Source organism: Rhinolophus ferrumequinum, chromosome 5 (assembly GCF_004115265.2).
Source record: "Rhinolophus ferrumequinum isolate MPI-CBG mRhiFer1 chromosome 5, mRhiFer1_v1.p, whole genome shotgun sequence".
Lineage (NCBI taxonomy): Eukaryota > Metazoa > Chordata > Mammalia > Chiroptera > Rhinolophidae > Rhinolophus > Rhinolophus ferrumequinum.
The window spans coordinates 24,716,314-24,788,402 of NC_046288.1; the positions used below are offsets into that span (position 1 = coordinate 24,716,314).

A 72,089-nucleotide genomic window follows, 5' to 3' on the forward strand; every position below is an offset into this window, starting at 1 on the left:
AAAAGCTTTCCTAATTCAGAAAAAGCAATATTAGCAACTGGCTCTTTAGCTCTGTTGTAGTGCTTGGTGCTTGAGAAATATATAGTGAGCTTAATGAGAAATAACATGACTATTGTATCCAAGATGTTTATCTTTAAGAAATAGGCTTTAAAAAATAAGTCACTTTTCCATAGCAGGTAGTAGCGGGACAATTGAACTATGTGAGCTTTTTTTCTTTGTTTGTTTGATTTGGTTGAGGAAGGAGAAAGGGTTTTAAGTGGTTTTAAGTGGTGAAGCCCAGGTGAACAACTTTAGAAATTGGATTTTTAGCAAGCAGGGATTATTGATCTTGGCGAATTTGGAAAGCTAATTGTAACTTTGCCACAGATGACAAACATATTATATAAAGCAGAGCTTTGTAAAATGTCAGGGTCACAGGCACTCACAAAATAGGTTTGGCCCTCATTGGCCTGAGCAGATAGATGATTGGCCATGTGTGTGTTAATCAGATCGACCTTGAAATATGGAAGCAAACAGAAGCCTGGTGTTTTAGGAGACTAAAGTGAGAATCAGATCTTAGTAGGATTTGGTCTGCCAAACAATTTGGTACATCTAGTGTATTTTTAGGAAGGTCCACAGGCCAGGACTTTAGGCTGAAGTGTTTTACAATTGGCTGCAGATGATTAGCAATATTCAGTCTTCAAATTGTCAATGCATACCCAAGTATGTGATGCTATATAAGCTATCCAATCCCCCTTCTTTTGTATATTTTGAACTATTTTCAGGAGGAGGGGAGATTCTTGAATTTGTGTTACTTGTCCAGAGGACTTCAATAATTTCTTCCTGCTGTGTGGTCTCAAGCTGCCAACCCTCTTAAATCCTGGGTTCAAAAGTCACAAAACATCATTGCCAAGATTTCTAGTGGTCAAAGCCATTCACAGATTGCCCAGGAAGAATCCATTCTACCTCTAGATGTGTAAAGTGGCGTGTACATACAGAAATGGGAAAAATTATTGGTAATCACAGTTTAAGACTATTCAATACAGTCCACTCTGCCCTAATAACAATTCATGACTGTCCCACATGTAAATACATTCATTTCTTTCTCAAAAGTCTCATCCCATTATATCAACAAAAAGTCCACATTTTTATCACCTGCACCAAAACTGAATGCAAATAAGGCTCCTAAGGTGTGGCTCTTCTTCAATTGAAGATCTTTCAACAACAACAAAAAAAACAAACACACACACATACACACACACACACACACACACACACACACACAAACAACACAAGTTATTGCTCCCAAACACCCAACATGCAGCAAGATTAATACAGTAGAAACTCACGGTCAAAAAGGGAAAAAAATAAGAGGTGCTGGTTTTTGGCTGGGTCTGTGTTGTCAGGGCCCGTTAGTTAATTAAGCTCTTCCTGGAAATGCTTCTCTGAGGCTCTCAGCTCCACCCTGCTTGCTCTTATCATTTCCCCCTCCCCATGTCTCCCTCCATTCTCAATAAGAAATGACCCACTTTTGCTGTTAAGGGCCTTTTTCAGTTGGCTTCCTGCAAATAGAAAAAGTAGAAGTGTCTCAGTTGGCTTACAAGTAGTTGCAAGTAGAAACTGAGGCTCAGAGGACTATATTTGTTTGGTCTTTCTCTCTGGGACTTTTAATTCAAAGTGGACAAGTTCTTTCAATTTTCTGAGGCATTTGTTACATAACAATTTATAACTCACACCTTTAAACAAAAACTGGCATGCAAATCTTTGTGTGATAAGCTTCCCTTCGGACTGTAAGACAGATGTTGTATGAAAACATCCTTACAACTCTTACAAACATTTTATTTAGCTAAGAGGATCCAGAGACCCTGCCTTGAATCTTAACAAAGGAGTCCTATAGTCACATTCTTGATTCCATCTTTAACCTTAAAGGGCATTTTTACTGGCAACACTGACGCCACTTCTTTATATTATAAATAATTTTCCATGTGGAGAGGCTAAGAATGCAAACAAGTTCTATTTTCCAACTTAGGAAACTCTGGTTTGGACACATTTTCTCTAAATAAAACCTGCAATTTGACCATTTCCTGATTTTAATACATTATTTTCTTATAATAAAACCAAAAAATGCTTTTAATATTCTTCCACAATTTAACTAGATTCTTTTTCTATTTTTCAAGACCACAAAGAATGTTTTCACTAATTTTCAGATTACTATTTCTAGTCTCTCTTATCAGTTCCTTACTGCCCTTCCAGCTTCCACTTATGACTCCATCCTAAAGCCCATGTTCCATGTTTTAAGATTTTGTTAAGGCAGCATGCCACTTCCAGTAATCTAGGTATGAATTTCTCTATCAGTTATCAATTGCTGTAGATTCAACCATAATTTAGGGCAAAAAAAAAAAAAAAAAAACTATCACAGATATTTCACTTAATTTAACTTAATCCCAAATATTTAAGAAGTAGATTTTATTACACTGCCTAAATTATGTGAAGAAATCTAAGGTTGAATATTAGGAAGTCCAAACCCTCTATGGGTAGGAAAGCTGACATTTTGGTTCTCTATGTTTTTTTGTTGTTGTTTTTCCATAACCTGTTTTTTTTTCGTTTGTTTTTTTTTTTTCCCCTACTCAACAATATGTTGTAGTCAATTCACAGTAGTAAATGCAGGTATTTTTTCTCAACATTTTTTGAGGCTACATAATATTTCTATTGCTCCATAACACATTTAACACCACCCTGCCAGTCTAGAGAAGCTCCTTGCTCTTGGAAATCATCTGTCTCCGGGGAGAGAAAAATAATGACCAAGTATCCCCTAATGGCCAGTAACAGAACTGCCTGGTGTCTGGCCCTAAATCGTGCCAGAACTTTCCTGGGCTTCTGAAGATGCCCCTCTCATTGTGCAGAAGAGTCCTTGGTGTCAGAATCTTTATCAAGGTCTGGAGCTCCCATTTCATGTATAAGTCTGCAGTCTGAGTCCAGCTCGGCAGTGATTTTCAGACTATTTGTGTGGGTGGGAGGAAAGGCTTCACCCTAAAAATTTGCCTTTTGTAATTGGTTGGTGAATTTCTTCTGAGTCTGCACCCCTGACTCAGATGGATGATTGAACATGGGGCGGATGTTCTAAGGATGGGGATTCCTATGTGGCTTAGGGCTTCAGAAATAGTTTCTGCCTCAGAATTGCCAAGGAATTAAATTGTCTCATCTAGCATCTCCCTCCCTCTTTTGAAGCACTCTGAGGTGAGCATGGAGTTGGAGCCTGAAGACTTGGGGACTGTCACTTATCAGCTGTGTGGCCCTGGGCAAGGCCCATGGTCATGGAGTTTTACTGATCAAACTAAGTCCAAATCCTGCCTTATCTCTCTTTACATTTTTTAAGAGGATAAATTTTAAATCAACCCAACCTATAGCAGGCAGTGCGATATGTTCTGCTTTCATCAGGGGAAGGAGGAGAGGGGAGTTTGAGGAATGGCGAGAAACTGATGTGCAGGACCAAGTGCTCATAGCCAGGCTGGGGAGTGAGATTCATGCTCCCTTGTGTCAGATGGGCTAGGTAAGAGGGTTTTAACCACAGAATGATGCATCCAGACTTGTTTTTTTGAAGAGAACTCTCAGAACAGTTAGAGAATGAACCAAAGGGAAGACTAGTATTGGGGCGATTTGTCTGAAAGCTGAAATAAATGCAAAAAGGTCAAGGGTGGCTGATTAGCAATGCCAGAGGATGAGCAAGACGGCAGCCCCAGAGCCAATTTTGAAAGAGCATTGGCATGTCCTGGGAACCCCTTTGTCACAGGATGAAACACAGAGGAGTGCTCAGCATCCCTTCCCCTCTGCCAGTTCTCCATTTGGCTTTCTGTTCTCATGATTTCTTCACTATCAAAATTGACTTTGGAAAGGATCTGATAAATCCATTCATACTAAAATAGGAATGACTGACACAAATTCAGATGTTTGCAATTTAACAAGAACAAAGTCATAGAATATAAAACTTGAAGTCCTAAAGACAATTTTGGGGCCCATCTTCTGGGTGTGTTCTGAGTAGGCAACAGTGACCTGAAAGTAATGCAGGTCCCAGTGTTCTCTTTTCCATTGCTTAGACACCACAAACTGAATATGGAGAAAGGTGGAAGCTATCCAGGATCCTACTGTCCATGTTTTTGTTTCTTTCCTTCCTTCCTTCCTTCCTTCCTTCCTTCCTTCCTTCCTTCCTTTCTTCCTTTGTTTCTTTCCACTAATAACATTTTAAACTTTATTTTATGTTTTTATCCATCCATCAATCTACCCATTGTGTTTGTCCTTTTTAAAATTGAGAAATTAAGAACATCAGTTAATCCTCTCAAACCCCAACTTAAACCTCATATATATTGTTTTATTCAGCATTTGTATCCAACAATGCTAGAATATAGTAGGCTATAAGTAAACATTTGTAAAATGAAGGAATTCTGAACGCACACTAAAATATGAAGACCTCTTAGAGACATCCACCAAAAAGAGTGTAACCTAAAGAAGACATTCATTCCTACCAACATATGCCAAACCTTATCCTTTGATTTTCTCTAAAACTAAAGGATGTCACCTAAAACCAAATAATTCACTATATAAAATAAATGATATCATGATATATGAACCTTGGTGTACTTATATGAATCTATATTTATAACACATTTCAACTTATATTCAGTAAAACCTTATAATTAAGGATTATAATTGTATGTCAAAGTCAGGGCAAGATTTGAAATCTAGCATAGATTCCCATGCTTCTCTTTTAGCAACATTAACTGCTAATTATAACTTCCAAATGTAACAATTGAAAATCACAGCGGCTTGAAAGTGAAAAATTGCATTTCCATCAGAATAGCAATGGAATGTTGCCCTTGGTTCAACATTCTATATCCTAGAACATGTGCTAGTCTTCTTTATTTCCCTTTTGGATAATCTCCAATAACAAAAACATACATCCACATATACTGAAATTAATCAATCACTTCTAATTTTAAAAAGAAGAATTTTAATTTTCTTTTTTGATGATTGGTTACCGAGGAAAGAATAACAAGTTTGTGTGTATATGGACTGTTGAAGCACATTAAATACATTTTGCTCTGATAACAAACCAATAGTTTTAATAAGAAGGGTAGAATATGTAAATTTGATTGACAGTAGTATTTTTAATGAAAATTAGTATATAATTTGTAATCTCATATGATTACTAAGTTATATATATTTTTCATAATTATATTTATTTATTTTTTTCCTCTGGGTACAAGTTTAAAAATGTATGTCTTGGGAAATAAATTATGCTTTTCCTTTTTATGTGTGTTCCCATTTAGTTTTATGGCTATATCCATGGGCAGGCAGATTCTAAGATGCCCCCCAACATTTCTACCTCCTGGCATAAAACACTGCATAATCTCCTCCTTTATTTCATGGGTGGTACTTGTGGATATGATACACGTCTTTCCCTTGGTATTTTACATTATATGAAGAACATGAATGGACTTTGCTGGTTCACTTATTTCTAATTAGTTTGACATTAATTTAATCAAAAGGGTTTGGGTGTGGACCTGACCTAATCAAGTAAAAAAAAAATATTAAAAGAGGGCTTATTCCTTCCCTGAGATTAGAGAAATTCTCCTTTGAACCTTGAAGAAGCAGCTACCATGAATTCTGTGGCTCCAAGGAAATGAATTGTCAACAACCACCTAAACTTTGAAAAGGACCCAGAGCTTCAGAAGGAAAATAGCATGGAGTATCATCACCAAAACTGTGGTGTAGAAGACCCCAGTCTCTGTCCCCTCACAAAGATCAACAATTAGACAACGATCCACAAACATAAACATATCTGGGAGAGCTTTGGAGTTCATTTAAGCAACTAGAGAAACATAGTAGAAAAAAAATACTGAGAGTAATGACACAAAAAGAGAACAAAGACAGTTTCATTTTGCCACCATCCCTCAAGCCAGTATTGCTCACAAGAGAGAACTCCCAGCAAGAATAAGTTTTCCTCACCAGGAAAGGATGAGTGGGGTAAGTGAGCCAGACTTTCAAGGCACTGTACAAAATCTCACTTTGGTTTTACCCCACCTGTTGGGAAAGCTGAGACATAAATATGGCTAAGAAATGGAAAAAAAGAAGAGGCTATGAATAGCATATAGTGGGAGCCATCACAGTCACAGTGACTTCCTCTGCAGACAAACTCAGCAGATTTCACCACTGAACAAACCAATGGCCAGCACAGCCACTGCATACCCCTTACAGATTTCATCTTCTGTCACCCCACAGGCATTTGCTTTGGCTGACACCAGCCATTGAGTCCCTCTCTGCCTTCCTACCCCTCCACTCCCACCTAATCCTGTGAACCACACCAGAGTTATTGGAGTCCAAGAAGGAGAAAAAAAGAGAAAAATTGGTAGAAAGCTTATGTAAAGAAATAATGACTGATAACATCCTAAAGCCAAGAAGAGGTTAGACATCCAAATTCATGAAGCTAATAAGTCACCCACAAATTTTAATCCAAAATGATTTTCTCTAAGTCATAGCCTAACAAAACTCTCCTATAGGCAAATCTCCATAAAGCTACTAATGGATTTCTCAGCAGAGACCATGTAGGCCAGGAGAGAATGATAGATTCAAAGTGCTGAAAAGAAGAAACTGTCAACCAAGAGTAATTTACTCAGCAAAGTTATCCATCAGAAATGAAGGCAATATAAAGACTTTTTTCAATAAACAAAAGCTGAAGGAGTTCGTCGCCACTATACCTACCTTACAAGAAATGCTGAAAGGAGTATTTCACACTAAAAACTAAAGAATGCTAATTTTTAACATGAAAACATATTAAAATATACAACACACTGGTAAAGGTAAGCAAATAGTAAGATTCAGAATACTCTAATACTGTAATATAGTGGTATATTAACTAATTAACTCTAGTATAAAGGTTAAAGGACAGAAGTACTAAAAATTGCTGTAGGTACAATAATTTGTTAGTGGATAAACAATATAAAAATATGTAAATTATATCGAACTCTTAGCAGGAGGAGAATAAAAGAGTAACCTTTAACATGTGGATAAATTACTAGAAACTTATAACCTACCAACAAAGAATCATGAAAAAAATAGACAATCCAAACAGACCAATAATGAGTAAGATGATTGAATTAACAATCAAAAATTTTCCAGCACAGACATACCCAAGTCCAGGTGGTTTCACTGGTGAATTTTACCAAACATTTAAACATGAATTAATGTCAATTCTTATACTCCTTTTAAAAATTTAAGAGGAGAGAACACTCCTCAACTTATTTTACAAGGCCAGCATTATGGTAACAAAGCTAGATAAGGATACTACAAGAAAAGAAAATTACAGACCAAACCCTGATGAATATAGATGCAAAAATTCTCAGCAAAATATTAGTAAACCTAATTCAACAGAACATTAAAACTATGCAAGAATGATTCAACATATACAAATTAATCAATATGATACACTACATTAGTAGAATAAAAGACGGAGGGGGTGGTAGATGAGGGTAAAGGGGATCAAATATGTGGTGATGGAAGGACAACTGACTCTGGGTGGTGAACACACAATGGGATTTATAGATGATGTAATACAGAATTGTACACCTGAAATCTATGTAACTTTACTAACAATTGTCAACCCAATAAACTTTAATTTAAAAAAATCATATAATCATCTCAATAGATACAGCATAAACATTTGACAATCTATAACATCTTTTCATGATAAAAACCCTCAATAGATTGGATATGGAAGTAGCATATATCAACACAATAAAGGTCATATGTGATGAGTCCATAGCTAACATCATACTCAACAGTGAAAGATTGAAATGTTTTCCTCTATGATCATAAAAAGACAAAGGTGCCCACTCTCACTACTTTTATTCAACTTTATACTGGAAGTTCCAGCCAGAGCAATTAGGCAAAAATAACAAATAAAGGCACCTAAATTGGGAAGAAGAAGTAAAAAATGTGTTTGTTTTCAGATAATATTATGCTTTACATATATTAAAAAAATAAAAAATCTTAAAGAATCCACCAAATAAACTGCTAGAACTAATAAACAAATTCAGTAAAGTTTAAGATACAAAATCAACATACATATATCAGTTGTATTTCGATTCACTGACAATGAAACTTCTGAAAAAGAAATAAAGGAAACAATCCCATTCACAATAGTATCAAAACCCATGAAAAACTTAGGAATAAATTTAACCAAGGAGGTGAAAGATCGAAAACTACAAAACTCTGATGAAAGTGATTGAAGAAGACACAAAAAAATGAAAATATATTCTGTATTCCTGGATCAGAAGAACAAAGACATATTGTTAAATGTCCACACTACCCAAAGCCATCTATAGATTTAATGCAATTCCTATCAAAATCCCAATGGCATATTTCACAGCCACAAAAGACCCTGAATAGCCAAAGCAATCCTAAGAAAGAAGAATAATGCCGGAGGCACCACATTTCCTGTTTAAAACTACATGACAAAGCTATAGTAATCAATCGGTATGGTACTGATGTCAAGTAGATAAATAGGTCAATGGAACATAATCAAGAGCCCAGAAATAAACCCTCACATTCACAGTGAACAAATATTTAACAATTGATTCAAGAACTCACTGGGGAAAGAATAGTCTCTTTAATCAATGATGTTGGGAAAACTGGATAATCACAAAATAGAATAATGAAATTGTCCCCTAACTTATACCATTCACAAAAATCCACATGAAATGAATTAACGACAAATATAAGAGCTGTTACCTTAAAACTTCTATAAGAAAACTAAGGAAAAGCTCCTTGATATTGATATTGGCAGTGATTTTGGGGATATAACATCAAAAGCACAACCAACAAAAGCAAAAATTAGTGTGATTACATCAGATTTAAAAGCTTCTGCAAAGAAAAAAATCAACAAAATAAAAAGGCAGTCTACCAAATGGAAGAAAATATAATATTGCAAATCATATATCTGATAAGAGGTTAATATCTAAAATATATAAATAATTCATAAAACTAAATATCAAAATACAAAATAAAACAAAACAAACAAAAAACAATCCAATCTAAAAATGGACAGAGGAACAGAATACAAATTTTTCTAAAGAAGACAAATGGCCAACAAGTAGATGAAAAAGTGTTCAACATCTCCAATCATCAGATAAATGCAAATCAAAACCACAATGAAATATCACCTCATACCTGTTACAATAGCTATCACCAAAAAGACAAGAGATATCAACTGATAATGTTGTAAAGAAAAAGGAACTTTTGTGCACTGTTGGTGGGAAAGTAAATTGATGTAGCCACTATGAAAAATAATATGGAGGTTCTTCAAAAATTAAAAATAGAACTACCATATGATTCAGCAATCCCTCTTTGAGTGTGTATTGAAAGGAAATGAAAACAGAATCTTGAAAACAAAGCAGCACTCCCACGTTCATTGCAGTATTTTTCACAGTAGCCAAAATATAAAAACAACTTAAGTGTCCATCAATGGAATGGATTAATGGATAAAGAAGATGTGATACAATATTCCAATGTATATTATATATATATCTATATACATAGATATATATAGAATATATATAGAATATATATAGATATAGATATATATAGAATATATATATAGAATATATATAGAATATATATATAGAGAGAGAATATATATAGAGAATATATATAGATATATAGATATCTATATATATATAATATATTATATATATATATACATATATATATCAGAGAAACACAAATACTGCACAATATCACTTATATGTGGAATCTATAAAAGCCCAACTTATAGTAACAGAGAATAGAATGGTAGTTATCAGTGGCTAGGGGATGGGGGGAATGGGGAGATGTTGGTCAAAGTATACAAATTTCTAGTTACGAGTAATTTCTGGCTATTTAATATACATCATGGTGATATACTGTATTATGTACTTGAAAGTTACTAAGACAGTAAATAATACATGTTCTCACCACAAAAAATAGATGGTAATTATGTGACATGTGGTAAGTGTTAGCTAAGGCTCTGGTTTTAATCATTTTGCAATATGTAAGCATATACCTTAAACTTACACAATGTCATAGGTCAATTATATCTCAATAATAAAAGAAAAGAAAGGGACACAGCATGGTGATAACCTAGTTTTAGGAGACGCTGAGAAGAGGACCCAGATTAACTATCCCAGACTACTGAAGCATGGAAACAATGAGATATTAAATATATGTTGTTTAAACCACAAAGTTTGTGATACTCTGTTATATAGCAATAGAAATCCAATATATCCTGAAAGAGGGGAAAACAAAGGAAAATTAGACTTGTACACTGAATACTTAATGTGCACACAAATTACCTGTGTGAAATGTCACATCAAGTTAAAATGAAGATTTTTATTGAGTAAATACTGAGCAGGCCATTTCTCATAAGCTCCCACACAATGCTGGTCTATAGACCACACTTGGAGTAGCAAGGATTTAGACCATACAACTAATTCAAACCATATAATGAAAACAATTTAGGGTTTGTGGCAGTCTGCTTTATCTCTGAGGAAATAAGTATGTATAGCTGAATATAAGTTCTACATATGATATGAGGGCTTACATTAAAATACAGAGAAAATAAAACATTTAATTTAAAAACAAAAGGGAGGAATATATTGAAAGTGAATGATTCTACCTGAAAATCCAGGCAGAGTAAAGATACTAAATTTCTAACTTATGAAACAATATTTTCATCAAAACCAAAAAATATTTTCCTAGTTGTGAGTTTTTAATCTGTCAGTTTCGTAGAACTAATTTGTTCTATGGTATAAATTAGAGTTCTGATTAGTTTCATTGATGACATTGATTAGGTTAATTATCAAATCCCATAGGCATAGATTTTTATAGGTCTAATTTAAATTAGGCAGTCTCTGAAAACTATATTCACATATATCTTGGAAGTTTTAGAATTCTGTGCCTCAGTCTTTTACAGTTCAACACAGCTACATAGAGTAGTCTCTACATAAAAACAATGGGAACTCAGATTAGCAAACCAAGATGGACATCATCAAGGAATAAGTTCCCTTAGCCCAGCCCCAGGTTATCCTTCTAGTACGTTTCAGAAAAATCCAGCAGATATAGGGGAAGTGTCTGGCTATTCTTCAAGGTTGATTCTTCCACCTGTGTTCACATCCTCGTTATTCCCCCCTTACCCTCTTATTTACAATAGTACCTTATTGCATCAGTAATTTTTACTCTTCTTTCCTTTTTAACCCATGTCTGGTAAAAAAAAAAAAAATCCTTTCCTAATATGTATGAACACGCTCTCCCATGATAAAAGAAAGCAAAATATTTTATTAGATTTGATCCTCATTTCCCCTCTAGTTTCGACCACACCTTTCACAGTCCCTTCACTGCCAGTCTTCTGGGGTGAGGTTGGGGACGGAGAGCACACATTCTGTTACCACTTCCTATTTTGCTAGCACTTATTCGTTTTTCTCTTCAAGTAAGAGATTATATTTCCTCTTCTGATGCTCTATAGCTGTACAAGCATATCTACCATGGCCCCCACAGATTGATGACTCAGCATTTTCTTGTTTTCGTAACTCTACCACCAGATTTTGAAATTCTTAAGACTAAGAACATTACTTGTACTAATATCACCGTCACCCAATATCTAGCTCAGTGCTTCCTACAAAGTGAACACCAAGCAAATACTTTTGAAAAAAAAGATTTTATAAAAATATGTTTTTCCTACGTATATTACATATGTCTACAGCTGCTGAATTTTCACAAGTTGGACACATTTTTGTAATCATGACCCAGATAGAGACAAAACATTGCCAACATACCAGAAGCTCCCTAACTCTATTTTCTAGCCACAGATTCACTTCTGCATGGGTAACAAATATCCAGACTTTAACAGCATAGATTATTTTTGATGTGTTTTATACCTTATAAAAATAGAAATATATTGTTTGTACTCTTTTCTATCTTACTTCTTTTATTTAACATTTGTTTGTGAAATTCATTCATGATATCTCATATAGTTATAAGTCATCTATATGTCAATAATCACAGATACTTGTCTAATTAACTATTGATGAACATCTAGGCATTTCCTAACTTGGGGCAATAAAGAATATTGCTGCTATAAACATTTTGGTATATGACTTTTCATAAAAAAAATACATATATCAAATACATATATAAATTTATGTTGGTTATATACTTAGAAAATGAATTGTTGGATTATAGTATGTCCATATATTCAGTTTTAACCAACCAAGCTAAATATTTTCCAAAGTGGTTGTAACATAGAAATTACAGTATACAGTCTTACTTATTAGAGTCAAATGCACATTACTTTTACCATTTCCCCAATACAGCTAGAACGTTAAATCTTTAGACTCGCTTTGCACATTTTTCACATCTGATGTCATTTGTGCCATGCATAGTAGTTCTACATATAATTTAAACTCCAAGTGTTGGCTTGCTCTGCAACATATCAAATTATTATGCACTTAGTGCTTAAAACAAAATGTATTTATTATTTCACAGTTTCCCAGGGTCAGGAATTCATGCACAGTCTAGCTAAGTCCTCTGCTTAGAGTCTCACAAGGCTGTAGTCAAGGTATCAAGACAACTGTGTTCTAATCTGGCGGTTCAAATGGGGAAGAATCCACCTTCAAGCTCAGTTAAGTTGTTGGAAAATTAATCCCCTATGGCAGAAGGCCTGAGGACCCCAGCTTCTTGCTGGCTAGGAACTGGAGATTATCTTTAGCTCCTAGAGCCATTCTAATGTCCCAGAACCTGACCACAGTCCCAGGAGATTGGCTGCTGTTCTTGGCACAGACTCTTAGATCAACTGGGGGAGTCCCTAGAGCAAGTGTGCTAGGAAGTTGGAGTCTTATGTATCATAGCATGATCTTAGGAGTGACATGCAATCCCTTTGCCACATTCTCTTGTTTCTAAGCAATTCAAAGATCCTGAAAGAGGAGGGCATTATATAGGGACATGAATACTAGAAGGTTAGGATCTTTAGGGGTCTCCTTAGGGCCTCACATATTCTAGAGAACAACAAATACTGTTTTAATACTCCATAGTCTATTTAATCCCACCCGACAAATTTACCCTTTTTGCTAGTCTTCGTATCTTTCTGTATTTTCATATTTCTTGGGTTTTGTATTTACTTCCAAGAGAGTTACTTTTTATTATTTATTTTTTAACTGTTTTGTTTCTAGTCCAGGTGTGCTTATCTTATCGAAGATTGTCTTTGTAATTGTTTAAAACTCTTTATTTATTTTTCATTTTAAGGTTATATTTTGCTGTAATACAGAATTCTAGAATGACAGTTACTCTCTTTCAGCAATTTAAAGATATTGGTCCACCACCTTCATGCTTCCATTATTTTGCCCAAAAAGTTAGCTTTAGATATGATTATATTCCTTTAAATATAATATTCCTTTTTCTCTGATGCTTTTAAACTTTTACTGAATATCTTTTATGTTAAGTTCTGTGTTACTGTCACTTTTAATCTCTATGCTTCAGTTTGGGCATTTCAAATTCAACATTCTGTCTTGTGTTTTGTCCAATATGCTGTTAAAACCATTATTATTTCAGATGTTATATTTTTATATCTAAGGTCCACTTGACTTTATTTCAATTATTTGCTGAAATTACCCATCATTTTTGTGCACTTCCCCATTTTCCTTCCTTATTTTTTAAAATATATTAATAACTGTTATTTCAAAGTAGTTATCTGCTAACTCCCAGATTTGAGTAAAATGGGGACCTGTATCTGCTGTCTGCTTTTCTGTTGATTATGTGATTATGGGTCACATTTATTACCTTTTCTCATATCTAGCAATTTTGAATTGCATTCCAGCAATGAGAAAGAAAAACAAAATTGCTTGGCTTTTGATGATCATATCCCCCTTCAGAGAAGGTCTCCCCTTTCCCCTTTTAATCATATAGTTTGAGTTGACTGATTAATTTTCTCAGGAATTTATCTGGGTTGAGATGGAGTTTAATTTTAATAAGGCTAAGTCTACCTATGGTACACTCCTGTTCTTAGTGTGTGGCCATCCCAGGCTTCAAATAGACAGCCTGCGGGATCTCTCCACAGAAATAAAAGATTATGGATGTCCAACCTTGCCCATCTTATCTGCATGTCCAGTTTCAGGTCCAGTCTCCAGCCTCATATTCCAGCTAACTATCACAGATGGATTAAAATTTGATAAACACCTGAACGTAGATAACCACAGTTAATTTGAGACATGTACCATCATGGCTGTCCTTTGCTTCCTAAATATAGAGAGATGGAGGAAGCTTTTGTTTTGCTTTGATTTATTTATTTATTTATTTATTTATTTATTTATTTATTTATTTTAATTGTTCAATTATAGTTGACATACAATATTACATTAGTTTCAGGTGTATGACATACTGAATAGAAATTTCTATAACTTACAGAATGATCACCTTGATAAATTAGGTACCCATCTGACACCAAACGTAGTTTTTACAATATTATTGACTATATTCCTTATGCTATAGCTTACATCCCCATAACTATTTTGTAACAATCAATTTGTACTTTTTAATCCCTTCACCTTTGTCACCCACCCTCTCAACTCTCTCCCATCTGGCAACCATCAAAATGTTCTCTGTATCTATAAGTAAGTGTGTTTTTATCTCGTTTGTTTATTTATTTTGTTCTTTAGATTCCACATGTAAGTGAAATCATTTGTCATTTGTGTTTCTCTGTCTGACTCCACAGTACCCTCTAAGTCCATCTATGTTATTGCAGATAGCAAGATTTCATTCTTTATTAGGGCTGGGTAATATATCATTGTGTATATGTACCACCTCTTCTTTATCCACTCATCTATTCATGGACACCCAAGTTGCCTCAATATCTTGGCCATTGCAAATAATGCTGCTGTGAACGTACAGGTACAGATGACCCTTCAAAATATTTTTTTAGTTTTCTTTGAATAAATACCCAGAAGTGGCATTACTGGGTCTCTTTTATGCCTTTGTTTTAAAGTTCATTTTGTCTGGGATAAGTATTGCTAGCCCAGCTGGGGTTTTTTTCTTTGCTTGTTTCAATTTTTGTGAGATATCTTTCTCCATGTGTGTCTTTTTATCTGAAGCAAATCTCTTGTAGGCAATATATGTAAGGGTCTTTTTTTCTTATCCATTCAGTCACCCTATGTCTTGATTGGAGCATTTAATCCACTTACATTTAAAGTAACTGTTAATAGATATGTAGTTATTAACATTTTATTATTCATATTTTTTATAATTTTTTCTTCTTTTCTTAAAGAACATACTTTAACATTTCTTGTAATACTGATTTGGGGGTGAACTCCTTTAGGGTTTTCTTCTCTGGGAAACTCTTTATCTGTCCTTTAATTCTAAATGATAGCCTTGCTGGTAGAGTAATCTTGGCTGTAGGTCCTTGCTGTTCATCATTTTGAATATTTTGTGTCAATTCCTTCTGGTCTGCAAAGTTTCTGAGAATTTAACTGACAGTCTTATAGAAGCTCACTTGTAGGTAACTAACTGCTTTTCTCTTGCTGCTTTTAAGATTCTCTCTTTGTCTTTAATCTTTTGCATTTTAATTATGATGTATCTTGGTGTTGGCCTCTTTGGGTTCATCTTGATTGGGACTCAGCATTCCCTGGGCTAGTGTATCTGCTTCTTTTGCAAGGTTAGGGAAGTTTTCCGTCATTATTCTTCAAATAGGTTTTCAATTCCCTTGCTCTCTCTTCTTCTGCTACCTTTATGATACAAATGTTAGTATGCTTGATGTTATCCCAGAGGACTGTTGAACTCTCCTCATGTTTTTGGATTCTTTTTTCTTTTTGATGTTTTGATTGGGTGTTTTCTGCCACCTTATCTTCTAGATCTCTGATTCTGTCCTCTGCTTCATCTAATTACTGTTGATTACCACTAATGTATTTCTTCATTTCAGTTACTGTATTCTTTATTTATGACATGTTCTTTTTTTTTTTTAATAATCTCTATCTCCATTTTTATAATCTCTATCTCCATTTTTATGTTTCTCATCTCTTTGTTGAAGTTCTCACTGAGATCACTGAGCATCCTAATAACCAGTGCTTGGAACTCTGAGTCTGGTAGGTTGCTTGTCTCCATTTTGTTTATTTTGTTGTTGTTGCTGTTTTCATTTTTTTCTGGAGCTTTGTTCTGTTCTTTTATTTGGGAAATGCTTTTTTGTTTCCCCATTTTTGCTGCCTTCCTGTGTTTGTTTCCATGTAAGTCTGCTATGCCTCCTGTTCTCAGTTGAGTGGCCTTATGTAGTAGGTGTCCTGGGGGACCCCGTGTTGCAGTCTCCCTGGTCACCAGAACCGGGTGCCCCAGGTGTGTCCCTTGTGTGTGCCCTCTTGTTGTAGTTGAATCTTGGTTGCTGTTTGGACATTAGTGGGAAGGATTCACCCTTAGGCTGATTGGTTGTGAGGACTATAGGCTGATTGGCTGTAACTATAGTAGAAGATCTATTGTGAAGGACCTGACTCTACAGAGCAGGATTCACTTTAGCAGGGCTCTAGTCCCTGTCCAATCTTCTCTTTGGATGTGTTGTTTGTGGAGGCTGTTGGGTGGTGCTCTGGTGTGGTCTGAAGCTGGCCACCAGGTGAATTTGTTCTGGGGCCTCTTGGGAGAGACTCTCTTGCAGGTCAAGTTCTGCTGCTTCCTTTGCTTTGCCCAGGGGCACTTGGTATGAGCTACAAAGTGACCTGCGGGTGGTAGTCACTTGTGTTGGGCTTAGAGATAAGATTCATGGGAGAAGCTAAGCTTGAATCAAGGTCAGCTGCTGCGAGAGCTGCTGAGCTTGAGGATACTTAGCAAGAGTTGTGGAGAACACTGAGGCCAAGTGCTATTTGTTTGAGGTTTGTGAACCTTTGGGAGGTTTTAAGAAAGTTGCAGCATGAGGCAAGATAGGCTGTTATATGGCAAAGCCACTGGAAGCAGCTTGAGTGAGCCTGCAGGTTGAGTGGGATGGAGGCTGATAATCACCACAGCAAGGGAGATGTTGTTAGCTCGGGTAATGGAGACTCAGATATGGCATCTGCCTGTATTTGCCTGTTGGATGGGGGGAGGTCTCAACAAAGGAAAAATGGCTTCGCCAGCACTTCTGTCTGTGAGAAAGCTGCCCCTCTAGCCCTTGCCCTGAAGTTAGGTAATTTAGTTCTTCCCCTATATGTCCCTTGCACCTCTAAAGTTGCTGCCCCAGTGCTGGAGCTCAAAGAAACTGAGTTTTTCAGTGAGTAGATCCATGTACTTGCACTTTAAGAGGAGTGCCTGGTACTCCAGCAGCCTTCAGTCTCTCAGCCACAATCTTTGCTGCTTTTCACAGCCAGAAGTTATGAGGACTTCCCTTTCCAGCACTGAAACCCTGGGCTGGGGAGCCTGGTGTGGAGCTGGGAGCCCTTGCTCCTTAGGGGGGATCTCTGCAGCTGATATATCCCTCCTGACTTTTAACCAACACACATGGGTGTAAGATCAGCTTGTTCTGTATCTCTGCACCTCCCACCAGCCTCAAGGTGGCTTCTTCTGTATGTCCTTAGTTGTGGGGCTTCATTTCAGCTAGACTTCAGGTGATTCTCAATGATGGTTTTTCTGTAGTTTAGTTGTAATTTTTATGTGGTTGTGAGAGAAAGCAAATACAGCATTTACCTACTCTGCCATTTTGACTGGAAGACTATTTTACTTTTTTAATAAACATTAAGTTCTAGTTCTAAGCCTCTCGTTCTAGCCACCTGCACAGAACTGTCACCAGCAAATACTCTCAGGAATGAATGGCTGGACATCATCCATTTCTATCAAATAATTCTGCTTTTCTCTTCAATTTTGGTTTATCCAATATTTATTTCTTTCAGATTATTCTGATAGCTTTAAAATGTATTATGATTTTTATAATTTATCATTTAAAAAAAATTAGTTGTAGTAAAGTATTGGTCTACTATAAGTTAGTACATCTGACTGAGAAGCATGAGCCAAAAACTTAATTTAGATTTTAATGATAAAGTTTCTGAAATTATATATTTTATTAATATATTATCAAGGGATAAGCAAATTGTCCAATATTCTGCCTATCATTATTTTTTTTTACCTTTCAGTTGGTCATAATAGGTGATTGTCATCTTTCCAACTTTAAAAGTGAGAGACTCTGAGGTGATTTAGGAAAAGACTCTGAGTATGGTTGAAGTGAGTCTAAAACCAGCCAAATAATAGAGACCTTGTGAAGTATTTTATAAGAATACATTCATTTTATATCACTATTTTTATCTCACTGGGATATGTCATTATCTGCTTGGTCAAATTCTGTGTGCCTTATCTAAACTTTAGGGCCCTGAGCTGTATATTTAATGTTCTACTTTCCAGGAACGGTGGCTTTATTATTAATTTTGTCCATGTCAAGGAATGATTTTGTAATATCTTTTATATAAATATTAACTTCATAGATCAAATCACAAATCTAAAGTTTCATGTTCTTTAAAAGTCTTTTGTAAAGCCAGTGGCCTTAGCATCTTTATCCAACATACAGTGGTTAAGAACTTGGATTCTGGTAAGAGACTGACTGGGTAATAATCTCTTCTCTACCTTTTCCTAGATGTCTGGTTATAGGGAATTAAATTCATTGATTCTTCTATAACTCAGTGTCTTCTTCTGGATAATATTAAGTAGCCAATATTAATTTTAAAAAATCATACTCAAGAAGCAATTCCTGAATCTCCATCTTAAGTCAACTCTGGGACTGACTTAGAAAAAAAGTTGGGGGTGAAAAATCACACTTTTCTTGCAAAGCTTTTTAAATGTCACTTAACATTTTTTGAATATTTGAAACCAATACTACTTGATTCCTAAAGAATTTCTTCCTTCTCTTGTCTACTCTTAGTGTTGAATAGAAATATCTTGAAATTATCCTCAGAAATGTTGAGGTGAGGACACATAATTCTATGGCATTACAAGGGTGTACTTTTTTTTTTTTTTTTTGGTTCCAAAACCCGGGAACGAAGGGGGTGTAATTTTAAAAGTCATTTTTAAGACTTCAAAACTTTGGCACTTTTAATTCCCTATTACACTCTAATGCAGTAAGATTTCAGCTAATCTCAGCGAGATCTCTGAAACTGGGATGACCTTCAGGGACTAACCTGAGAGTTGCAATTCTCTTAATAGCTAGAGTACTGAGTATCTCAGTCCTAAAAAGGAGATCAGAGTATCTCACCATACCATCCACAACAGTTCAGGGTGGCTTTAACCCATATATGAATTTCTGAGGAACATTTGAAATTTAATTTTTGTTAACTTTTAATAAATGCTTTGTTTCCTCAACTGTAATTTTTTTATATTGTAATGTTCCTGAAATTAGGATATATCTTATAATTAATGCGTACTTTTAGTTTCTTTTTCTGAAAAGATTTGAAACCAGTATTATGCTTCATAAGCAATCCCATTATAAAATGGAGAAAATAGAGTACGTATCAAATGGTGAAATTTAAGGTAATGCCTTATACCCATAGGGATATATCTGACTTTAAGAGTCTCCTTCTGATGCATTCTAAGCATGTTAAGTATGTGACTAGCATTCTACCTATGTATCCATGGAGAGACCTTTTGCTAGGATTTTGCTTTGCGGTCTTTCTGCAAATCACAGGGAACTGACCTTTAATCATGTTGATTCAAGTCCTACCAAGCTGACCTGAGTTAACTGTATATTTTTGTGTTTGAATATCTATCTTATAGACTATTGCCGTCCAGAAGTCTTTGTGTAGCCTCTATATCTCCATTTGTCTTCTCACTGAACATTTTTTAAAATAGTTTTGCTTCAGTCCAATTGCATAATCAGGTATCTTTGCAATTCCCCAACCTTGTACATCACTGCTTAGAGTGGTCATTTCTTTCACTGATAGGGATGTCTTAAAATAGAAGTAGTGGGGTTAATAATATTCAATAAGATCACAAGAGATTCGCTACAAAGTCATGTTGGTTGACCAGTGAAGACTCCTTAAAGACACAAATCGTGAAACTGCACTTCTAAAATATTTGTATAAAAGTGTTTTTTAGTGAAAGTTGCAAAATATTTCTCACAAGGAATCAGGTTAAAATAGTGTAGCACTTCTGGAATCATCATGTGTTTTCTTAAATTTACTTTTCTAACATTTAGACAACCTATTTCTCGTATCATACTTTGTTTTCTTTATAAGCCTATCTCTAGAGAACAAAGAGTCTATGATCTCTACACTCAGCACTTCTGAATGCTATTAGATGCTGATATAAAGAATAGTGATATTAACCTTTTCACTGCATTAATCAATTTCAAGTTTGTTCTCCAAACTGGTCAGAAATCCACAGAAAATCCAGTCTTTATATTTTAAGTAAATACAGTTAGGGTGATACATTTTATTAAAATAAATGATTACTTTAAAGTACAAAAACTTCCTATTGTTATTCATTATTGAAAAACACAGAAATATACAAAAATGTACACCTACTTTCCTAACCTTTCTTTCTGGAACACTGAGCTTGTGGGGTAAAGTCGAACATCTCATTCAGAGGCATGGAAATATCATTCGACTATAGACAAACATCACAGTGAAAATTAAGTAGACTCCAGTAAGGGGTCAATTCCATCAAAGGAATCTTTAATTCTTTTCACAGAAACCAATGACTAAATTTAATACCAAAAATACTAACAACATAGTATGTCACACTCCTGTTGTGGTTTTCAATAATCATACATTTTCAACATTTCTGCCCCAAAACAAATTTCATTCATATATATTTAAAATATATACACACACACACACATACACACACACACACACACACACGCATATATATATGCGTGTGTGTGTGTATGTATGTATGTATGTATATATATATATATATATATGTATTTATGTTTTCCTCATTATATAGCAAATGTTTTGGGGGATTTTGCTTGTGTTAAAGAAAAAAAGTTGCGATCTCTGGTGGTTAATCTGTTTCATCTCGCTTTGCTGAATTCTGTGAAGAATGAATGAGTCAATGCAATACAAAAATGGTTGATTTAAGATGACCGACAAAAGCTTTGTGTAATCCTTTCAATGGGTTCACATTAGAAGATTCTTTGTTCTAGGTTTCGCATCTGAATGTAAGTGTCCAAAATGTCACAATAAGTTACAGATGATCTGAACATTTTCCTTGTCCTGTAATTCACCATATTACCTCAAATGCTGAAAGCACATAAGAAACAGACTGAATGGCAAGAAAACTGATTTCTGGTGAGGGAGGAAAAATAAAAGTTAAAAAAAAATCCATGAAATATTTATGGGTTTTGCACATATCTTTCTAATAAGAATGCAAATATTGTGAATGTTTCTACTCATAGTACTGACATTTACCAAATAAAATTCTGTTATTTGACCTCCTTCTGTAAACATTGACATTGCACTCGCATTTGTAATAGATTTCTGTCTGTTTTACCACAGTCAAATGTTTCCACTGGGAATGTTATTACTTATTATGGCTGAAAATGCACCTGCACCAGCTGTGCGGCTAAGCATAAAGAAGGCACCAGCCCAAATCCCGGAGTCTCTTAACGGACCTTTGCTGCATAGTTGCCATGGACCCAACATCCATCCTGAAACAGCAGGGAAGAAAACTTCCTCTAACACTTCTTTTCTGTAGAAATAAGGATCTGACTTCTACTCTTGCTTCCCTGCTTAGCAGTATATTTTGTTCTCTTCCTTCCATCCTAATCTTTATCATTTATCCATTAACTACAGACAGTCTCATGTTGCATTAGTCAAAACTATTGGAAAAAGAGGATGAAGTCAACTGAATCATAGGAACGTAGAAATGTTAAGAAAAAATCATTGCAAGCCAGTTTATTTAAAAGCACAAAAGCATGAAGAGAATGGGAAAAATGAAGAGCTTGGTTTATTTTTTGAAACTATTGAACCATTAACACAAATTGTATTACTGAGATGCCCTCTGAAATCAGAAATTATTTTCCAAATACATTTCCTATTTAAACTAAGCTCTTTTAGTCATTATATTTTTTATAATTTCATGGATGTTGGAGGTGGGGACAGAAGTCAGGTCACTTTAGAGTAAAAATGCTAAGAACAGTCTATGCAGTAGGTCAAAGTAGAGGAACAAGTAAAACACTAATCCATAATATGAATTAAAATGCATCTTTCATAGGTATTATTTCTTTGAATCCATAAGGATATTTACAGACAACAATAGCTTTTATTATACTCTCAACAGGCCTATATTTTTTTTTAATAAAATAATTCCAGAAGTTATTTTTGGTGTTCTGCATTCAGTAGTCAATTTTATTGTATTTATTTATTATCTTTGAGGTAGTTGTGCTGACGACATTTCTCAATATCATATGATAGTTCCAATCTTAACTTTGTTGACATTTCTATGGGTAGTTAAATGAGTACTCTATATTTCTGATAATCACTGAATCATTTTTTTTTTGTCATTCTGCTCACAAAATTATGTTTTCTCATTTGTTTACATTTATGTTGCCTCCACATAATTTGTTTATGACTACTTGAGAATTGGTGGTAACAAATATATTGATGTTAGTTTTTGGTTAAAAATTTAATTACCTAATATTATTTATTCAATAGTCTTTCATTCAGCTAATATGCTTTAGATACTACACTAAGGTTCATGTTAGGCTCTAGAGAAGTAATTCCTGCTCTTAAGAAATTTCAAATATAGTATGGATGACAGGTAAGCAAATATGTACTTCCAAGTCACAGTGATACATAGTAAATATAGGTTTTTTTGTTTGTGAGTTGACAATCTGTGATTGGAGAGAATGAAATTTCATTAGAAGCATAGTTTGTAGCTAGAAAAACATAAAATAGTGATTAAGTAATAAAAATATCTTGTTTCCATCATTACAACAGAGTTTACTGTATCGAGTTCTAAACCTCACACCTGGAATTCTGAAGAATTTTGCAAAATTTATGAACCTATAAAAGTTATGAGTAGTAATTATTCTAAATGAAGAGAATAATGTGTGCTTGTATGGTGTATATGCACATTAATATATGTTTTATCTGATGAAGTTTTTAAATAATGCAAACAAAACTTATTTTCCTAAAACTGTTTCAGAGCCCTTTTGCCATCATAAAAGCAAAATTAAGAGCAAGTGATTCTTTTCTTCTCCAGACATTTTCAGCACTAGAAACTTCCATGTCCCCTAGTGTTTCAGCTTTCTTAGTCAATACTTGTATTTGAAAGAAAAATCATGTTACCATAGAAAGAGCAGCTGCTCTGGAATCAGGCAGAGATGGGTCACATTATGATCAGGCACTAATTAATTGTGTGTTCCAGTCAATTTTAATTACAGGTCTTAGCATCAATATTTTTTAGTTCTGTAAAAGGAGAATGATACTACCATACGTAGTTTTAAGATTTATGAATAATATTGTAAAGTGCTTTTGAATCATAGAAATGTATGAACTCTTATTACCATGATGCTTAATTACCTTGATTTCACCTTAACAAAATAATTTTGAATGAAGATGTTGGACAACCTAATATAACCTGTGTAGGGATATAGATAGACCCCACCTGGATTGGCCCTATGCATCATAATCCTTTTTGTTTTCTCCTTCACACTATTTTATAAAGTAATTGAATTATGAAACTGCAGTGTTATTTATTAAATGCACATTCATTTGAGATATATAAACAGAAATATTAAAAACAAAGGATAAAAACTAGGTATGATATTCCTGTAACTCAACAAATGCAAAACCTAAATAAATTTTGATCAAATGTAGAAAAAACTAGACTGCAAGAAAAAATAGTTGAACTTTCATCAATTAATTCCTTTATCAAATATTAAGCCAATTGCAAAACAATTTTCTAGATTAAATTTTTGTAAGAGAAAATCGGAAGAATGAGAAAGAAATTAATGATTACTACAGATTTTGACAGAGGTGGAACTTCATACGTTCTGGATATGTAACAAGGATTAAATGTATGAATATAATTCAAAATAATATAGCTGCAATTAAGATTCTACCAACTACATTATGTATTTATCGTCTTGGGAAAAGCAACCAATCACTGAGTAGGAACTAAATTATTCTTAGATGACTTTATATGTGGCCCAGTAGTTGCCTCTCTCATTAATCATTGTACTCCCAAGTCTAAGTACTATTCTTGTTATTGAGAAAAAACTGTGGGAAATAAGTAGTTCCATTTTGCTCATAGCAGCACAGGCAAAATATTAGTAGAAAATAATGATAACAAACCTAGATGGCCAAGGTTGATAAATATCCTATGTATTATGTTTATTTGTTTTAAAAATGTATTATATTTACTAAACAATTAATGCAATCAATAGCAAAATTGGATCCCTGAACCAGAAAGAAAAAATTTCAAACATTCCAAAAAATTAATCTGAATAAGATGAAAACCTTGCATCAATTTTCCTTTTTTCTCATAACAGTATTTTCATAAAAGCTAGACCTGATATTATAGGAAAGCTTATTTTGATGGACAGAATGAATCATAATTCCACAAACTCAGTGGAATTTCTTATTCCGTATCTCAAGAATATTGTAGCTCTATTGTTTTAATAATCAGTTCTGTGACTTGGTATTATTTCAGAAGGATTTCCATTGCAATTACAATGAAATTGTAAATAGATCTATTTTGCATAGAAAACTAATAGTCCACTAAATAGAATTATAACACAGTTTTGCTGTAATATTAATCTTAAAATTAGCTTATCAGTGAAATTTTCTTATGCTGACCCATTTGCCATTACAGAAATAACAATAAGAGTTTCAACATGAGAGCTAACTTGTTTGGAGCATTTATTCTGTGCCAAATTATACAAACAATTATAAAGTGTCAAAGTTTATTTTATGCTCACAACAAATTTGAAGTAGATATAATTATTACATTTGTCTAGCAAATGAGAAAAGTGAAAGGGGCAATAATCTACTCCAAGTCATAGTCATTAGGTGGAGTAGAGAATTCTGATGGAGTCAGAATTCAAACTCACATCTCTATTGAAAAAAGTGTATGGGATTTAGTTCAGGAGAAAAGAACAACATAGGAAGTCCCCAGTGTTCTATGCCTTGATTTTTTTCATGCATTAACTAGATATGCTTTATAATAAAACAAAATACACAGTATATTAAAATCAATTTACCTAGTTTAATGCAGCAGATAAAATGAACTCAAATTTAACAATGTCTTAAACATTGATTCTAAATCTATCATTGGCACTACAAAATTGAGGGAGCATTATTTTGAATATTCAGGACTCTGTTTCTCATTTATGAAAAAATATTTTTTGAATAATTGATATCTAAGGTCTTCCTAGATCTAACATTCTATGTGTTATTATTTACTCAGAATTATCAAAGAAAGAGCCACCAATATGACCATGAAGCACAAGTTGGGTGAAGTGATTGTAACCCATGCAATGAGAAGTGATTGAAGAATTTTCTCTTAATAATTACCTACTTATTAACATCTATCAATGACATAATATTATTAAAAGGTGGCTCTGTCTAGAGAGTAGAAATGGCTGATGCATATTGTCAAGCCTTGATTTTGAATGATGTAGAGAGTGAGGGAAGGGAATTTCCCAGGCTGGAACAATTAGGTGAATAGAAGTAACATTTACTAAAATTGTGAACATTTGTGGTGGGGAGTAAGTTTGAGAGGGAGAAACTTGAGTTTTGTTTTGGATATGTGCTACTTGATGAGATGTGTCAAGTACTGGATTTGGCACTTGGGTTGAATTATTCAGTATATTAAGGTAATGAATATTTTTAAGGCTTTAAAATATATCACCAAGTTACACTTTAAAGAGTTTATACAATTTATTACGCCCACTAGCATTGTATCAGAGTGCCCATTTTTTCACAGTATTGCCACGTGCTAATATTTAATGTACACAAACATCTTTGCCAGACAAAATGACACTTTTCAGGTAGGAAGATAAAAGAAGATAGTTTTGCAAAGCTCAATCTGTGGTATAAGTTTTATCTGATGATGTCATAACTTACTCTAAAGTGGTGAAATAATTAATAAAAATTACAAATCATTAGAAAACAAATATTATTAAGGTTGCAAGACATAGAAGCCTAATTTTAGGTTAGGTGAATTTGAGGTAATCGTGAAATTAAAATTACCCATCAGTTGAAGTATTGGTAACCTGACATTTTAGTCATCAATTACTGCATCACAAATTGCCAAAAGCTTAGAGGCATAAAATAACATACATGTATTATCTCATGATAACCATAAGTTAAGAATTTGAGCATTGTTTTACTGGACTGAGCTCAGGGTCTTACAACACTGCAATTAAGTTCTTTCAGGGGCTCACTGTCCTCTTTCAGTCTCACATAGTTGGTATAATTCAATGTCTTAAATGACTGAGAACCCCCTCCTCTATTTATTTATTTATTTATTTATTTATTTATTTATTTATTTATTTATTTATTTATTGGCTGAGTGTCTCCCAGATGTGTGCTCAGTTCCTAGGAATTACATCCACTTCTTTGCTATGTGACCTTCGGGTGAACCTCACTCCGGTCTGCTAAACTAGAGTCTTATGATGTAACCTCATCTGGGAAGTAATTATCCTATCACCTTCCCATACTCTATTGGCTAGAAGCAATATATACATTTTGTCTACACCAAAAGGAAGGGAATTATACAAGGGCATGATTCATTATGGTTACCCTAGGGTATTATTTATCACACCTAGCCTTCAGGTTACCAAAATGAATAGTTTTTGCAGTGAAAATAGAATCACGATATGTTTTGGTTAGGATATACATGGCTGCAAGTATCAGCATTCATTATCTCCTAATGTAAGAAGAATAATGGTGGGGCAATTTCAACATTGATGTTGCAGCCATATGAAGTAGCTAATGATGGTGGCGATTATCATATCTCTCCTATGCCATCCATAGCTTGTGTGCTGTCTCTCCCCTTAAGGTCACAAATTGGGCTCAGTCAGTTCCAGACTTCATGTACAGACATCAGTCAATGAAGAGAGAGAATGTCTTCTTGCATTCACTTTTAAAATAATTAGGATATTTCTAAGACTTCTAAGATCCATTGGCTAGGATTGGATTACATAACTAGCCCTAGCAGCCAGGGTATCTGGGAAAGAATGTGTCATTTTCAGAATCTAGAGTTTTAGAAAGAAGTCTTTCATCAAAGATGGAGCATGAGAGCATGGATGTTGAGTGCAGCAATAGATACTGTCTGTCATATTATTAAAAAAATACTTTTTTTTAGTAAAAATACCTTTTATCCAAAGCCTACATACAAATATATTTAGTATATCCCAAATTTGTAGAACAAACTACACTTTTCCTAAAAGACTCAAATTTTCATCTTATCAATAAGAAGCATCTGTTTTATTTCAGTTTCAACTTTGACTCTTGCAGAGAAATGTGTTTCTAATCTGTTATATAATGGCTCCTCTGAGACAAAGGAAATACCAGTGAGATACTTCCCACCCTTCTCATCCCCCAAACTCACTGCAAACAAACTGCTGTCCTCAAGACTTCAAAGAGCCTCACAATTAGAAATCCTGATAAGCAACTATGTTTTAGATCTCCTCTCAATATATTCCATACAATGTGTTCATTTAAGTTTCCCTTCTGAGAAAGGCTTTGCATGCAAGATGACAGCATGTGCTTGTTTAAAATGATGCCTTGGCTCGAGTCAGACGGAACTCCCTCCTATTATTCCTACTTAAAAGAAAAATGTCATTTGAAATCCCAACATAAGGCAACAAACTGGCCATAATTCAACAATGTCTGTGGTTTTATATGACATTTGGCACATTTGAAATCCTCAAACAAAATTGGAGTTTCAAATTACTTGACTATCTTCCTGCATCATGAAAATTGCTTCAAAAGACTTTCAGGCACTAATATATTTAGGATCCAATTATAGGCTTTCTGTAAACAAGTAATTTCCCTAAGTAGCTAATAAAGTTTTTTGTCTTCATTCATTGTACTGTTGTTGATAGATGGCAAAGAAAATACAAGTATGTCAAAGGATTTTTTTCTGGCAATTGAGCATTTCAGAAATTCTGTTCTTTCTTTTGTAGTATGGATTGCAAACTATTATTGCTTGTTTTCACTGACAGAAAGATTGTTTTCCAAGTGTGACAAAAAAAAGTTAGAAGACAAGATTTTGATAATTAGATAATTGAAATAACATATAATTTAAAATAATAGCAGTTGATAAGTAGGATAAATGTTACTGAAAGCTAACCCATGTTTTCTTAGTGTCAAGTGGAGGAAATATATTATTTATCAAAAAATATCACTTACTATTTATATCACTTACTATTTATTCCAGTATTCTCACAGATTGATGTTCTTGTTTTTGTTGTAGTGATTATTATTTTAATCTAAAGTGACTCTGGATGTTTCCAAAACTTAACTCTTATTATGGAAAAAAAATATTGCTGAATTTCAAGTTAATTTGCTTAAAGTTCCTATTTAGTTAAATAATAACCTTAAAATACTTTTAAATGTAAAATTGAATTCATGTAGCAAGATAAATTTTTATACACACTTTATTTTTGGATGTGTAAATCATATCAACTCTTCAATGTCTAGAACAACTGCAACATGTCGCAGGTCACTGCTTGGATCATTCCAGCTATAGTTTCTCATTCACCTCAAGAACCAGTAGTACTTTAGCTGTGCTCCTCTACTGACACCATTTTCCACATAATATTATACTTACAGTCCTGTCCTATCTATCTATAACCAACTTGAAGATAAGATATAAGCTTCTCTATCAACTAAAGCCTCAGTCAAATCATTGATGTTAAAAAACTTTAATGACTACATAGATGATTAAATGATATGAGTAAGTTGTAAATACTTTTTCTATGGGTGATGCTTTTCTAATACCAAAGACAATTATAGTTATAATGATAGATTTCAACTATTAGTATAGTTATTGAACATATCTTCTGCTAACATCTATGCTGCTGGAAAAATACTTGATAGGGAAATAAATAAATATATTTACAAAATAGATATACATGGTCTAACAACTACATTATTATACTACTTCTTCAGGTGATACTAGTTATGTGGGCTTCTGAAAAGAATGTGGGTCAAGATAAAAGGAATGATGCCTTTTTAACTAAAATGAATGACTATTAACATGTTAGAAACCCTCAGCTAATCAGCAAAATAGCAGCAGTTAGGTGTGATTTTTTTTTCTTTATCGTGTAGGTGATAAAATCTGCACAAATTGATATAGCTGGTAAGCAAGAGAGGGATTCAAAGCCAGGCAGCTTGGTATCAGATATCATATGATAAAGCACAATTTGATATGTTAAATTTGTAGAAAGATAACCAAAATTGGGATGGGCAGAAGGGAATTTAGAGCAGAAATAAAATACCTACAAATAAATTTTCGAATCCAAGGATTGTAACAAATCCAGTTCTAGGATGTCGATTGAGGTCCCAAGTGTATTTAGAAGCATAGAGGAGGCTTAATTAGAACATTTGATTCAGCACATTTTCCTAGAATAAGAGCGAATAAGTAGATAATTTTTCAGAATTGGATAAGGGCCAAATAGGTAATAAGCTGTCTGTCTCTTTCAAGTTCTGAACTGGACACAGAAATATTTTGATCAAAATGTCAGCTTTAATATTATAAATAGCTGAGTGGAGGTCATGGTTTTGATCTGGGAATAAATCAAAATATTGCTAACACTGCTACTGAAATAGACAGCATTACTGCCGTCTTCTTTCCCAGCCTCCCTTCTCTGGCTCAGTACGTCCCACATTGAAGGTCTCAGCCAATTGCTTTAGGTTATTTTAAAGTAAAGAGTTAACTAAACTGCACAGACTCTGCAGGCAGGTGGGTTCAAAAAGAGAAGTATAGATAGGACTGTGTCAGTCAGTCAGTGACTCATCTAACAAGCAAGTCACTCACCTTTGAGGAGTAGTGAGTAACAGAAAAGATGAGGTTGTTCTGGGTTCATTTTCTCAAGATGGTAACATGAAGTCAGGGAAATAGAGAGTTCCTCTCAAAGGATTATACCTCTGGAAATGGAACTGGCTGGGTGATGGTGGGGGTGGGATGTGGGGGTAACAAACAGGAATCTGAAGAACATAATCCCAGTTATTGAAGGCACAGAATAGAAGTGGATGCGGTCAGAATACTATTCATAATATTTAAATTAGGAATAGGATGAGTTAGACTTGAATACAAAAGAAACTTTGAGGAAACAACCTTCAAGAATATGGGAAACTATAATAAATAACATTTGATAAAATTACAAATAATCCCAAAGAAATAAATAATGAAGAAAGACAAGTTTTCTTTGCCTTGCCTAGCAAATTTAATAATTTAAGTTTTGTCATCCAGTAAGTTTCATTGTATTATTAACACATTACATAAAAGCCTTTCCAGTGAGATGAGTTGTATTATTAATTACGAAAGTAATTGATAAATATTGAAAAAATAGAATAACAAAGGAAAAAAGTTAACTTTGAGTGCTCATCCTGTACAAAGTTCTTCTAAGTGATTTACATATAATAACTATTTTAATTATCAGAACAAGTAAAAGAGATACTATTACTATCACCATTTTTAATGGAGAAAATGAGCCACAGAAATTCACACATCTCATTAATTTATGAAGCCAGGATTTTTGAAGTCAGGGACCCCAGTTCTTAATAAAAGTTCTTAAAAGCTAATACCATCATAAATTCCAACACCTAGATATAACCAGTTTGAAGTGTTATGATTTCTTGCAGAACATTTCCAATATAAATGTATACATACACATATATGCATTTTTATTTAAAAATGCAATTATACTACAATATTATTTTATAATTTGTTTCTAGAGTTAAACTATATCATAAATATTTTTCCATATCATTATAGAGTTGAGTCATTATTTTAAGAACAAATTTTGAATTTATCTTCATTGTTTAACCAAACTTTATTATTGGACTTTTAGTTTATTTTCCAATTTTTACTCTCATAAAAAATACAAAAATTAAAAATCTGTATATAAATGATTATAGAGATATGCAATCATTTCTTTAAGACAAATTTTTAGTGCATACGTGTTTTATGCATTTAATGAAAATTTAGCAAAGAAACAATTTTTAGAATTTACAAAAATTAAACAATAAGATTGCCTGTTTCTCCACACTTATTACCAATCTATTAGAATTTTTAAACAACAACTTATTTTAATTGGTACTTCTTTTACATATAACACAGTTTTAATATTACATATTGTTTATTTTGTAGTGAAAGTTTTAATAAAGTATTTCATTATTTTTTACATGTTATATATGTTTTTGTATTAATACCCAAGAGCTAGTTATAGTATGGATACTTTAAAGGTGTGATTTACAAAGAAAATAATATTCCCCATTCATGAATTGCATTTCAAAATAATTTATTTACATTTTGCTATTTCAGTAATTAAAAAATATTATAGGAAAAAATAATCATGACTTGATTCTGGTTTCTATGACACCATAGGATAAAGACTGCAGACTGCTTTCCAGAAAATGCCATTCACATAGTATTCAGGTAAGGGATACCAACCACTTAATTTTCTATGTAAGAAGTTTCCTGAAACTGAATGACATTGTGAGCCTTCTTAGAAAGGGCTTTCCTATCTCTATAAGCATTTTCTCCTGTTATTTTTATGGTTTAATTTTTCACAATTAAATTTTTAACCCACCTGGAATATTTTTATTTGAAATATAGGATTTTTTTTGATACTATAAATAGACATTTCAGATCTTTTCTCAAAAAGTGAGTTGTTCCAACATTGTTTTTAATAATCCACTCTTTTATCTCTGATTAATAATTCCTATAATTAAAATTTGACATATATTAAGTAGTACTAGGTATTTTAATTCCATTCATCTCAACTATGGCTTCTTTATCTTTGCAGAAGTATCATACTGTCCTAAATATGGTGACTTTCTAATATGCATTTTTACCTAATAAGATGATACTTACATTTTCCCCATCTCTTCCCCATCCAGAAATTATTTTAAAAATAAAAAATAAATACAATCTTTAGACTTCTGCAGAGTTAATCTGTAGAAATAAGATAGAATCATTTGGTTAAAGTGCAAAGTATGCGGTTTCGTGTTCAACTTATAGTTGATCAATCAGTCTTTAGTAAATAGCTATTGATTACTTTCTCTCCTCCAGGAACCATACAATGGTCTAAGTATATACTAGCAGACAGTTTATGGAGTTGTCAGGCTATTGGGGATGGCGTACCTTAAACCAATCATAACAAATATGACGTGTTAAAAAGGAAATATTAGAGATGTTGTTCAGATGGGGGTAAGAGTCTGCAAGGTCAGGGCAAGCTTCCTTGAGGAAGTGATGTTTAAGCTCTCACATAGAATATCAGTATACTTTAGTCTATATTCTTTAGTCAGTCAGTATACTTTGGTCAACCTCAGTATACTTTCGTCAGTAGAAGAAGCAAATTTGGTAAAACAGAACAAAACAAAAAACTTATATTTACTTGTATATTTGCTTATTTTCTGTCTTCTCAAGTTAAAGTGTAAATTCCATAAGGTCAGTGTCTTTTTTATTCATCAGTGTATGCCTGGAATAGTAGGAATAAGAAGAGGAAGGAGAGGAGGGGCAAGAATAGAAGGGAAATGTCATGTTTGAAAAGATCGAAGACAAATGAGGACATTTGTTGTAGAATTTAAATAAGCCTATTGTGTGTAGCACACCAAAGGCAAGAAGGGAGGCAGATTATGAAGAATCTTAAAGGCCATCCTAAAGAATGAATTTAATGCAAGTAGCACTGGGAAAACACTGAGTGGTATTAAGAAGGGAATTGATAATCAGGGATTTTTCTCTGTAAAGATCACTCTGACTGCAGTCATGAGTGTGGATTTGACAGACAGGAAGAGTCAGTATGGTAATGACTTACTTGGATTAGAACAGTAGCAGTGTGATACAAGAAATGGACAGCATAAGAATTCATGCAGGCAGTAGAAAATCAGGATTTCATTGAAAGTTTTATGGCTTGAGAAACTGCAAGTAAATTGAGAAGTGAAGAAGCTGACAAGGAAATTGTTCGACATGCAGGTTTGGAGTATATCCATGACATATCTAGGTAGATATACCAAGAAAGCATTTAAACCTGAATCTACTTGCATTTAAATTAAGAAGAACATCTTTGGTAGCCTATTGATCAATTCGGTGATTGTTCTGCACTTGTTAAATTTTCTTTATTAGTGGCTTAAAAGATGAGTTAAGACAGGTTTACGAAATTTCCAGGTGACAAAAATCTGAGAAGAGTTAGGTATAAAATGAAAATAGTGTATTTTATGTATTATTGCTGTGACTGTTTAATGAAATAACTTCTTAGCACTGTCTGTGAATTACTAAGTGCTCAATGAATCAAATTTTAATAGCATGGTAATATTTTTAGGAGAAAACAATGTTACAGAACTGATGAGATGTAAGTTAATAGAAATAACTATATACATGTGAAGTTATTTCAAAAAGCAAATTCAACAGCACAGTGGAAAAATCATGGAATCATATCAATTCATAAGCAAAAGTTCCAGAAATTCCAGTTGACTAACAGATAAAGCTGAGTCCACATGCCTAGCATTCAAGCAGCTTATGGTGAGAGAGAGAATTCTACGCCCTGCACTAGACAGAAAATAGGTAATAGACTGTCTTCAAAATTTATTAGCACACACAAGATTGTATGTATACAATAACAAAGACATTGAAGGACTCAGAAAAATTTCATATGAGGAAGAATTGAAGGAATTAATTGTTATTTTGCTTGGAGAAAAATTTTAGGGAAATAAGAGAAACATGAGAAATAGTTACTAACTTAATTAGCTTTTCTTGAAAAAATAATAACAGTTATGTAGGATTTTAAAAAAAATTCACTTTTAATGGAATCACTTATTCAATATAAAAATTAAATCCATAAAACCTCTCCAAGAAGTAAGCTTTCTATTAGTATAATTATGTGAATGGGGTTAGATCCCTTTGATGGAATGTGGTCAGAAGCTGAAGAGCATCTGAGACTAATATTATCAACAAAATTTACAAATTCACATCAAAAGAATACGCTGAAAGAATTATATCAAACTGTAATTCCACAGTTGTCAGTTATCACATGGTTACGTGCAAATATGTGTTGCAGATTGATTGTAACATTGGGTATTCTACTCAAGGTGAATTCTGGAAGTTACATTTAGTTTAGTATACTTTATTTTTAAAAACTCAAATTTAGTCTCACAATTTGCATAAAGCATATTTATGACATTAGAGTGATTATATATCTAAGAACCTGAGATCAAAATAACATTAATTCACATTGTTGTTTAAAGTTCTGGAATCAGAAATTCTTGAATTCTGTCTTCTTACTTAGATTCTGCATTTTTTAATTTAAGAGACTATGACTTTGAGCCCTAAAATAAATAACCAAGAAGAAAGATTTTAAGATATCTTCATAATCACTCTCTGGGATAAGATTAAGAATCTGAAGCACAGGAATATTGAGATCTTAAGATAGAAAAACTCTAGCCTCTATTTGTTCTATTTTCATAGGATGGGAAGAGTTAAATCTGCAGAAAATAAGCAACAAAAATGTTTAACCCATCAATTGGCACTGTGATGAAACAATTTTAAAAATGCCAAAAGTAGCTAGACTTTTACCTTTCAAGTATATATTAGTTACTGAACTAAGTTCTCCATATAAAATAATTCATTTATTATCACAGCCATTCTCTGGAATAGGATGAAGAAACTGATGCACAGAAATACTGAGTCGTTAGTCCAAGGTCACACAGCAAGTGCCTCAGCCAGGATTTGACCTCAGTGAATTTAATGGAATAATAAAATTTCCACATGTCAAATTGTAAAGGACAAAACAGGCAAAATAAATTTAAAGGATAATGCTGTCAATTATCTCCCCAAGAAATGAAGGGAAAATGGAGACCAAAAATATGGCCAAAAGTATAATACAATAACAAATGTCTCATTTTTTTAAAAATAGATTTTGGTGATAAAGAGAATCTTGCCCTACATGTTCCCTGTAATTGCCTTGAAATTTTTTTAAGGGGAGCTCTGAAATAATTGCAAAACCTAGGCCTTTCTCCACCACTTATACCAAGGTATTTAACAAAATCTAATCTCATCTAAAGCTGGATGCATCTCACAAAATTTAGCTATTTGGTAACATTATGTCATTGCCATTTTCCTTGACCTTCCACCAGACGGAAAGTATCAATTCTAGTATTTTGCCTTGGAAATCCTAATAATGTTTGTTGTTTTGTTAGGGAGGAAATAGCATATTGTTACATCTTCTCCAGCAGTGCCCTTATTATTAAATCAATGATGCCATTTTCCATAAAAAGTGTTCCATGACAGCATAACAATCTGATCTATAAAACAGTCCCAGCTCATCTGGTAAACTGTTTCTTACACATCAAATGGTGCCAAATGCTTCAAAGTACTGGTACCGGGCCACAATGTTATTTTGACCAGATTATATATATCACATCAATTCATCCAGTTCGTTCCCTAAATAAATATCATTATTCTGTTAGCCTTAGCACAATTAAAAAGGCTTCTGGTAATTTAATAATGATTTTTTCCAAAAGGAAGTTAAATATTCAAATCAGATCTGAAGCACGGAAACAGACCAGGGCTACCTAGGAATAACAAGATTCTCTTCATCTTGTCAACTGGACAGTACAATTCATTTTAGACCAATGAATTGCTACTGGTAGCTTGAGAAAAGTAAAACACTTTACCTTTAGAGAAGTATAAATTTTTTATTGATGAAATTCATGAGCTTGTAACTAACTCCTTATCCAGATATTATGACACATAATATAGAGGTTCAAGTAGCAACAAACCAGTGTTGGGAGATACCCATGAATATGGGATTGCTTGCTTTTACTCCTGTCCAATGACAAAGGTGAGACAGGTTCATAGTGTACAAAATATAAAGACACAAACACACCACCACTACCACCATCACCACCACCATGGTTTAAAAGTCACATTGGACTATTCACAGTTAAAAACAAAATAATCATATAATCATAAAGGAGACAATTTGGTTAGGATTTTTAAGAGCAGTGTTTAGAATTTTTAATGCTTTTCCACATTTGATCTGAAAACATTGATATAAATATGAATAGAGATACAGATATAGATTATATAGACATAAATATAAATATAGATATAGATAGATAATATATATATATATACATATATATATATCTCACATATTCCTTGTTAAAATGATATAATTATAATTAAGGATCACACATCCCAAGTACTGTTATATAAATAAATGTACAGTTGTTAATAAAGTCTTCTTTTACTCTTTGCATTGTGTAACTTTAACTCTGTTAAAATTACTTTTTCCTACATAGCAGGAATATATTATATTCCTTGTAAAAATTCTCGTCTGATTAGTTACATATATGAAATTAAACCTTCAAAGTGATCAAATTATGAGCAACGTTCTGTGTAGTTTCAGAAATATCAAACCAAAAGCATGAATTAATTAACTATTATTAGCTAATAGTTAGTTAGGATGTATGTTCTAGGAATTTTGCTTAATACTTTGTGTTAGTATATCATGTGACCTTACCTAATAGGAATATTATTGTGCTCATTTTATGAGTTACCACAGTACTAAGTTACTGAGAAATAAAAAGAGGCACAAATTATGTTTCTAGAACTTAGAAGTTCTGTGTTTTTGTTAAGAGATATAAAACTAATGATGCCAAAATATTAGAAAATAATTGATTTTTTAGTGGTGTAGCAATGGTTACCAGCTCAAAATATTTGAAGATTGGCATGGACTGGAAAAATATATTTTGAATTTGTAGGTGATGTAAAAGCTGAACTGAATTTAGCATAATGGGTAGATTTGTATAATTAAAAGAATAAAAGAAATTGCTTCCAAACTGGGGGCCATGTGTGACAAAGCACAGAGACTATCATCCATGTTGAAAGTAGGAAAAGGAAGTTCCAAAAAGGGACAAAGGAATTCAATGGGAAATATGGAGAAGTAGGATTAAATACATAAAAGAGAAAACTAATACCATGCTCTATATAGCAGAGTGTTGAGTTTAGATATGATGTAAAAGACCATTGAAAATAGTTACATAACAAAAGTTTTACCTGTCTTGATCTATCCAAATACAAATTGGGGTGATATTCAACTATTTAACATCCCTTTTATAGTAAAACAAATATTTCATTGTAACTGTTTCCAATATCAGACTACATGTAGGTTACTTGTTAGAGACTACACATACAGAGTTTCAGTGTATGTAAAAACGTATCAATGATAGAAGAAGGTATTGAGGGTGCAGCGTGAGCCAAGATGGGAAAACATTGAAAAGGAAATGGGGCTAAAAATATTTCAGAAATTTCTGGGTGACTCACAATATAAATCCTCTAGGTTATGCTCAGAGAGGAACTATGGTAAAATGATCTGCCTTATTCTTCAAGATCTCAGGATTTGAAACACTGTGCAGAGACTGGAACTCGAAGTTGATAGCAATGATGAGGGATAGGGGGAGAACATCTGTGTTTTGATAGCCAGTAGACTGGGTTTAAAATTTATGTGTCTTTAATAAACAAAGAGAAACCTAGGCTTCTAAACTAAATCTGAAGAATAACTAAATGGACAAATGTGTGTAGACCAATTCAAGATTTGTAAGTAAATTTTCAACATTTGATTGTTGATTTGATTTCAAAGGCATCATCTCTTAACGTGGAAGGTGAAGTAAGCTAAAATTCATGCTAGGATAAAGTCCAAAATAAAGACAAACTTATTTGGAAGTACTTACATAACTCAAAACATCTTACTTTAGAGATTTTTTTAAAAAATTGAGTTTAATGCAAATTTTCAGGGGAACAAAAAATAATATTGAATTGGTTTATTCTTTGAACATTATCCAACTTTTCTATAGATATTGCTTATGAAAACTAAAACACCCTTCGCAATGTTTTTGTCTTTATCTATTTTTGAAATATCTATTTGATCTAGATATTCCTGCACAAAGCAAACTGAATGTTTCAAATTATAACTGTCAACCTCATGGCATTTTCAAAGGATTTTGCATTTGGAGAACATCTTATACTCACTTGTCTGGCCTGCAAGAATAATTGGGGTTACTTTGACCCCCAATATATGTGACCAAACTTAAATGTATTGATTACTATTAGCCATGAGAATATATCATATGATGACTTTTCTCCATGTGATTTTCCCAAGGTATTCTCAACCCACAGACTTTTTCATATATAATTATCAGAAATCTGATAATCTGACATAATTTGGAGGGAAAGCTCTACAATAACACAATTTATTTCTAACTCTCTTTAGGAAACCCCGTTTTAAATTTTGATTTTCTCATTTTTTATATTCTTCAGTGAGGAAGGTATATCTATAATAAGTTGTTTTTAAAATGGTTTATTTTATTAGCTATACATGAGACGTGAATGCATATTAAACTCATGTAGTTGGGGAATGTACAAAAATTGAGTATTTTCTGAACTAATTTTGTTTCAATGAAACAAACAGTTTAATAAAACCATTATCAATTATCAATAGATGACATTGCAATTGATCATATATTGGTAAACATGCTCAATTTTCACAGAACACTACTTTTATAAAGATGATAAATGTTTTAGCTAATGAGTTGTTAGCTTTTATAAAATAAATGATATGTAACAGCATTATTAATGGATGTGATTATATTGTTTCTTGTTTATTGATATTTACCAAACTTTAGTGTTTGGCTTGGTAAACTATTCTTTGAGGATCTCACTTTCACAAATTTCTAATAATGTATTTTGTAAAAGAATTGCAAATGTTTGGACATCCAGATCCAGTATATGCCAAGAATACTAATGGATTGGTTCTCTGTTTTTTAGTGGAGGTAGAAAAAGAGCAGGAGAATAAGATGAAAATTGTCCTATTTCACTCGTATATTTCTCTGTGCTAATGGTGTTACACATTATTTGACTTTAATTCCAGATTTTCTGTTTCTCAGCATAGAAAATAAATTAATGTTTCTTCCTTCCAGATACTTCCAAGTAACAAATTTAAATTATCTAGAATGATTAAAAAAACAAAAAACAAAACAAAACAAAATGCTGTATAGTAGAAGGGCTACAATATAACATAGAAATAATCTCAGTTCCACCACATACCAGAATAAGACCTGACCTCTCTATGATTATTTCTTTGTTTGTAAAATGGAAATATTACCTAAATTGTAAAATGATTGTGACATTGTTGTGAGCACATTAATCTTTAGTTGTTCTATTACATTTCTATGCTGTATAATAAATAACAAATCTAGCTCCTTAAAACAATACACATTTATGATCTCACAGTTTCAATGGGCCAAGAATCTGGGAGTGGCTCATCTGGGTCCATTGCTCAGTTTCACAAGGTTGCAGTCACTGTATTGGCGGGAACCGGGTTCTCATCTGAGATTTGGGATTCTCTTCTAAAGTGATGTGATTTTTGGCAGAATTCATTTCCTTGCAGTTACGGGCACATAGAAGCTTATTTCTTCAAAGCCAATGGGAGACTCTCTCTTCAGGAAGGACCTAATATCCCTTTCACTCATTAAGTTCGACCCACCCAGGTGAATTTCCCTTTTGAGTGCCTCAAATTCAACTGATTTGGGATCTTAATTACATCTGCAAAATCCCTTTACCTTGTAAGATAACTTAATCACAGGTGTGAATCATATTCAGAGGTCCTACTCATATTCAAAGCAAGAGGATTACACAGGGTGTTCACATCAAGGGATGAGAAATATAAAGTGTTCTTAGAATTCTGCCCACCAGAATTATCTCCCTACAACCATATTTTTTTTTCTTTTTCCTTTCTGTATATCTGGTAAGATTGTACTTTCCTAACTCTTTGGAGTTAGCTGTAACTTTTTATTTTATTTGACCAACTAAATAGGAGAAGAAATGATATGTATCATATGCATGGAGAAACTTCAATAGTAATGGGGGCATGGTCATGATGAAGCACCTGTCAGCCTATGTCCCCAAGTGACTATGATGTGCAACTGCTTTGCTCACCCAAGAGAGACAGGGAATGTGACTAAGAAACTGTTCTTGTATTAAGCCACTGAGACTTGTGGGATTCTTTGTTGTTACAACATAACCATTCTATCAGTCAGTATAAACCCCCGTTGACCTCTGGCACGTAATATTGTGTGTGCTTGAAATATAGGTATAGTCAACTCACATTCAGAGACTGGTATTTCATTTCATCACTTATTTTTGAATTGACAAAATAATATGTTTATTGTTTTTCTAAGAAATATAGAGTAAGTAATTATAGTAAAGATAAAAGAATAAAAGCTAGTAAGTATTGGTAGGGAAATACTTAAAGGTCATTATACAAGAAAAATCTTATCTATATCCTTATATCCTGATTAGCAGCCTTTTGAATTTCTTCCTTAGTTTACTATGTATTCTCTCTACTCAGAAGTCCAAGACTTAGCACTGTAGGGAATTCCGGCCCTCAACTAATGAGCTAGGGATTAGGAAAGACTAAATAGTAGTAGCTGCGTGAAGCAAGCAGAGAACACATAACATATGCAATCAACAGCTACACTGTATGACGCATCCCCTATAGGAGTTCAGAGATTTCAGAGACAGTATGATATGTTTTTTGTTTTTTTTCTGTTTGTTTTTTTTCCCTTTAGCTTTTTTTCAAGAGAGGTTTCAAGGAGAAATTGGGGTCTTGAAGGAAGTAGAAATTTAGGTTAGTAGAAAGGAAAGGGATTTTTCCTGGAGGTGCATTAGTAATGCATGCTTAAGCCAGAGCCCATCCTAATTAGGATAAAGACTCTTGTTAGATTTCACATCTTGTCTCTCAGATTTACATGTATATGTTCAATTGCTAACCGTTTGATGTTTCTATTTATTTTTGAAATTGCAAACTTGCAGTGATGGAAAAGATGCAGCCTGTGTGACTACTTTTTGAAGGATCACACAATATTTGTTTAAATAACCATTTATAAAATTTTAACCTAAACACAGAAAGATATCTGTATCATAGATGTGCAGATCTGCCAATTTTCAGAAAATAAGCACATTTTACACCCACCATCCTGATAAAGAATTAGCCCCATTTAGCTGAATAGCTGAATTAGCAAATTCAGCCCTATTTGCTCTCCCTACTTGTCATTACCTCTTTCACCAGGGTAACAATTATCCTCTCTTACAAAATTGAGATTAATTTTTCTTGATTTTAAACTTTACATAAACTGAATCAGTATTTATTCTTCAGTGTCTCTTTTTTTTTTTTGCTCAATGTTAAGTATGTAAAATGCATGTGTATTGTTGCGTGTGGCAATAGTTCAGTCTTTTTATCATCATATAGCATTCGTTGTGTAAATATACCAAATTTGGTTTACCAAATACTACTGATGGGTTTTGGAGTTCTTTCCAGTCTTTGACTATTGAGAATATAAATATCCTTGTACATTATTTTTATACTCACTTCTGTTGGGAGTATGATTAGCAGTAAAATTGCTAGAACATAGGATCCACCTATGGTTAATTTTAGTTGATCGTGTCAGTTTTCCTAAGTGTTTGTACCCATTTTAACTGCCACCCACTGTATTTCAGAATTCTTAGTCATTCAATATCTTGGACAATAAGTATTTTGGACAATCAGTCTTTTTTTATTTCATTGTTTCTTTTGACTGTGTGATGTTATCCCATTGTTGTTATAGATCCATTTCTCATCTAAAATGTTCTCAAAGGCAGGTAGAATTTTTTTTTTCTTTTCTCTTCCTGAAGTGTCTGTCAGGCATGTCCAGGAAAGCATTATCCATGTCCAAGGTGGTATGTATACCAACTGTCAGAAGTGGAAACAATCTGTTGAATCATTATTGTGACGTCAAGCACTGTGTGAACACTGTTGTTTATTTTGGTTTATACCCTGAGATTCTTTCAGTAAGGGTCCAAGTAGAGAATCTTCCAGTAGTAGGGTCCAAGTAGGGTCCAAGTAGTAGACTGGAAGATTCTCTGCTTGGACCCTTACTGTGGAATCTCAGGGTTTGGTCCATACATCTGTACTGCAAATACCAGTTATTTATTTTGGCAGAGGATTCTCTGCTTTTCCATGTGCTCTGCAATCTTTTCCAGATAAAGATCTTCCCACTTTATAACTGTGTTAATGTACTTCCAGACCTGGTTCTCTGAATCAGACTTTTTCCCAAAGTGCAAGTACTCCTCCCCAGTGGTTTGTACCCAGAACGAGTAGCTGGGAATAGTCTCCCATTGGCTGAATACTAGTTTTGAACTGGCCTCTTTGTGATATCATCAGTGAAGAAAGCCTTTTGGCAATGTGCTACAGAGCCTTGATTATAAACATGTCTGTCCCTTCTTTCATACTGATAAGCGCTTAAGCTTCTCTCTTTGAAAAACAAATATAAACTTAACCAAGCACATCATCCATGGCCATGATGCCACATATGACATAACTGCCATCAAGCACTGAGGTTTCATTTGAAGCACGTAAAAGCACACTTCTTTCATGGTGGCAATTAGCCGTCCCCAGAAGGGTCCACAAAAATCAGGCTGCAATGTTTCCCCTCTCTGGGCAGTCCTCTTCTCAACGAGCTGAGAACAGCCATCATGGTTTTCATCTTGACAGAATAGCTTTCATCTTCTCCCGTTGCTTTTTTTTTGATTAAATTTATTGGGGTAAAATTAGTTAATCAAATGATATTGGTTTCAAGTACAGAATTATATAATACATCATCTATATATTGCATTGTGTGTTCACCACCAAAAATCAAATCTGCTTCTGTTACCATATATTTGACCTCCTTTACCCTCTTTTACGACCCCCCCTCCCCTAACCCTCTATTAACTACTAAACTGTTGTCTGTATCTATGAATTTTTGCTTGCCTGTTTATTTTGTTCGTTTGTTGCTTTCAGTTTTATATCATACATATGAGTGAAATTGTACGGTTCGCGACCTTTTCTTTCTGACTTATTTCGCTTAGCATGATGATCTCAAGATCCATCCATGCTGTTGCAACTGGCAGTATTTTATCTTTTCTTATGGATGAGTAATAGTCCATTGTATGTATGTACCATATCTTCTTTATCCAGTCATCTATCAAAGGATACTTTTGTTGTTTCCTATTTTGGCCACTGTGAATAATGCTGCAATGAACATAGGGGTACATACAGAGGGTGCCAAAAAAATTTATACATATTTTAAGAAAGGAAAACTATATTAAAATTGTAATACTCAATATATACTGATAACAAAAGATGAATACAAGTCACATTTGACTTCTGAAATTACAAGAGTTGTTCAAAGTGGTTACCATCAGTGTCCAGACACTTCTGATTATAGCAAACTACTGCTTGAGCAACATTGACCATAGTGTCCACTTGTATACAATTTTGGGCACCCCAACTATATCTCTTTGGATAAATGTTTCTAGATTTTAGGGTAGATACCCATAAAAGAGATTGCTGGTCATATGGTAATTCTATTCTTAATTTTTTGAGGAATCTCCATACTGTTTTCCATAGTGGCTGCACCAATTTGTACAATAAGTACACCAGCAGTGTATGAGTGTTCCTTTTTCTCCACAATCTCTCAAAAAGTTGTTATTACTTTTCTTGTTGATGATAGCCATTCTAACAGATGAGAGGTGGTATCTCAGTGTGATTTTAATTTGCATTTCCCTAAAAGCTAATGAAGTTGGGCATTTTTTTCATATATCCGTTGGCTATTTATGTCTTCTTGGGAGAAGAATCCGTTCAGGTCCTCTGCCCATTTTAGAATTGGATTGTTTGTTTGTTTTTAATTAAAGTTTATTGGGGTGACAATTGTTAGTAAATTTACATAGATTTCAGGTGTACAATTCTGTATTACATCATCTATAAATCCCGTTGAGTGTTCACCACCCAGAGTCAGTTCTCCTTCCATCACCATATATTTGATCCCCTTTACCCTCGTCTACCACCATCCTCCACCCTTCCCCTCTAGTAACCACTAAACTATTTTTGGTGTCTATAAGTTTTTGTTTCTCATTTGTTTGTCTTGTTCTTTTGTTGTTTTTGGTTTATATGTCACACATCAGTGAAATTACATGGTTTTCTGCTTTTTCTGTCTGACTTATTTCGCTTAGCATTATATTCTCAAGATCCATTCATGTTGTCACAAATGGTCCTATTTCATCTTTTCTTACCACCAGATAGTATTCCATTGTGTATATATACCACAACTTCTTTATCCATTCATCTATTGAAGGACATTTTGGTTGTTTCCATGTCTTAGCCACCGTAAATAAAGATGCAATGAACATTGGAGCACACGTGTCTTTATGGATAAATATTTTCAGATTTGTTGGGTAGATACCTAGGAGTGGGATTGCTGGGTCATACAGTGATTCTATTTTTAATTTTTTGAGGAACCTCCACACTGCCTTCCATAGCGGCTGCACCAGTCTGCATTCCCACCAACAGTGTATGAGGGTTCCTTTTTCTCCACAGCCTCTCCAACATTTGTTACTATTTGTCTTGTTGATGATAGCCATTCTAACTGGAGTGAGGTGATATCTAATTCTGGTTTTCATTTGCATTTCTCTGATGATTAGTGATGGTGAGCATTTTTTCATGTCTATTTGCCATTTGTATGTCCTCTTTGGAGAAATGTCTCTTCAGGTCCTCTGCCTATTTTTCAATCAGGTTGTTTGTTTTTTTGCTGTTGAGTTGCATGAGATCCTTCTATATTTTGGATATTAGGCCCTCATCGGAGGCACTGTTTGCAAAAATCTTCTCCCAGTCAGTTGGTTGCCACTTTATTTTGTCGATGGTTTCTTTTGCTGTGCAGAAGCTTTTAAGTTTGATGTAGTCCCATTCATTTATTTCAGCTTTTACTTCCTTGCCTTTGGAATCAAATTCATAAAATGTTCTTTGAACCCAAGGTCCATAAGTTTAGTACCTATGTTTTCTTTTATGCAGTTTATTGTTTCAGGTCTTATGCTTAAGTCTTTGATCCATTTTGAATTAATTTTGGTACATGGTGACACAGAGCAGTCCAGTTTCATTCTTTTGCACGTGGCCTTCCAATTTTGCCAGGACCATTTATTGAAGAGGCTGTTTTTCCTCCATTGTATGATTTTTGGCTCTTTGTCAAAAATTATGTGTCCATATTTATGGAGGTTTATTTTTCAGTTCTCAATTCTATTATATTCCATTGGTCTACGTGTCTGTTTTTCTGCCAATACCATTCTGTTTTGATTATTGTAGCCCTGTAGTACAAGCTAAAGTCAGGGAGTGTGATACTTCTAGCCTTGTTCTTTTTTCTTAAGATTGCTTTGGCTATTCAGAGTCTTTTGTGGTTCCAAACAAATCTGATGATTTTTTTGTTCTATTTCTTTAAAAAATGCCATTGGGATTTTGATGGATATTGCATTAAATCTGTATATTGCTTTGGGTAATATGGCCATTTTAACTATGTTGATTTTTCCAATCCATGAGCACAGAATATCTTTCCATTTCTTTGTGTCTTCTTCAATTTCTTTTAAAAATGTCTTATAGTTTTCAGCATATAGGTCTTTCACATCCTTGGTTAAGTTTATTCCTAGGTATTTTATTCTTTTTGCTGCAATTTCAAAAGGAATTTTTTTTTTTTATTTCTTTTTCTGAGATTTCAATGTTAGTACACAGGATTGCAATGGACTTTTGTACGTTGATTTTGTAGCCGGCCACATTGCTGTATTCTTTGATTGTTTCTAATAGCTATTTGGTGGAGTTTCCTATATATAGCATCATGTCATCTGCAAATAGTGATAATTTAACTTCTTCATTCCCGATATGGATGCCTTTTATTTCTTTCTCTTGCCTGATTGCTCTGGGGAGGACTTCCAACACTATGTTGAAAAGCAGAGGTGATAGGGGACAGCCCTGTCGTACTCCTGAACATAGAGCAAAGGGCTTCAGTTTTTCACCATTAATTATGAGATTAGCTGAGTTTTTTTCATACATGGCCTTTATTATGTTAAGGTATTTTCCTTCTATACCTATTTTATTAAGTGTTTTAATCATAAATGGATGTTGTATCTTGTCAAATGCTTTTTCTGCATCAATTGATATAATCATATGATTTTTGTCCTTTATTTTGTTTGTGTGATGTATCACATTGATAGATTTGCATATGTTGAACCATCCTTGTGCCCCTGGGATGAACCCCAATTCGTTGTGATGAATAGTCTTTTTAATGCATTGTTGCATTCTATTTGCTAGAATTTTGTTTAGGATTTTTGCATCTGTATTCATCAGAGATATTGGTCTGTAGTTCTCTTTTTTTGTGTTGTCCTTGCCAGGTGTTGGTATCAGGGTAATGTTGGCCTCATAAAATGCGTTAGGGAGTACTGTCTCTTCTTCAATTTTTTGGAAGAATTTGAGCAGGATTGATATTAGATCCTCTTTGAAGGTTTGGTAGAATTCACTAGTGAAGCGATCTGGTCCCGGACTTTTGCTTTTGGGAAGTTTTTGGATGACTGATTCAATTTCGTTACTGGAGATTGGTCTGTTTAGATTTTCCAGTTCTTCATGATTCAGTCTAGAAAGGCTATATGTTTCTAAGAACTTGTCGATTTCTTCTAGGTTGTTGAGTTTGGTGGCATATAGTCCATCATAGTATTATTGGATGATCCTTTGTATTTCTGTGTCATCCGTGATAACTTCCCTGTTTTCATTTCTGATTTTGTTTATTAGTGTCTTCTCTATTTTTATCTTAGTGAGCCTGGCCAAGGGTTTGTCAATTTTGTTAATCTTTTCAAAGAACCAGCTGTTTGTCACATTATTTTTTTTCTATTGTCTTTTTGTTCTCTATTTCATTTAGTTCTGCTCTGATTTTTATCATTTCCTTTCTTCTGCTGTCCTTGGGTTTCATTTGTTCTTCTTCTTCTAGTTCTTTAAGGTGTAATGTAAGGTTATTTATTTGGGATTTTTCTTGTTTCTTGAGATAGGCCTGTAATAATATATAAAAAAAAAAAAACACAAAACTGCTTTTGCTGTATCCCAAACATTTTGGTAGGATGTATTTTCATTCTCATTTGTTTCTATGTATCTTTTGATCTCTCCTCTAACTTCTTCTTTGACCTGGTCATTTTTTTAAAAGTATGTTCGTTAATCTCCATGTATTTGTGTTTTTTCCTGCTTTCTTTTTGCAGTTGATATCCAATTTCAAAGCCTTTTGATCAGAGAATATGTTTGGTATGATTTCAATCTTCTTAAATTTGCTGAGGCTAGTTTTATGTCCCAATATATGGTATATCCTTGAGAATGTTCCATGTACACTAGAAACAAAAAATGTGTAGTCTGATGTTTTAGGATGAAGTGCTCTATAAATGTCAATTATGTCCATTTCATCCAATGTGTCATTTAGGGCTGCTATTTCGTTATTTGTTTTCTGTTTGGATAATCTATCAATAGCTGTCAGTGATGTATTTATGTCCCCTAGTATAATTGTGTTTTGGTCAATTTATCCCTTTAGTTCTGTTAGTAGTTGCTTGGTATATTTTGGTGCTCCCTGATTGGGGGCATAAATATTGGTAACTGTCATGTCTTCTTGTTGTATAGTCACCTTTACCATTATGAAATGTCCATCTTTGTCTCTTGTTACCTTTTTCACCCTGAAGTCTGTTTCATCTGATATCAGTATGGCTACATCTGATTTTCTCTGGATACCATTTGCTTGGAATGTCAATTTCCATGCTTGCACTTTGAGTCTATGCTTGTCCTTGTAGCTGAGATGTGTCTCTTGGTGACAGCATATGGTTGGGTTTAGTTTTTTGATCCAATCTGCTACTCTGTCACTTTTTATTGGTGAGTTCAGTCTGTTTACATTTAGGGTGATTATTGAAATGTGAGGATTTTCTATCATTCTATCTTTAGTTTTCTGGTAAGATTCTGTCTCCGTGGTTTCTGTGCCTTTTTGTTATTGTTTATTATTTCTGTGTGTTGGTATTCTATGATGTTCCCCTCTGTTACTTCTTTTATTAGAGTATATATTTCAGTTCTGGATTTTTTTTTTTTTTTTGAGTGGTTACCATTAAGTTTATGTAAAAGAAAGTTTGATATTTAGAGTATTCCATTTTCTTCATCATGCTTACTTTTGTCATTCCCATATTCTGGTTCAGGCCTTTACTCTCCCCTTTTTTATGTTTTGATTGCCATAAATTGTCCCCGTTGATGGTGGTCAAATATCCTCCTTTAATATTCCTTGTAGTGCAGGTCGTGTATTAGAAAATTCTTCAGCTTCTGTATATCTGGAATGGTCTTTATTCCTCCTTCATATCTAAAGGATATCTTTGCTGGGTATATTATTCTTGGCTCATAATTTCTCTCTTTCAATGGTTTGAATATTTGGTTCCACTCCCTCCTAGCTTGCAGAGTTTCTGCTGAGAAATCTCATGATAATCTAATGGCCTTTTCTTTGTAGGTTACCGTATTTTTTCCCTGACTGCCTTCAGTATTCTTTCTTTGTCGTTGATTTTTGACAGCTTCAATACAATGTGCCTTGGAGAAGGCCTGTTAGGGTTGGGTAATTAGGTGTTCTATTTGCTTCTTGAATTTGAGTTCTTTCCACAAGTTTGAAAAGTTCTCATCGACTATTTGTTTGAATATTCTCTCTGTTCCCTTCTCTCTTTCTTCTCCTTCTGGTATGCCCCTTATATTGGTATGCCTCTTATATCTGGTATATATCTGGTATGCCTCTTATATTGATCTTTCTGATAGAGTCAGAAAGTTCTTGTAGAGTTCTTTCATTTCTTTTAAGTCTCAAGTCTCTTTCTTCTTCCATCTGTGCCATTTCCAGGTTTCTATCTTCGATGTCACTGATTCTTTCCTCCATCTGTTTAACTCTACATACTAAGCTGGCTATTTCGTTCTTAATTTCTTCTATTGAGTTCTTAATTTCCATAAATTCTATTTGGTTCTTTTTTTTAAATTTCAATCTCTTTGGTTAAATGCTCATGTTGCTCTTTGATTGTGTTTCTAAGTTCATTAAACTGCCTTTCTATATTTTCTTGCATCTCATTGAGTTTTTTCAGAACTGCAATCTTGAATTCTCTGTCATTTAAGTCACATATTTCCATATTTTTAATTTCATTTTCTGTAGACTTTTCACTTTCTTTCTGAGCTATCTTGTGGCCTTGGTTATTCGTGGCAATTAATGATTTATTATTTCTCTTCCTAGACATCTACAGGAGTGGTTCTGTAACAGGTTGATAGAAAGAGGTCTTTCTTTTGTTTTCCAGTACATGTTTGTAAAATGTTTTGTTTTCTCTCTGACTGCAGCCCGTTTTTTTTCTCTCTTACACTATAGTATTATGTTTTCTCTGCACTATTCCAGCTTCTCACACAATTGGGGGATTCCCTGGAAGGCAGGCTTCTCCTCTATTAACAGTTTGCCTGGGTCATAGGGCGCCGTGTCCTTGTGGGGATGTGGAGAGCTTTTGAAGTTCCAAAGCTCTGTTTTCACCAGATTCAGAGCCCTTGTGTTTCAGCAGTTGTATTTACTCCTGCAGGGATACACTCAGATAGATGGGGACAGGGGCGGGGTGGGTTGTGAGAGATGGCCCAGAGTAATGGCGGCAACCACCACCACAGCCAGTCCTGCTTCCACAGCTCCCTCCTCTTTGCCTGAAGTAGTTGGGCTGTGAATCTGTGTCTGCGGACCACAGATCTCAGAACTGCAAATATTCTGTTCTTTTGATCTGTCACTGCTACTGTTTTGCTTCTAGCAATGGGCAGGTGGGGGCAGGGCTAGCTCTGGGAGGGTAGGGAGTGTGCAGCTAGTCTCAGTGCCTAAGGCTTCCATTCTCTAAGGCAATGAGGGCTTAAACCACCGTTTTCAGCCTTCTTCCCTCAGTCTTTGCTCTGAGGTCTCTGCCATGAGCATTGGGTTCAGTTGTGTTATATGCTGTCCCCTCAGCCGTGTGGGTCATAATTGGAGCCCTAGTAGTCTGAGTTCTTCCCTCTCCCAGAGCTGTGGTAGTTCTGGGAAGCAGTGAGCTCGGAGCACTGAGCTAGGTCTGTGTCCTGCAGCTGCGTGACTCTGCACTTCTCCCTTACCTCCTCCCCTGCTCGCGTAGTTTGCCCACCTTTAGGTGAATTCAGTAGTGAGCCTCTTCCTCTTGCCTGTCTGCTGTGCAGGGAGTCCTTTGTGGAGTTATAGCTGTTTAATTTGTTGTAAACTCCATGGAAGATTTCCAGAGGCTCACCTCACACCCTGTTTGGGTTTTTTGGTTGTTGTTGAGTTCTACAAGTTCTTTATATATTTTGGATACTAACTCCTTATTGGAGATGTTGTTTGAAAATGTCTTCTCCCATTTGGTTGGTTGCCTTTGTTTTTTTGATGGTTTCTTTTGCTGTGGAAAAGCTTGTTATTTTGATATAGTCCCATTAATTTCTTTTTTGCTTTTACTTCCCTTGCATTTGATGTCAAATTCATAAAATCCTCTCTGAACCCAAACTCCATAACTTTAGTACCTATGTTTTCTTCTATGCAATATATTGTTCCAGGTCTTATATTTAAGTTTTTGATCGATTTTGAGTTAATTTTGATGAATGGGACTGTATTAAACTAAAACACTGTCTAGTTTCATTCTTTTGCACGTGGCTTTCCAATTTTCCCAGCACCATTTATTGAAGAGGCTTCTTTTCTCCATTGTATGTTTTTGGCTCCTTTGTAGAAAACCATTTGCCTATATATGTGTGGACTTGTTTTTGGGTTCTAACTTCTATTCCATCACTCTGTGTGTCTGTTTTCCTGCCAATACCTTGCTGTTTGATTATTTTTATATTGTAGTATAATTTGAAGTCAGATAGTGATAACGTCCGGCCGTGTTATTTTTCTTTCAGGATTGCTTTGACTATTTGGAGTTTTTTGTGGTTCCATACATTTCTGATGATTTTTTATTTTATTTCTTTAAAAAATATCATTGGGATTTTAATGGGGATTGCATTAAATCTGTATATTACTCTGGGTAATATTGCTGTTTTAACTATATGATTCTTACAACTCATGAACACAGAATGTCTTTCCATTTCTTTGTGCCTTCTTCAATTACTTTTAATAATGTCCTGTAGTTTTCAGCATACAGGTGCTTCACATCTTTTGTTAAGTTTATTCTTAAGTATTTTATTCTTTTTATTGCAATTGGAAAGGGAATTGTTGTTTTTGTTTTTTTGTGTGTGTGCATATTTTTTTTCCTTTCTTGTTCTGAAATTTTACTTTTAGTATATAGGAACACAATGTTTGTACATTGATTTTCTATCATGCAACTTCACTGAATTTGTTTATTGTTTCAAATAGTTTTTTTGGTGGAGTCTGTAGAGTTTTCTATATAAAGAATAATGTCTATGTAAAAAGTGACAATTTAACTTATTCATTCCCAATTTGGATGCCTTTTATTTCTTTCTCTTGACTTATTGCTCTTGCTAGGACTTCCATTACTATGTTGAATAATGTGGTGAGAAGGCATTCTTGCCTTGTTTCTAATCTTAGAGGAAAAGCTTTCAGTTCTTCACCATTAAGTATGATATTAACTTGAGGATATGTTGTAATTGGCCTTTATTATGTTGATATAATTTTCTTTCTACTTGTATACTGGTCTTGTTAAGTGTTTTAATCACAAATGCGTGTTGTATCTTCTCAAATGCTTTTTCTTTATCTTATAATATGGTCATATTATTTATATCCTTTATTTTGTTTATCTGGTGTATCACATTGATCAATTTGTGTATGTTCAACCATCCTTGTGCCCATGGAATGAATCTTTCACTTGGTTGTGATGTACAATTTTTAATGTATTGTTGTAATTGATTTGGTAGTGTTTTGTTTAAGATTTTTGTATCTGTAGTCATCGGAGATATTGGTCTGTAGTTTTCGTTTTTTCTCTGTGTTAAACTTACCAAGTTTTGATAACAGGGTAATGTTGGTTTCATAAAAACAGTTAGAAAGTATTGCCTCTTCCTCAAATTTTTGGATGAGTTTGAGAAGGACAGGTGGTAAATCATCTTTGAATGGTAGAATTCACTAGTGAAGCCACCTGGTTCTGGACTTTTGCTTTTTGGGAGGTTTTGAGTGATTGTTTAAATTTCCTTGCTGTTTATTTGTCCATTTAAATTTTACAGTTCTTCATGATTCAGTCTAAGATTATGTGGTTTGAAGAACTTCTTTATTTCTTCCAGGTTATTGAATTTGGTGGCATATGACTCTTTCATAGTATTCTTGTGTGACCCTTTGTATTTTTGTCATAACTGTCAAAACTCCTCTTTCATTTCTATTTTTTGTTTGTGTCTTTTCTCTTTTTTCCTTAGTGAGTCTAGTCAGGGGGTTGTCAATTTTGTTAATCTTTTCAAAGAACCAGTTTTTTGTTGTATTAACATTTTCTATTGTCTTTTTGTTCTTCATTTCATTTAATTCTGCTCTGATTTTTATTATCTCCTTCCTTCTGCTTACTTTGGGCTTTATTTGTACTTCTTTTGCTATATATATATATATATATATATATATATATATATATATATATATATATATATATATATTTTTTATTTTATTTTATTTTATTTTTTTTAAGTAATGTTAGGTTGCTTACTTGGGATTTTTCTTGTTTCTTGAGGTAGGCCTGTAATGATATAAACTTCCCTCTTAGTAGTGCTTTGGCTGCATTCCAAAATTTTTGATATGTTGTATTTTCATTCTCATTTTTTTCTATGTGTCTTTTGATCTCTTTATTTCTTCTTTGATGTCATTGTTCTTTAGTAGCATGTTCTTGAATCTCCACATATATGTGTGTGGTTTTCCCCACTTTCTTTTTGTAATTGATCTCCAGTTTCAAATCATTATGCTCCAAAAATATGCTTAGTATGATTTCAGTCTTCTTAAATTTGCTGAGGCTAGTTTTGTGTCCCAATATATGGTGTATCTATCTGTGAGTATGTTCCAATATGCACTACGGAAGAATGTACAATAGAGTATTCTGGGATGAAAGGCTCTGTAAATGTCAATTATGTCTATTTGGTCTAGTGTGTCTTTTAAGGCAGATATTTCCTTATTGATTTTCTGTTTGGATGATCTATCCATAGCTGTCAATGTTGTATTTAGATACACTACTATGATTGTGTTTTGTCAGTTTCTCCCTTTAGTTGTGTTAGTAGTTGCTTAGTATATTTTGGTGCTCCCTGATTTGGAGATATATATTGATAAGTTTTGTGTCTTCTTGATATATTGTCCCTATATCATTATAAAGAGTCCATCTTTGTCTCTTTTTACCTCTTTTATCTTGAAGTCAATTATGACAGATATACATGTGGCTACACCCACTTTTCTCTGGATGTCATTTTCTTGGTGTATAATTTTCCACTCTTGGAGTATCTTTTCTACCCTTTCACTTTGGATCTATATTTGTTCTTGCATCTGAGATGTGTCTCTTGAAGGCAGCATATGGTTGGGTTTTACTCTTAGATCCAGTTTTCTACTGTGTGACTTTTTGTTGGTGAGTTCAATCCATTTATCTTTGGAGTGATTATTGATATATGAAGGTTATCTATAGCCATTTTATCTATTGTTTTCTGATAGCTTGGTGTCTCCATTTAAAAAAAAATGTTTTTGTCTTTGTGTTTCTGTGTCTTATTTTAGTTTGGTGGTATTCTATGATTATTTTCCTCTTTTTTAATCTTGTATATCTCCATTCTGTTTTTTTTTTTTTTTTTTTGATGGTTACCATTAAGATTACATAAAACGTATGTAATATATACAGTAGTCCATTTCTTTCTGCATGCATTTTATCTCCATTCCCCTTTGCAACTTCAAACCTTGACACCCTCCCTTTCTTTATTGTTGTCACAAATTATCCCTATTTATGCTATGAGTTAATTTTCAAGTTGCAGTAACAATTGTCTTCTTCTTTTTGTATGTTTCTGTTTTTACCTCCTTTAACTTTTATGTTATGTTTAAACATACAGTGCCCCGTTCTGAATAGGTGTTGCCATTTCCTGCTTCTGTCTGTCTGTTAGTCATCTTACTCATAATTTTATATACTTTTGCTTTTTTTTTTTTCCAGGTAGAATAATACCCTTCAGTATTTTCTATAATGTAGGCCTTGTGGTGAAAAATTCCCTCACCTTCTCTATGTCAAGAATGGTCTTTTTTACTTCTTCATATTTAAAAGATAAATTTACTGTATACATCAGTCTTTGCTGATAATTTCTCTCTTTTAATAGTTTAAATATTTGATTCCACCCCCTCCTAGCTTATAGAGCTTCTGCTGAAAAAATTTGATGATAACCTAATGAGCTTTCCTTTATAGGTTACCATCTTCTTTTCCCTGTTTGCCTTGAAAATTCTTTCTTTGTCACTAATTTTTGACAGTTTTAATATAATGTGCTTGGGAGAAGACCTTTGTGGATTAAGACAATTAGGTGTTCTGTTTGTTTCTTGGATTGGAGGATCAATTTTTCCCCCATAGGTTTGGGAATCTCAGAAAGAAAATGAAAAATCTCCAGAAAATAAACTTAAAGATGTGGAAATATGTGACTTAAATGACAGGTAGTTCAAGATTGCAGTTCTGAAAAAAATTCAAGTAGAAGCAAGAGAATTCAGATAGGCAGTTTAATAAACTCAGAAATAAAATCAATGAACAAAATGAATCCTTTCCCAAAGAGATTAAGATATTTAAAAAAACCAAATAGAAATTCTGGAGCTGAAAAACTTAATAAAAGAGATGCAGAATGAAATAGATTGTTTAGGAAATAGAGCTGACCATACGGAGGAAAGAGTAATGATGTCAAAGATAGAAATCTAGAAATGACACAGATGGAAGAAGAGAGAGATACTTGAGAGTTAAAAGAAATGAGAAAATGTTAACAAGACCTGTCTGACTCCATTTGGAAGGGCAATATAAGAATAATGCTTATAAGCAGAAGGAGAAGAGCGAGAGAAGGGAACAGGAAGCCTATTCAACCAAATAGTCCATGAGAACCCCTTATTCCTTTTTAAATAGACCTCTTTTCTCTTTATTCTGCTTATCTCTTGTTCCTTGTTACTCAGATTTACTTAGGCTCCACATTAAAAGACAAAACAGACCCCCATGAGAGCTTCCTCACTCAAGGGCCCAGAGAGTGCTGCTGGTTGGAAAGTAGTTACAATACTACTGACCAAATATCAGTACTTACAGGCTTTTTTAGAAGCTTGGCCAGATGGACCTGGTCATACTAAATTCCGAAAGTCTTCATTATTACATACTAGTATATCAGGACTAAATTTTCTTGGACCAAATAACCAGATATGGACAACAGTATTCCTCCATTTTCTCCTTATACGTTACTACAGTTTTCCTTTTAACTCCCTATTCTCTGTTCGATTTTCAGGTGAATCAGGATGTTTCTGTCCTGATTCAGAGAGGATGTCGATTGCCCCATAGAACAAACCAGATTATTTATTTATTTTTTTTTCCCCAGAGTCTGACTGACTTCTTCATTCTGAGCATAAGTTTGCTGGGAGTGGTGATTAGTACATAAGAGTCAATTTGTATTCCTTCATGTATTTTGCTTTCTTTTGTTTTGTATATGACTATTTGTTTTGTCATATGACAATTTATTTATTCACCATATCAACTTATGAGAGTTTTGTGATTGTTTCTATGAATGGAATAATGGATTCACATACATTGATTTGAATTTTTGCAAACTTTTCAAGTCATTGGGCTTCGTTGAAGGTGGATTTAATTGTGACTAAAATGTGCCCTGCACCCCAATTTCCTGAATTAAATTTCAATAGATCAGCTTGGTTAACAGCTTCATTTCTTTGATGAGATAAGGCATTTCACTTGGAAATTTTATTTCAACAGCATCCCTGACAATAGGGATGGCTTCAATAAGAGTGGTATAAATGCTGGGCAGATGACAAGCTATAAGGTATTTCATATATCACTACAAAGTCTTGCAGAGCTCCTATTCCTAGCACATTTCCTAGAGATAACTCTTTCAGATTTTCCAGTTCCAAGTTTAAGTCTAATCAGAAGATTTTTTTTTTCAGAGCACAGATGGCACGTAGGGACATAGGGAAGGACATCTGATGGGGCCTAAGAAACTTAATGGTACGTATTTCAAAAATTCAATGGGACTGTACTTGGGTTCTCTTTCTTTTCTTTTCTCTTCAAGTCACATATTACAACAAAACACACTAGATTCTTTCTTTCCTAAGACACAGGTTTAGGGATCATAATCACCATCTGTTGCTTGTCACCTCTTGACTCCTCTCTCTTTGGACTCGTTTCAAGGGCATTCCCATTTCAGGTGGACTCCAAAGGCTCCTGCCCCTGAACTCCTGCCAGCTTCTCCATGTACCTGTGTCTCATATCCTCATGTCTCTGAGAAATGTCATCTTGAGTAAGAGATCATGGCTCATTCTGAAGCAAAGCCTTAACATCAACTGCAAATAATTTAGAAAAAATAATTATAATTGGAGGAATGTCTTCACTTCTACATTTCATAAAAGCTGCTTTTGGTGGATGGGTTTCTTCTGGAGAATCTATTCATTTCTCCTTTTGTGCATGTTCGTTCCTCCATTTCCTTCAGCTATAATAATATCAAGGAAGATATGAAGTTTCTGACACACTGTCTCAAGAATAGCTGGAGATATAATGGCCACTGTGGGATAGAGTGGCCACTGACAGCAAATGGCATTGATCTAAACTTTAACATCTGAGTGACGTGTCTCCTCGATTTCAATATTTTATCCTAAAGAACTCACTATTTTATCTTTTTTTTCTTTGTTCTTTGACAAGAGCAGCATATATACTCTATCTTCCAGGGTCAACTTTACAGATAAAAGTTTTTACTATTTTTTTTTTTCCTTTTGCCTGATCAATCCTCCTAATTTGTTTAGTCTTTATGTTCTATAATAATCTCCTTACAGGTTTTCAAAAGAACTTCTGTTTTGATGCCCATCTTTTGACTAGATTTTGTCAAAGAGCTCCATTCCAAAGTCCCGCCCATCCATTGCACTGGGAAGCACCGGGTTTATTTGCTCTGGAGAGAAGTAAAAGTGAGACTCATTCATAGCCTCCAACCAGTGCTCCACTCAGATACTCGCCCTCCTCATTCAGGATTGGGATTCACTTGTAATTTAGTCTCTTCCTCTGCTCTTTCTTCTAGAATTATACAAGGAAAATAATTCCTGTGAATGAGTGAATTAATCTCTTCTAAAACAGGTTTGAGCTGAGAATAGGCCTTTTGTGGAGTGAATTTCAGTTCCAGTATCAAACAAGACTTCTTACTAATTTACTCCAACTAGACACATGTTTTCCATCGAGACTTGTCATAGAGCTGCCCATATCTGTAAATAGATTCCTTCCATCACATTTTCACAAGGATGCACCTATGACCAATGCATCCAGCAGTTTTTACTTCAAAAGGTGAAATCCACATGTCCTGGAGAGTCAATTAGCTTAATCAGGTATTCCTCATTATCTGGGTAGATAAAAGACTGCCAGTCTTTCTGCCCTCAGGCCAGTTAGAGATCTCTGTGTTCATCTAATCCTGGACAGCTTGACTTTTTACATAAAGTAGTGGAATTGCAGTGGATTTCATAGCAATCCCTTACATCTGCTCATTTTCTCTGCAGTCCATGTACCTTAACTGACTCTTCTTTAGACATGTCTTGGCTATATTGGTCTTGTGTTCTTCTATATGAATTTTAGAATCCACATATAAAGTTCTTGACTGCTGGGGAACTGCCATTGCTAGATATGACAGTCAGCCAGGTCAATATGAGCCAATACAGATTTTCCTGACAGGAGAGCTTCTCTGGAGTTGGATCGTTTTATCCAATCTTTGAACCCTGTGGCCACTTTATTTGTTGTGACAGCTTTGGCTGCCAACTCAGCTCCAGCCCTTGGCACCCAGCACACATCGTTTAAAGAGCCACAGGGATCTCCAGGATTTTTTTTTTTTTTTCATAGCAAATTCACCTCTCTTTTTAATAAATTACTTATTGGGGGACTTTGTGGTTGTCAGACTCTTTTGCTGCCAACTTATTCCTCTTAAAGGCCTCAAGAGATGAGTCAAACATTTCAGAGGCCTTGCTGGGTGTTGGGCTAGTCAGCTAGGTGTCTACTTGACACTTTCCTTTACAAAATGGCTCTGTTTGGGCTTGGAACACACATCTTAGCAGTCCCTTTGGAGGAGATGGGCTAGCTAACTCCATAGCCAGCCACTCGTTTAAGGCTAGCAGTGAGTGACCTGTCATCAAAATTAGGAAAAATGGTACCCACTTATGAATGGATCAATTAAACTATTTTTCAAATACCCCTAGCATCTGAAAAAATGGAGTATGTCCCTTTGTGTCCAACAACTCTTAATAAAGCAGTTGTAGATACAAAGCCATAGTACCATAAGAGTGCAAATATAAGAATGGGCGTACAGGAAAATCTTAGACAAAGAGAAGGAATAGAGTACCCAGAATCTCTTGTTGTCCTATCCCACAGCGTCCACTGGGCTTAAAAGGACAGCATGCACACTGGCCAATATTTGAGGAGAGAAGAAGACTTTCTCAGTAGTGTTCTACTTAGTTATAGGGAGAAGGGAGCAGGGAATATATACGAGACTATCTAAAAGTGGTATTTTCTTGGCTTGGGAAGTGACTTGTTAGAAAGGGTGACGTTTTGAAACCCATAGACCATCAAATTCTTCTACAATTGAGCTAACACAGATCTAGTGAACCAAGTATCTGGCAGTCTACCAAAAGGAGAAAGGAATGAGCTACCATCACCTTTCAAATCTTTCTTCAGTGATGTTTAAAAATCTAGTCCTGAAAGTATTCTTCTCTGTTATCTCTTAGAAGTGTGTTTTTGTTACTTTTTTTTACATCTCTCATATTGAAGTCTACTATCTTACCTTATATTGCTTTTGTGTGTACAGTATAAAATAGAGGTCAATGTGTGCATATTATATTAAATATATATATATATATATATATATATATATATATATATATACATATACACAAACATATTTTCCCCTACAGATATCTAATTAACATAGAACAATTTATTGAAAAGGCTACCTTTCCTGAGTATACTGCCAATGCAGTGGTACATGTGTAATATATACATACATATATATATATATATATATATATAACACCGTGGTACATGTGTAATGTGTATATAAAAGAATAGCCAAATAAACCAAGGAAGAAAGAGTCAAGAAACAATATATATTTGTTCCTTCCTTGGTTTATTTGGCTATTCTTTTGCCAATATCAGACTATCATATTCACTGATGCTTTTAATAACTCTTGCTATTATTGGAAGAAATTCTTCAGCTGTCCCTCAGATTACTTCATATTTTGCAAGCAGAGGAACTGATTACCATTGTTTTGGTTTAACTTTTCAAGGGTGTTGGTAAAGCAAACAGTCTTAGGAGATAAAAGACACTGTCTTTTTCCAGAGCAAAGGGAAACTTAGAGTTCTGAAACTTACAGTCTCAGAACATAGTGATAGTATCTACCTCTGGAGCAAAAAGGAAGAAAGCTCACTGTTGTAAAAGATTCAGGTTCTATAAACTCTGGATTAAGCTCTCATAATGCAAACTTCTGCGTGTGCTGGTGTCCTCTGGCCCCCTCTTTGCATCAAAATCATTGTGAAAATTGGGGTTTAGGAAACTGACAAAAATATGCTGGTGCTCTGGATATGTGCACTTCTTTGTGGTGAATAACAAAGTCCTGACCCAAGGATAGATGTTTGTGTAATTTTCTTCTGAAATTGATACTGGCTTAAACTGTTAGTTTCCTTCCTTCATTAGACTGGATCATAACACCAAGCCAAAGATGAAGTGTAAAACTTCAAATCCATACTGATTTTTCAGTGAAATGCATAGAAATAAACCATAAAGAATCACCCAAATAAATAAGAAAGGGAGATACCACTCAGTCTGCAAACATAATCTAGTCCCAAGTTTTGAGCATGTGATTATATGCTATGTCCAAAACATAAATTTTACGATGACATTTTAAGTAAATTGAAGCTAGTCTACTATCACAAATCTCATATGTTCCATTCATAGATTCTTTTTTTTTCTTAAAATTAATACAATGGTTATCACAATACACTTAAAGAATAATGTCTAAGCATTTCATTTTCAGAAATCAAAAAGTAACTCGGGTACAATTTACATGGAATTATAAGAGATTAGAAAGATGAGATTTACACTTGTTATATTTACCCAGTGTTAACATTATGTAGTCCATTTTGATTAATTTCATTATATCTTATTTTCTGTAGTTAGAGAATGATCTTATCCATTGTGTGAAGATAAAAAAAAAATGTCCATAGATTCAAAGCTAAAGAATGTCAGGATTTAGTATTAAATTTAAAAGACAAAGTGTTTCAAAGTAATTAAAGTTGACCCCATGTCAGAAAGAAGAGCATATAATAAAGTCCTGAGAAACTGATGCAACAATCTAAGAGTTAAAGGTGCTAAGCCTACTACTCTCTTATGGATTTCATTTGTAGGGAGGCAGAGGTTAGTATTACCACCTCACACCCTGCCCCCACACTCCACTAAACTAAAATGTTCTTGCATTTTTTTGTTTCATACCAGATCTTGACATCCTTTTGAATTTATTTTACATACTTGGGGAACATGAATACAACTTCATGCTTTCATCCTTTTATAAGACATTCATTATGTGCATTAACTGACAGCTGTGAAATTATGTGCCACTTGTCTTAAATAAAAGCAGGAAAATTCAAAATAGATGTGCATTCTGTACTTAGGCAAATTTCACAGAATCTTCTTTAATTCAAATTTCTCTAGACACTTATTTTAATACAGGCTTTCAGTACAGTGAATATGTTCAGTCATTTCTACATATTGAGAGTCTGATGGTTTTGAAAGCTCAGAAGGCAGTCTATGTTTTTCTCACTTGTTTTTAGTGTAACTAGATTTGGCAGCTCTGTATGAGTTTTTGCATCTTAAAAAAAATGTTCATCTCTATTGCATTTCATTGTATATTAATGTTGTTCTTTAAAATTCTTTAATATTCATTTTGCCATTTATGTCAAAGTTGTCCAAAAGGAAATCATTAGTGAGCACAACATTTGCAGCCGTTGAAGTGGTGCCACTTTTTAAAGATCTTTCTGGGGGGACAAATATGAAAAAATAGCTAGTGGAAAAATTATGTTTCCCAGGCTGAAGACAGTCTGGAAAAAAGAAATGTTCATTTCTAGACATAGGCCTCTGTTCTGCTTTTCAGAAAAGTAAAGAATATCTGATTAGAACAGAAGACAAGGACACAGAATTTTAAAACAGTGAAAGTATTTAAAATGAGCAAAAGCAGAAAGCCCTATCCTGAAGATTCAACTTTGGAGACTCCCGCACTGTTTTCATTACTATTTAGGTTTTCATAACAGTAAATTGCAGTGAACAAAGTAACAGCTGCTCTATGGAGTAAAAGAACATTCAACCATTAGTTTCAATTGCTTGGACAAAAACTTCATTTGGAACATGCTTACATGCTCCACCAAAGCAATGTTCAATTTCATATTAAATATGTAAACATTAGATAGATAGATAGATGGATAAATAAATAGATACACAATAGATGAATCTCTCAATAGTTAAATCAGCATACAGATTTAATTGGATATTATTGCCTTTTATTTCTTTTGATTCGTAGGTTCATATTTACCTACATAAAAATGTAGATAACAAGTAAATCATACTATTTAACATCTTGTGCTTCCAAGATTATTTTTGGAAGTTGTTGATCTGCCCTAGATAATCTGCTTGCTAAAACAGTAACCTGAGCCACTATAGTATACTTCACTTCAGGATCTGTGTGCATGTGTGTGTTGACTAAATATTAGTGGATATATTATTATTATTATCATTATTACTATTATCATTATTAATGGGGAAAGGGCATGGACAAATAATTCCAGAGACAAATATAAAATAGCAACTAGAGTGAGTACAACAAAGCAGGTGCATATTTCTGTGAGAGAATATAATAAGGGGATATTGCACTCTTGGAGAAATCATGGATTGTTTTCAAATGGAAAAATCAACTGAAATGACATCTGAAACAGGTGATTAGGTATTAATTAAATTAAGTATCGGTAATTTCAGTAAAACTCAGTATTATTCATGAAGTTTGACAACCTGCTTCTATATTTTATTTGGAAAAACAAAGTGTGAAAAGAGTCATGTGAATAGAAGAGTAAGGTCGAAAAAATTGCCATATATTATATCAAGGTATAATAATGAAAAATATAGCATGAGTCAATGAAGAGAAAATTAGAACAATGGAACTGAATCGAGAATGCAGAAGGGAATGCAGAAGAGAGTGCTTATAAGGAAATGAAGTATGATACAGGAGCATATGAACAGATGGATTATACATCAAGTGCTTTGGGCACAATTGATTAACCTTATGTGAAAATAGTAGATCCATATGTGATATCATATACAAGTACCGTGTTTCCCCAAAAATAAGACCAGGTCTTATATTAATTTTTGCTCCAAAGATACTTTAGGGTTTATGTTCAGGGGATGTCATCCTGAAAAATCATGTTAGGGCTTATTTTCTGGTTAGGTCTTATTTTTGGGGAAAACATGGTATATTGAAAAACTTAATTTTAACAATTAATTTTAAATTTAGAAAGAAAATATAATACGCTATCTAGGTAAAAATTGAATATTTCTTAAATAAGGCATAACAACCAAAATGTTAAAGAAAAATGTTGATAAATGTGATTACATTTTAATTTACAACATGTTATATTCATAGAAAGACATCAGACTGGTAAAGTATAATCTCAGGCTCAGAGATAGTTACAAGACTTCATATTCATAATATACTTTTAAAAATTAAAAATTAATGAGAAAAAAGTAAATCCAGTAGATGAACAAGCAAAATATTTGATTAGGCAACTTATAGAAGAGATTAATCAACATAAAATGAGCTCAAGTTTTCTATCAAAAGAATGCAATTAAAAACTATTAAGATAGAATTTTGCACTAGTAACAAAGATGCAGAGAAATGACAGCTCTATTATTCTGCTAAGGAAATATAAACTGCTACAACTACTTTAGGGAGCAATACGATAATTCCTAGAAAAATTGAAAATGCACATACAATGCATATTACACAACTACACATATATGCATGAGAAAAATATGCTACATTGTTCTATATAGGCATATGTTTTATCACTCAATAAAATACAGAATGGTGTAAGGAAGGAAGGATGGCAGGAAGGAAGGGAGGGAATTAAAAACCCTAAATCTAATCTTTAGAAGAATAGTAAATAAATAATGTTGTATTTGTACATGAAATATCAAATATCAATGAAAATGGATAAACTAGCTCTCTATATAAATATGGATGAACTTCACAAGTAATATTGGGTATATAAAAGCAAATTGCACAAGAAAATATGCCACGATATTCAATGGTGTATACAATGATCCCATTTACATAAAGTTTTAATACATGTAAAACAAAGATTTATTGCTTAATAACATATATATGTAGTACAGAATGTTTGTTAAATGTTGGTATTAATAAAACTTTGAATCGGAACATTAGTTATTTGGGGTTGAGAGTGGGGGAGGAAGTAGATATGAGTGGAGTACACAGGGATTCAGTTCTATTGGTAATGTTTTATTTTTTAAACTGAGTGAGGTAAACATGATTGTTATTTACATTATCTATCCTTTTGTGTGTGGGAGGGGGTGCTGGGGGGCATGTCTGATAGGACTTAAAATGAGAGGAAAGGACTTTCCAGAGAGAGGAATGGGCGTATACGTACATAGGAAGGAAGAGGCATGGGACAAAAGGAAGACCAGTGTGGTCTGGTGGAGTTTATGTTTGCGATGAGGCCAGATTAGTTACATAGTTAGGAAAACCATGCAGTCTTGCTAGCTGTGCCACGGGAGCTTTGTTCTCAAAGCTATGGGGAAATTTAGTAGAAAAGTGATGTGATCATATTTTTCTTGTATGATGATATATTCCCAATTTTATAATTGAATAGTGTTTCCTTCTGCCTGATTTTATGAATATAATATAAATTAATCATATCTATATCTATATCTATATATATCTATATATATCTTTATATAGATATATATATATATCTATATATATATCTTTATATATGTATATATATATATATAAAATCTAAGTAAAAATATAATCTAAATTTGTGCTGTCCTATACAAAAGTAGACCTACATAAATACAGAGTGTGTTTGCTGTTTCACTGGGATTTTCCAGCACATAGCTTTTCCTGGGAATGAAATCTAGAGGTCAACAAATTATTCACATCTGGCCATTCATGTACTTGGCAGAAAGGTTTTTTAAGAATGTATTAAACATTTTCCTATAAAGTTACACATTGACCGAAATTATCGTCTTCCTAGTCTTAAGTATTAGTATTGATTTTGATTCCAACATATGAGATAGGGTACGAATAGTTCATGAATCAACTCTTAAAACAGGTTTTTTCACACATTGTTATTCCAATCATTTAAGTAAAAGTAAGTTCCTTAATTAGACTGAAAGCTCCTCATAGACAGAAACTAGGTTTTTCGTATCTTTTTTCTTCCAATATTACCATTCTGCATAATTAAATAGGTGTTAAAAATGTGTTCATTGACCAAAATTTCTTATACTTAATAGAAATACTTCCATCTTCAAGTCATTTGTATAGTACTTTGGGGAAATGAAACTGCCTCATTTGCTTCCGGTAAGAGAATTTTCATAACTCCTGCTTTAGCTTCCTTGTCAGAAAAATAAATGCACTAGATAGCCTTCTTAATGACTGACAGACTCTTCCAATGGAGCTGAACCCACTTTTTTTTCTAAGTCTCATTCTCCTTCAGCAAGTGAACAACTCATTAAGGAATACAACAAAATTTAGCATCCGTGATGAATTATCCAATACATTATTAGAGTTGTCACACTGTTGTAGTCTGCATACAATAGATCTTTGGTGCAGAGGCACCATCGTGACATATTATTCAAAAGATAGGTTCTTCTGAGCAGTAGATTCAGCTTAATAAGAGTCTTGCCAATTGTTTAAAAACATAAATTTTCAAAGTGACACCTTATGTAAGACCCAATGCCACCTTCTAGATAATAAACATGCAAATGAACTACCTGCTATATAAATGGTATGAAAACATGCTTGGATTGCTACATACAAATATATCATAATGAACTATTGTATAATTTTATAACCTAAATTTAATAAATCTATACACCTGATAAAATTAAAATTAATAAGAAAGTGGATATTTTAGAGTTCATAAACTATCTTAATTAAATGCTTTTCTGTCTTTATTCTTACAATTATTTACACACATACAAAATATCAGTGTAACTGAGAAATATAGCAAATACACTTTTAAAGTATAACATTGCAAAAACCATACTACATTCTTTCAATATATACGTGTCTATCTTTTGAATATCAGATTCATTGTATGTAATTCATTACTTGATCTTATTAGAAAATAAATATTGATTTTCCAAGGTTTTCATGGCATTACGACCTGGTATACATCATTTATTTTACCATTTATTTACTAAGCAAACTAAAATCATCCAAAGTATACATGATTGACTATTATTTCTACCCATTTAAATGCATGTATTAGAACATACATGAGCAGTCTTCTTTCTAATAATTGTTATAATTATATTATGAAATGGATGCTACTGAAAATAAATTACCATTTTTTTCCCTGTAAATTCTTATCATTCTTTTTACTATATAGGGATCTTTGATTGGGTCCGAACACTTCCTTCATTTAATTTAATTACTAATTACAAATTAAGGTCATTCCAACACCAAGTGTTAGTTATATGCAGTATTTAATTTGATTGTGTGCCCTCTCCTTCAATATGCCAGATTTATTTTGAATCCTTTCACAAATAACAGATTCAAAATGTCAACCACTAATCAATAAATACTTCATTCTTTCATAAAGAATCAGAAACCTCAGTGATGGGAAAATAATTATCCCACCGAATTCCCTGCCGCTCCCTCACTGCCCAACACTGTCTTGTTCTTCCTCTCTACCATGTCTCTACCTCTCTGTGATCCTCATAAGTCTGGGCCAGAAACTAAGCATACCCCTCAATATAGGAAATGACAGCTCTTCAAAAAATAGCATTTCCAAAGATGTACTAATGAAAAGGGAAGAAGGAATTGGCCTCAAATATTATCTATATGTATATCCATGCATATCTATCTAATCTATCATATCAATCTATCTATCATCAATCTGAAATAACATCAGATCCCTTAAGGCCCACCTAATTCTAATTTCTTTTTATACTAAACATTTGACGTATATTAAGCTACTTGGATGAAATATGACTTCCCACAAGTGATTTAATAGAACTGTTCAAAAGGGTGATAGATACCAGTGTTAAGCGATCATTTCCCTACGTGAGCATTTTTAAATGTCCGCTCTCCTTTAAAAGGTAGCAAATAATTGTAAAATTAAAGAGAGGATTTTACTGTTCAATTTTAATAATTTCTTCCAGAGAAACTATTTTCTCTTAAACCAATGCTTTCCTTGTGTTTCTTTTAATAAATTTCACTGTATCCTTTGGACAACATCCCAACATTTTTTTTCTTTTTTTTAATAAAATTTATCGGGGTGACAATGATTAGTAAAATTACATAGGTTTCAAGTTAATTCTGTAACGCATCATTATTATATGTCACATTGTGTGTTCACCACCCAGAGTCAGTTCTCCTTCCATCACCATATGTTTGATCCCTTTTACCTTCATCTACCACCCTCTCCTGCCTTACCCTCTGGTAACCACTAAACTATTGTCTGTGTCTATTAGTTTGTGTTTCTTCATTTGTTTGTCTTGTTCCTTTGTTTTTTTCAGTTTTATATCCCACATATCAGTGAAATCATATGGTTCTTGACTTTTTCTATGTGATTTATTTCACTTAGCATAATAATCTCAAGATCAATCCTTGTTGTTGCAAATGGTACTGTATCATCTTCCGTTGTGTATATCGTGTTTCCCCAAATATAAGACCTAGTCAGACAATCAGCTCTAATGCATCTTTTGGAGCAAAAATTAATATAAGACCCGTTATTCTATTCTACTCTATTATTATATTATGTAAGACCCAGTCTCATATTATAGTAAAATAAGACCAGGCCTTATGCTAATTTTTGCTCCAAAAGACGCATTAGAGTTGATAGTCCAGCTAGGTCTTATATTCAGGGAAACATGGTATATACCACATCTTCTTTATCCAGTCTTCTATGAAAGGACATTTTGGTTGTTTCCATGTCTTGCAACTGTAAACGAAGCTGCAGTGAACATCGAAGCACATATATCTTTACGGATACATGTTTTCAGACTTTTTCGGTAGATACCCAGGAGAGGGATTGCTGGATGGATCATAAGATAATTCTGTTCTTAATTTTTTGAGAAACCTCCACACTGCCTTCCATAGTGGCTGCACCAATCTGCATTCCCACCAACAGTGTATGAGGGTTCCTTTTAATCCACAGCTTCTCCAACACTTGTTACTATTTGTCTTGTTGATGATAGCCATTCTAACTGGGGTGAGGTAATATCTCATTGAGGTTTTTATTTGCATTTCTCTGATGATTAGTGATACTGAGCATTTTTTCATATGTCTATTTGCCATTTGTATGTCCTCTTTGGAGGACTGTCTCTTCAGGTCCTCCGCCCATTTTTCAATTGGGTTGTTTGGTTTTTGTTGTTGAGTTGCATGAGTTCCTTTTATATTTTGGATATTAGCCCCTTATCAGAGGCACTGTTTACAAAAATTTTCTCCCATTCAGTTGGTTGCCTCATTATTTTGTTGCGTTTTAGTTTGGTATAGTCCCATTTATTTATTTTAGCTTTTACTTCCCTTGCCTCTGGAGTCAAATTCATAAAATGCTCTTTGAACCCAAGTGCCATAAGTTTAGTACCTATGTTTTCTTCTAAGTTGTTTATTATTTCAGGTTTTATGTTTAAGTCTTCGATCCATTTTGAGTTTATTTTGTACACGGTGACAGATAGCCATCTAGTTTCATTCTTTTGCACATGGCTTTCCAACATCGCAAAGTTTATTGCCTTTATGTAATCACATACTACAGAAATATTGGCTTTTATTTATGCATATTGTTATCATTACAAATAGAACTTGTTCTAATCATATAATGCCATTGAATCACATATGAAATTTAAAAAGAAGTATTAAGTAAAAATAAAGATTAAATATTAAAATAAAACAGATTTTAAACTCTGAAAATGAGAGAATCCTATACAAATATAAACTTCATTCAATTTTGACTACAATCTTTACATCAAGTTAATCTAAGAGAGATACAAGTTACAAGATTCATAGATTCTGTAATATAAAGGCTGTTTAGTTCATCATTAGATGTAGAAAGTTTGGTAGCACAAGAAAATCTCCTTATGGGTTATTATAAAGGTATCAGAAATTCACTAACAAATTTCTTACCAACATTTCTACAAAAGCTATAATATCTCATTTAATTTCTTATAGAATTCCTCAGTGAAAACTTAATTAAGAACAATCTGGAAAAGGGATATTTGTTAATAGTCTCTGCTACCCTCCATATTACCAGGCACCAAATATCCTTTATCTTCCTTCTTTCCACACATATTTCTCAAGAGAAACAACCCATCTTCCCTGTAAAATCCCTCCAGCTCAGAGTCAAGCTCCCTGGGTACCGAACTTTGTGCTATGTCTGGTTGTGGCTCCTTTAGTTTCATTGTTCTATAAACACAAAAGATAATTTATCTGCACACACACTTTACAAACACGTACACACACACACACACCCCATATAAAATGGTGGAAGAATGATAATGAATGTTCCTATTCAAAATGAGGAACAGAAGAAAACCCCAGAATTCCTTTTGTTTAAGTCAAAATCACAGAGATACGTCAGTACATCTAGAGATATATCTTATTTTCAAAACAATTCCTTTTTCTTTCAGTCTCCATCCCAAAATAATGACTTGTGAAATCTTTACATGCTTTCTTCATTCAATTAGAGATGATTGAAACAACAAAGCAACAATTTTCTGTATTTTAAAGAAAAAGTATATCATGTTTATCTATTGATCTATTTATTTTCCTACGTAGTTACCCATTATTCATTATGTGACAATCTGTATTTTTTTTTCTTAACATGATGTCCTGAACTTTCTTCCAAATCAATGCAATAGATGTAATTCATTTCTTAAACAGCTACAAAGTACTTCATACTGTGTATGTGTTTTATGTATTTGTTAGGATTTACTCGATCATTTTCTTTTTTATAGGTTTTCAGGGATTTTTTTTCAAATGATTTTTCTTGCAACTATGCCATAAACACACACACACACACACACACACACACACACACACACACACACAGACATTGTGCTTTTATTTCTGTGGAATATAATCTCATAAGTCGTTTGTTTAATCAAATGTTATTTTATTTTACAAATGATATCAATTCACACTTGGACTAGCATACCACATCTTCAGCAGCAATAGATATGACATATCTTTATGACTTTTACCAATCTAAATGAAAAATCGCATCAACTGTCTTTGAATTGCATTTCTCTAACTCCTAGAGAGTTGTTTCATATGTCTAAAGATTTTTATATTTGTAATTTGCATTTTCCTTTTTGTGCATTTTCTCATTTTTATATTATATGCCCTTTCATTCATTCCTTTTTTTTTTTTTTGTTACAAAATTTTGGGAGCTGTTGTACTTCAAATATTGTTTTTGAGACTGATGCCTTCCTTTGTTTATTTTAAAAATGGAATCTTCAATCTTATCCAAAAAATTTATATATAATCAGATTTCTTTTAAAATCTGGATTCTTTCTAACCTCAAAAATGTTCTCATAATGCAAATTTTACACACATACCCTCCTATTGTTTCTAATATTCTATTATTTCACTTTTTATACTACATTTTAGAACAAGACATAATTTATCTAGTACTCATTTTGAGACACATAATCTAAATGCTCTCTTTCAAAATTATACTCAAAATTTCAGCAGCATTCATACAATGAGACATGATTTTCCCAATAAGTTGAAATTTATTATAATTATATTTTGATACTCATATATGCATACTCTACTTACAGATTATACCCTTTTACATTGTTCTTTTTTTTCTTCAGGTGCTAATCTTTCACAATATTGTGATCATTATTATGTGTAATACAAGTCTTTTTTCTTCTCTTCAAATATTAGTTTAAAATATATTGAATATCTTGTCGGGATTATTCTTCCAAATAAACTGTAAATAGTTTTCACTTCCAAAAGAAAAAGTCCAGCTGAAATTCACATTAGAGTTTCATTATATATCAAATGCATCAACATGCATATGGATTGTTTCTATCTCCATTTGTTCAGTTTATGAATATTTCTTGCTGCATAATAAAATTAAGATTACCTTTTTTTATATTTTTATGTTATTTTTTCAATTTATTTTCAGTATCTCATTCTACATAAAAAATGTGGTTTAACATTTTCTTTCCTTTGGATAGAGAGTCCACTCTTTCCATGATTTTTTTTATAATGAAATTTTATTGATTTCAATATAATTTTATATTTCTTTTTTAACTTCTTTACTCAAATATATAGGTATATATGCATCTATATTTTCTATTGTTTTCTAAAAGGCTATGTAAAAGTTAAATTAAGGATGAGATTTGGGGGGGGCATGAGCAAAGTAATAAAATAACATTGGTTTTTATGGGTTAAAAAAATGAAATAAATATAGTGCTTTTTCAAAACTGGGAGGTTAATGAAGACTTTAACCTAAATTGATCTCTATGCCATTTCTGCCCTGTGGTGTGTTGAGAAGTTACCTAATAAAGACATAAAGTATCCTCAGATAATCCATGGTATTCTGCTGCTCCCTTCCCTGAAAGAAAGTAGAGTAGCAGGAGGAATAAGAGAAGGAGGAGCATTCTCAATACAAATATCCAGCTCTCATGTAGTAGAATATCAATGCCCTGAATATTTCAGCCCAGAATCATAATCACCCACTTCAGCCATAAAGTATATAGAGAGATATAGATAGAGAAATAAAATTAATCAGAGAAATACACTGATAAAATCACTTATTTTGACAACTGTTTTTTTCCAAGGGAACCAATTAGAATAAATTAGATCTAAGATGAATATGTTCCTAACTATATGCTTTGAGTCACTATGTAGAGTTGTTAAAATTATTCAATTTGGTATGGGGATACTTGTGTCAAAAATAAATAAATTTAGTTCTAGAATAATTCATTTCATTATTGATCTCTTTAAGTGCTTAGATGTCATAAAAGTGTCTACTGTACCACATTCTATCTATAAAATCATACCACTAGTTAGTGGTCTATTATTATGATTTTATTCAGGGCAAGTGAGAGGCCTGTATCCAAATATTGGAAAGGGTTTTTTAAATCAAGTAGAAGATGTTTGAATGCAACAAGCCAAATTACAGCCTATTTTACACTAACCAAACATTTTACTTAATCAGTGTATTGTACATTTTTTAAGATACCTATCACTTATCTTTATCTTTTTGGATATTGTAATTATTTCCATGGAGCCCATATCTCTTTATAATGATTGAATGGCCTAAGTAGATGGCAGTATTGATACATATTTTTAAAATTGTTGTAATTTACTAATGTCGCTTATGTAACTACAAACACCTTGGGTTCAGGAAACAAAAGTAATGGATGATATTTCACTATAATTATGGTGATAATGAATGACAAGTGATTGTTATTAGGAGTTTTACATTTTATTCTGGGTTTTGACTTCCACTTTAATATCTTCTGGAAAATATTTCCAGTATTCCAACAATATAGAAGTCAACTCTCTTACTGTCTTATTTGGGAC

General features: G+C 33.5%; 1 pseudogene; it reads right to left on the minus strand.

Moving 5' to 3' along the window:
- Positions 1-42,192: 42,192 nt before the first annotated feature.
- LOC117022061 (elongation factor-like GTPase 1) lies at positions 42,193-57,889 on the minus strand (annotated as a pseudogene).
- Between the last annotated feature and the right edge of the window lie 14,200 nt (positions 57,890-72,089).